This window comes from Eubalaena glacialis, chromosome 7 (assembly GCF_028564815.1).
Source record: "Eubalaena glacialis isolate mEubGla1 chromosome 7, mEubGla1.1.hap2.+ XY, whole genome shotgun sequence".
Taxonomy (NCBI): domain Eukaryota; kingdom Metazoa; phylum Chordata; class Mammalia; order Artiodactyla; family Balaenidae; genus Eubalaena; species Eubalaena glacialis.
Window position 1 is genome coordinate 128,904,346 of NC_083722.1, and position 72,089 is coordinate 128,976,434.

Genomic DNA, 72,089 nt, shown 5'->3' on the forward strand with positions numbered 1-72,089 from the left:
ACCTCACACCAGTCAGAATGACCATCAGCAAAACGTCAACAAACAATAGATGTTGAAGAAGTTGTGGAGAATAGCGTAACCTCTCGGTCTAAGTGGGATGTAAACTGGTAACCGCCAATAATAGGAACAGAATGGCAGTGCGTTGAAAGGTAAAAATTGAGTCCCCATATGATCCGGAAGGCCCACTATTGGGCCTGTCACCTGTGAAAGCCAGCATCAAAAAGACACAGGATGGAACATCGTGTATTGCAGCAGTATTTACAATAGCCAAGACATGGAAGCAACAAAAATGTCCATCATCAGATGAATGGACGAAAAAGTGGTCCATGTACACAATGCAATATTAGACACAGAAAAGAACGAAACAATGCCGTTTGCAGCACCATAGACGAGGCTACAGACAATCACACAACTTGAAGTAAGTCAGAAAGCGAGAGACACATATCCTATGATATCACGTATAGGTCTTATGTAAAAATTGATAGGAATGAACCTATTTCCACAGAGAAGGACACTCACGTGTTCAGAAAACAAGCTTGTGCTTAACCAAACGGAAAGGTGTGAGGAATGTATAACGGAGGATATTGGGTTTAACAGACATATGCTAATACTTATAAAATATATAATCATCAGACATACCGAATACCAAGAGAGGTCTACACAACATTCTGTAATAATCTCTACGGAACAGGATCCAAACATGAAAAGATATATGAATCAATGAAAGACATTCTGTACACCTAGAACAAACACAACATTGCAATCAAATTTGCTCTGAGAAAAATGAAAATTAAACTGAGAATATCAACAACAAATAAGTAGACATAGTTTCTGGGGGTTTGTCCTGGCACATTCCACTCTACTTTACAACCTACAAACAGGACTTCCAGGAAGGCTGTGTTGCCCTAGTAACCAGAGTTGGGAATATAGAAATGCTGCCCCCTTGTGGCCGTTTCCTGCAACAGCAGCTTTAAATGCAGAACTAATGGTCATGTGATATTCACAATTACTACAGGGCTGTAAAGGACACCTGCCCTCAAAAAATGTCCTGGTGCAGGTAATGGCCACAGGAATTCAGAACATGGCAAATTTTTCAAGGAAACAATTTGAAGAGGTGAGTTTCTCTGTTTTACTTAAAAAAAAAAAAAGTAGATGAAAGCTCAATATCGGGAATTATTAGACGCATGCAAATCCAACCTACAAAAAGGTATCACCACCCAACACTCAAAATGCCATCAGTAAAAAGTCTACAAACAATAAATTCTGAAGGGGTTTTAGAGAACTGTGTACCCTCTAGTTGCTGGTGGGATGTACACTGGTAACAGCCAGTAGTGAGAACAGAATGGAGGTGCGTTGAAAGGGAAAAATTTGAACTACCATATGATCTAGTAGGCCCACTGCTGGGCCTAATCCCTGAGAAGACCAGAATCCAAAAGACACAGGCTGGCAATCCTGCACTGCATCAATATTTAGCATTGCCAAGACTTGGAAGTAACCAAAATGTCCATCCACAGATGAATGCACAAAGAAGAAGTGGTCCATGTACACAATGCAATATTCGCCATGGAAAAGGATGAAACACTGCTCTTTGCAGCACCATAGATGAGCCTAGAGATAATCACAGAACATGAGGTAAGTCGGAAAGCAGCCGACAAATAACCTGTGATATCACTCCTAGCTGTTACCTAACAACTGACACGTATGAACATATTTCCACAGAGAAAGACTCTCACAGACTTAGAAAACAAACTATGGTTATCTAAAAGGAAAGGTGGGAGGAATGGATACATTAAGATTAGGGTTACCGTACGTATGCAAATACATATTAAACACACGTATCAAAAAGACCGACCATATACCAAGGGAGGTCTACTGAACGCTCTGTAATAATTTACACGGGGGCTTGCCTGGTGGCACCGTGGTTAAGAATCCACCTGCCAATGCAGGGGACACAGGTTCGATCCCTGGTTCGGGAAGGTCCCACATGCAGCAGAGCAACTAAGCCCGTGCACCACAACTAATGAGCCTACGCTCTGGAGCCCATGAGCCATAACTACTGAGCCCATGCACCACAACTACTGAAGCCCACACGCCTAGAGCCCGTGCTCCGCAACAAGAGAAGCCACTGCAGTGAGAAGCCGGTGCACCGCAACGGAGAGTAGCCCCCGCTCACCGCAACTGGAGAAAGCCCACATGCAGCAACGAAGATCCAACTCAGCCAAAAATAAGTAAATAAATAAAATAAATTTATTTAAAAAAATAATAGTAATTTACATGGGAAGAGGATCTGTACATGAGTAGATATATATAATGTTCAATTGAACCTGATTGTGCACACCCAGAACAAACACTATTCTGCTCATTACCCCAATTTAAAAAATTAAAACCACGAACAACAATTAATGAGACATAAAGTTATTGGGGTTTTCCCTGGCACATCCCATTCTAATTTACAACCTAGGAACACAACTTTCAGGAAGGCTCTGCTGCCCTAGTAACCAGACTTGGGAATGGAGAAATGCTGCCGCCTTGTGGCCGTTTCCCACAACAGCAGCTTTAAACACAGGGCTAAGGGTCACTTGAGATTCACAGTAATTGTAGGGCCGTAAATGACACGTGTCCTCAAAACATGTCCTGGGGTAGGTAATGGCCAAGAAAGTTCACAACACGGAAAATTTTTCAAGAAAACAATTTGAAGAGGTAAGTGTTACTCACTCGGTTGTTTTAAAAAAAGAAGAACATGGATAAAAGCTCAATATCAGGAATTATTGGTTGGATGCAAATCCAAACTACAAAAAGATTTCACCACCCAATATTCAAAATGCCATCCGTAAAAAGTCTACAAACAATGCATGCTGACGGGTTGGGGGAGAAATGCATACCCACTATGCTGTTGGTTGGATGTAAACTGGTAACAGCTAATCATGAGAACAGAACGGAGCTGCGTTTAAAAGGTAAAAATTGAGCTACCATATCATGCGGCCGATCCCCTAATGGGCCTATACCCTAAGAAGACCAGAATGGGAAAGGCACAGACAGGCAAACATGCCCTGCAGCAATATTTACAATAGCCAAGCCATGCAAGCAAACAAAATGTCCATCAACAGATAAATGGACAAAGAAGAAGTGGTATACGTACCGAATGGAATAGTAGCCTCGGGAAAAAAATGAACAATGCCGTTTGCAGGACTACACATGAGCCTAGAAATAATCATAGTACGTTACGTAAGTCAAAAGGGAATGACAAATATCCTATGATATCATTTATACGTGTTATCCTAAGATTGCTCCCAATGAACATATTTCCACAGAAAAACACACTCACAGACTGATAAAACAAACTAATGGTTAACCAAAATGAAAGGTGGGAGGATGGATAAATTAGGATTATTAGGAAATTAGCATACATATACTAACATATGTTAAATGTATATAAACATATAACATATAAACTATATGAATTATATAATCACCAATACATATAAAATATATCATGACAAAACACCTACCAAATACCAAGGGAGGTCTACTCAACATTCTGTAATAACATACATGGTAACAGGATCCGAAGATGAACAGACATATGTATGAATCATTGACCAGATTCTGTACAGCCAGACAATCACAACACTCTAATCAAATTTCCTCCGATAAGAAATATAAATTAAATTTAAAAAACGAACATAAGTAAGGAGACATAAACTTCTGGGGGCTTGTCCCAGCACATTCCACTCTAATTTACAACCGAGGAACACGACGTCCAGGAAGACTCTGTTGCCCTAGTAACAAGAGTTGAGAACGTAATAATGCTGCCGCCTTGTGGCTGTTTCCCACAACAGCAGCTTTAAACACAGTGCTAATGGTCGCTTAATAGTCACGAGGACTGCGGGGCTGTAAATGATACCTGCCCTCAAAAAATGTCCTGGGGTAGGGAATAGGCAAGAAATTTCAACACATGACAAAGTTTTCAAGAAGTCAATATGAGAGGGAAGTTGTACTCACTCTTTAAAAAAAAAAGGAAAAGAAAAAAAAAGACATGCCTAAAGCTCAGTATAAGGAATTATTAGCTGCATGCAAATCCAACGTCCACAAAGGTTTCAGCTCACACCAGTCAAATGACCATCAGCAAAAAGTCTACAAACTATAAATGCTGAAGAGGTTTTAGGGAACTGTGTACCTTCTAGCTGCTGATGGGGTGTAAAGTGCTAACAGCACTAATGAAAACTGAAAGCAGCTGCTTTAAAAGGTAAAAATTGAGCTACCGTATGATGCGGCAGGGCACCTTCTGGGCCTATAACCTAAGACCACCAGAATCGGAAAGACAGAGGCAGGCAAATGTGCACTGCAGCAATATTGAAAGAGCCAAGACATGGAAGCAAAAAAAAGCTCCATAAACAGATGAATGGACAAAGAAGAAGTGGTATATGTACAGAATGGAATATTAGCCACGAAAAAAAATAAAAGAATGGCATATGCAGCACCACGGATGAGCCTAGAGATAATCACACAACGTGAAGTAAGTCAGATTGCGAAAGACAAATGTTCTACGATATCACTTATGTTATCTGAAAATTCATAAAAATGAACATATTTCCATAGGGAAAGACAATCTCAGATGGAGAAGACAAACTTATGGTTAAGCTAAAGAAAAGGTGTGAGGAATGGACAAATTAGGATATTGGGGTTAACAAACATATACTAATACATATAAAATATATCATCCCCAAAGACCTATGGAATACCAAGAGTGGTCTATTCAACACTCTACAATAACCTACATGGAAAAGGACACAAAGATCAATAGATATATGTATATGTGTACATGAACAAGATTCTGTGCAGCTAGAACAAAAGACATTTTAAAATCCAATTTGCTCTGATAAAAATGAAAACTTAAAGACACAAACAAGAATTAAGGAGGCTAAAACTTATGGGGGTTTGTCCTGACACATTCCACTCTAATCTGCAACCTAAAAGCACAACTTGCAGCAAGGTTCTGTTTCCCTAGCAAGCAGAGTTGCCAACGTAGAAATGCTGCCACCTTAAGGCCGTTTCCTCAAACAGCAGCTTTAAATCCACTGCTAATGGTCACTAATATTCACAAGGACTGCAGGGCTGTAAATGACTCATGCCCTCAAAAACTGTCCTGGGGTAGGGAATGGCCAAAAAAATCCAAACGCGGCAAATTTTTCAAGAAGGAAATTTGAAGTTGTAAGTTTAGCTGAATCTTAAAAAAAAATGAAAAGGACATTGATCCACGCAAAACATCAGGAATTATTAGACGCATGCAAATCCAATCTACACAAACGTATCACCTCACACCAGTCAGAATGACCATCAGCAAAACGTCAACAAACAATAGATGTTGAAGAAGTTGTGGAGAATAGCGTAACCTCTCGGTCTAAGTGGGATGTAAACTGGTAACCGCCAATAATAGGAACAGAATGGCAGTGCGTTGAAAGGTAAAAATTGAGTCCCCATATGATCCGGAAGGCCCACTATTGGGCCTGTCACCTGTGAAAGCCAGCATCAAAAAGACACAGGATGGAACATCGTGTATTGCAGCAGTATTTACAATAGCCAAGACATGGAAGCAACAAAAATGTCCATCATCAGATGAATGGACGAAAAAGTGGTCCATGTACACAATGCAATATTAGACACAGAAAAGAACGAAACAATGCCGTTTGCAGCACCATAGACGAGGCTACAGACAATCACACAACTTGAAGTAAGTCAGAAAGCGAGAGACACATATCCTATGATATCACGTATAGGTCTTATGTAAAAATTGATAGGAATGAACCTATTTCCACAGAGAAGGACACTCACGTGTTCAGAAAACAAGCTTGTGCTTAACCAAACGGAAAGGTGTGAGGAATGTATAACGGAGGATATTGGGTTTAACAGACATATGCTAATACTTATAAAATATATAATCATCAGACATACCGAATACCAAGAGAGGTCTACACAACATTCTGTAATAATCTCTACGGAACAGGATCCAAACATGAAAAGATATATGAATCAATGAAAGACATTCTGTACACCTAGAACAAACACAACATTGCAATCAAATTTGCTCTGAGAAAAATGAAAATTAAACTGAGAATATCAACAACAAATAAGTAGACATAGTTTCTGGGGGTTTGTCCTGGCACATTCCACTCTACTTTACAACCTACAAACAGGACTTCCAGGAAGGCTGTGTTGCCCTAGTAACCAGAGTTGGGAATATAGAAATGCTGCCCCCTTGTGGCCGTTTCCTGCAACAGCAGCTTTAAATGCAGAACTAATGGTCATGTGATATTCACAATTACTACAGGGCTGTAAAGGACACCTGCCCTCAAAAAATGTCCTGGTGCAGGTAATGGCCACAGGAATTCAGAACATGGCAAATTTTTCAAGGAAACAATTTGAAGAGGTGAGTTTCTCTGTTTTACTTAAAAAAAAAAAACGTAGATGAAAGCTCAATATCGGGAATTATTAGACGCATGCAAATCCAACCTACAGAAAGGTATCACCACCCAACACTCAAAATGCCATCAGTAAAAAGTCTACAAACAATAAATTCTGAAGGGGTTTTAGAGAACTGTGTACCCTCTAGTTGCTGGTGGGATGTACACTGGTAACAGCCAGTAGTGAGAACAGAATGGAGGTGCGTTGAAAGGGAAAAATTTGAACTACCATATGATCTAGTAGGCCCACTGCTGGGCCTAATCCCTGAGAAGACCAGAATCCAAAAGACACAGGCTGGCAATCCTGCACTGCATCAATATTTAGCATTGCCAAGACTTGGAAGTAACCAAAATGTCCATCCACAGATGAATGCACAAAGAAGAAGTGGTCCATGTACACAATGCAATATTCGCCATGGAAAAGGATGAAACACTGCTCTTTGCAGCACCATAGATGAGCCTAGAGATAATCACAGAACATGAGGTAAGTCGGAAAGCAGCCGACAAATAACCTGTGATATCACTCCTAGCTGTTACCTAACAACTGACACGTATGAACATATTTCCACAGAGAAAGACTCTCACAGACTTAGAAAACAAACTATGGTTATCTAAAAGGAAAGGTGGGAGGAATGGATACATTAAGATTAGGGTTACCGTACGTATACAAATACATATTAAACACACGTATCAAAAAGACCGACCATATACCAAGGGAGGTCTACTGAACGCTCTGTAATAATTTACACGGGGGCTTGCCTGGTGGCACCGTGGTTAAGAATCCACCTGCCAATGCAGGGGACACAGGTTCGATCCCTGGTTCGGGAAGGTCCCACATGCAGCAGAGCAACTAAGCCCGTGCACCACAACTAATGAGCCTACGCTCTGGAGCCCATGAGCCATAACTACTGAGCCCATGCGCCACAACTACTGAAGCCCACACGCCTAGAGCCCGTGCTCCGCAACAAGAGAAGCCACTGCAGTGAGAAGCCGGTGCACCGCAACGGAGAGTAGCCCCCGCTCACCGCAACTGGAGAAAGCCCACATGCAGCAACGAAGATCCAACTCAGCCAAAAATAAATAAATAAATAAAATAAATTTATTTAAAAAAATAATAGTAATTTACATGGGAAGAGGATCTGTACATGAGTAGATATATATAATGTTCAATTGAACCTGATTGTGCACACCCAGAACAAACACTATTCTGCTCATTACCCCAATTTAAAAAATTAAAACCACGAACAACAATTAATGAGACATAAAGTTATTGGGGTTTTCCCTGGCACATCCCATTCTAATTTACAACCTAGGAACACAACTTTCAGGAAGGCTCTGCTGCCCTAGTAACCAGACTTGGGAATGGAGAAATGCTGCCGCCTTGTGGCCGTTTCCCACAACAGCAGCTTTAAACACAGGGCTAAGGGTCACTTGAGATTCACAGTAATTGTAGGGCCGTAAATGACACGTGTCCTCAAAACATGTCCTGGGGTAGGTAATGGCCAAGAAAGTTCACAACACGGAAAATTTTTCAAGAAAACAATTTGAAGAGGTAAGTGTTACTCACTCGGTTGTTTTAAAAAAAGAAGAACATGGATAAAAGCTCAATATCAGGAATTATTGGTTGGATGCAAATCCAAACTACAAAAAGATTTCACCACCCAATATTCAAAATGCCATCCGTAAAAAGTCTACAAACAATGCATGCTGACGGGTTGGGGGAGAAATGCATACCCACTATGCTGTTGGTTGGATGTAAACTGGTAACAGCTAATCATGAGAACAGAACGGAGCTGCGTTTAAAAGGTAAAAATTGAGCTACCATATCATGCGGCCGATCCCCTAATGGGCCTATACCCTAAGAAGACCAGAATGGGAAAGGCACAGACAGGCAAACATGCCCTGCAGCAATATTTACAATAGCCAAGCCATGCAAGCAAACAAAATGTCCATCAACAGATAAATGGACAAAGAAGAAGTGGTATACGTACCGAATGGAATAGTAGCCTCGGGAAAAAAATGAAAAATGCCGTTTGCAGGACTACACATGAGCCTAGAAATAATCATAGTACGTTACGTAAGTCAAAAGGGAATGACAAATATCCTATGATATCATTTATACGTGTTATCCTAAGATTGCTCCCAATGAACATATTTCCACAGAAAAACACACTCACAGACTGATAAAACAAACTAATGGTTAACCAAAATGAAAGGTGGGAGGATGGATAAATTAGGATTATTAGGAAATTAGCATACATATACTAACATATGTTAAATGTATATAAACATATAACATATAAACTATATGAATTATATAATCACCAATACATATAAAATATATCATGACAAAACACCTACCAAATACCAAGGGAGGTCTACTCAACATTCTGTAATAACATACATGGTAACAGGATCCGAAGATGAACAGACATATGTATGAATCATTGACCAGATTCTGTACAGCCAGACAATCACAACACTCTAATCAAATTTCCTCCGATAAGAAATATAAATTAAATTTAAAAAACGAACATAAGTAAGGAGACATAAACTTCTGGGGGCTTGTCCCAGCACATTCCACTCTAATTTACAACCGAGGAACACGACGTCCAGGAAGACTCTGTTGCCCTAGTAACAAGAGTTGAGAACGTAATAATGCTGCCGCCTTGTGGCTGTTTCCCACAACAGCAGCTTTAAACACAGTGCTAATGGTCGCTTAATAGTCACGAGGACTGCGGGGCTGTAAATGATACCTGCCCTCAAAAAATGTCCTGGGGTAGGGAATAGGCAAGAAATTTCAACACATGACAAAGTTTTCAAGAAGTCAATATGAGAGGGAAGTTGTACTCACTCTTTAAAAAAAAAAGGAAAAGAAAAAAAAAGACATGCCTAAAGCTCAGTATAAGGAATTATTAGCTGCATGCAAATCCAACGTCCACAAAGGTTTCAGCTCACACCAGTCAAATGACCATCAGCAAAAAGTCTACAAACTATAAATGCTGAAGAGGTTTTAGGGAACTGTGTACCTTCTAGCTGCTGATGGGGTGTAAAGTGCTAACAGCACTAATGAAAACTGAAAGCAGCTGCTTTAAAAGGTAAAAATTGAGCTACCGTATGATGCGGCAGGGCACCTTCTGGGCCTATAACCTAAGACCACCAGAATCGGAAAGACAGAGGCAGGCAAATGTGCACTGCAGCAATATTGAAAGAGCCAAGACATGGAAGCAAAAAAAAGCTCCATAAACAGATGAATGGACAAAGAAGAAGTGGTATATGTACAGAATGGAATATTAGCCACGAAAAAAAATAAAAGAATGGCATATGCAGCACCACGGATGAGCCTAGAGATAATCACACAACGTGAAGTAAGTCAGATTGCGAAAGACAAATGTTCTACGATATCACTTATGTTATCTGAAAATTCATAAAAATGAACATATTTCCATAGGGAAAGACAATCTCAGATGGAGAAGACAAACTTATGGTTAAGCTAAAGAAAAGGTGTGAGGAATGGACAAATTAGGATATTGGGGTTAACAAAAATATACTAATACATATAAAATATATCATCCCCAAAGACCTATGGAATACCAAGAGTGGTCTATTCAACACTCTACAATAACCTACATGGAAAAGGACACAAAGATCAATAGATATATGTATATGTGTACATGAACAAGATTCTGTGCAGCTAGAACAAAAGACATTTTAAAATCCAATTTGCTCTGATAAAAATGAAAACTTAAAGACACAAACAAGAATTAAGGAGGCTAAAACTTATGGGGGTTTGTCCTGACACATTCCACTCTAATCTGCAACCTAAAAGCACAACTTGCAGCAAGGTTCTGTTTCCCTAGCAAGCAGAGTTGCCAACGTAGAAATGCTGCCACCTTAAGGCCGTTTCCTCAAACAGCAGCTTTAAATCCACTGCTAATGGTCACTAATATTCACAAGGACTGCAGGGCTGTAAATGACTCATGCCCTCAAAAACTGTCCTGGGGTAGGGAATGGCCAAAAAAATCCAAACGCGGCAAATTTTTCAAGAAGGAAATTTGAAGTTGTAAGTTTAGCTGAATCTTAAAAAAAAATGAAAAGGACATTGATCCACGCAAAACATCAGGAATTATTAGACGCATGCAAATCCAATCTACACAAACGTATCACCTCACACCAGTCAGAATGACCATCAGCAAAACGTCAACAAACAATAGATGTTGAAGAAGTTGTGGAGAATAGCGTAACCTCTCGGTCTAAGTGGGATGTAAACTGGTAACCGCCAATAATAGGAACAGAATGGCAGTGCGTTGAAAGGTAAAAATTGAGTCCCCATATGATCCGGAAGGCCCACTATTGGGCCTGTCACCTGTGAAAGCCAGCATCAAAAAGACACAGGATGGAACATCGTGTATTGCAGCAGTATTTACAATAGCCAAGACATGGAAGCAACAAAAATGTCCATCATCAGATGAATGGACGAAAAAGTGGTCCATGTACACAATGCAATATTAGACACAGAAAAGAATGAAACAATGCCGTTTGCAGCACCATAGACGAGGCTACAGACAATCACACAACTTGAAGTAAGTCAGAAAGCGAGAGACACATATCCTATGATATCACGTATAGGTCTTATGTAAAAATTGATAGGAATGAACCTATTTCCACAGAGAAGGACACTCACGTGTTCAGAAAACAAGCTTGTGCTTAACCAAACGGAAAGGTGTGAGGAATGTATAACGGAGGATATTGGGTTTAACAGACATATGCTAATACTTATAAAATATATAATCATCAGACATACCGAATACCAAGAGAGGTCTACACAACATTCTGTAATAATCTCTACGGAACAGGATCCAAACATGAAAAGATATATGAATCAATGAAAGACATTCTGTACACCTAGAACAAACACAACATTGCAATCAAATTTGCTCTGAGAAAAATGAAAATTAAACTGAGAATATCAACAACAAATAAGTAGACATAGTTTCTGGGGGTTTGTCCTGGCACATTCCACTCTACTTTACAACCTACAAACAGGACTTCCAGGAAGGCTGTGTTGCCCTAGTAACCAGAGTTGGGAATATAGAAATGCTGCCCCCTTGTGGCCGTTTCCTGCAACAGCAGCTTTAAATGCAGAACTAATGGTCATGTGATATTCACAATTACTACAGGGCTGTAAAGGACACCTGCCCTCAAAAAATGTCCTGGTGCAGGTAATGGCCACAGGAATTCAGAACATGGCAAATTTTTCAAGGAAACAATTTGAAGAGGTGAGTTTCTCTGTTTTACTTAAAAAAAAAAACGTAGATGAAAGCTCAATATCGGGAATTATTAGACGCATGCAAATCCAACCTACAAAAAGGTATCACCACCCAACACTCAAAATGCCATCAGTAAAAAGTCTACAAACAATAAATTCTGAAGGGGTTTTAGAGAACTGTGTACCCTCTAGTTGCTGGTGGGATGTACACTGGTAACAGCCAGTAGTGAGAACAGAATGGAGGTGCGTTGAAAGGGAAAAATTTGAACTACCATATGATCTAGTAGGCCCACTGCTGGGCCTAATCCCTGAGAAGACCAGAATCCAAAAGACACAGGCTGGCAATCCTGCACTGCATCAATATTTAGCATTGCCAAGACTTGGAAGTAACCAAAATGTCCATCCACAGATGAATGCACAAAGAAGAAGTGGTCCATGTACACAATGCAATATTCGCCATGGAAAAGGATGAAACACTGCTCTTTGCAGCACCATAGATGAGCCTAGAGATAATCACAGAACATGAGGTAAGTCGGAAAGCAGCCGACAAATAACCTGTGATATCACTCCTAGCTGTTACCTAACAACTGACACGTATGAACATATTTCCACAGAGAAAGACTCTCACAGACTTAGAAAACAAACTATGGTTATCTAAAAGGAAAGGTGGGAGGAATGGATACATTAAGATTAGGGTTACCGTACGTATGCAAATACATATTAAACACACGTATCAAAAAGACCGACCATATACCAAGGGAGGTCTACTGAACGCTCTGTAATAATTTACACGGGGGCTTGCCTGGTGGCACCGTGGTTAAGAATCCACCTGCCAATGCAGGGGACACAGGTTCGATCCCTGGTTCGGGAAGGTCCCACATGCAGCAGAGCAACTAAGCCCGTGCACCACAACTAATGAGCCTACGCTCTGGAGCCCATGAGCCATAACTACTGAGCCCATGCGCCACAACTACTGAAGCCCACACGCCTAGAGCCCGTGCTCCGCAACAAGAGAAGCCACTGCAGTGAGAAGCCGGTGCACCGCAACGGAGAGTAGCCCCCGCTCACCGCAACTGGAGAAAGCCCACATGCAGCAACGAAGATCCAACTCAGCCAAAAATAAATAAATAAATAAAATAAATTTATTTAAAAAAATAATAGTAATTTACATGGGAAGAGGATCTGTACATGAGTAGATATATATAATGTTCAACTGAACCTGATTGTGCACACCCAGAACAAACACTATTCTGCTCATTACCCCAATTTAAAAAATTAAAACCACGAACAACAATTAATGAGACATAAAGTTATTGGGGTTTTCCCTGGCACATCCCATTCTAATTTACAACCTAGGAACACAACTTTCAGGAAGGCTCTGCTGCCCTAGTAACCAGACTTGGGAATGGAGAAATGCTGCCGCCTTGTGGCCGTTTCCCACAACAGCAGCTTTAAACACAGGGCTAAGGGTCACTTGAGATTCACAGTAATTGTAGGGCCGTAAATGACACGTGTCCTCAAAACATGTCCTGGGGTAGGTAATGGCCAAGAAAGTTCACAACACGGAAAATTTTTCAAGAAAACAATTTGAAGAGGTAAGTGTTACTCACTCGGTTGTTTTAAAAAAAGAAGAACATGGATAAAAGCTCAATATCAGGAATTATTGGTTGGATGCAAATCCAAACTACAAAAAGATTTCACCACCCAATATTCAAAATGCCATCCGTAAAAAGTCTACAAACAATGCATGCTGACGGGTTGGGGGAGAAATGCATACCCACTATGCTGTTGGTTGGATGTAAACTGGTAACAGCTAATCATGAGAACAGAACGGAGCTGCGTTTAAAAGGTAAAAATTGAGCTACCATATCATGCGGCCGATCCCCTAATGGGCCTATACCCTAAGAAGACCAGAATGGGAAAGGCACAGACAGGCAAACATGCCCTGCAGCAATATTTACAATAGCCAAGCCATGCAAGCAAACAAAATGTCCATCAACAGATAAATGGACAAAGAAGAAGTGGTATACGTACCGAATGGAATAGTAGCCTCGGGAAAAAAATGAAAAATGCCGTTTGCAGGACTACACATGAGCCTAGAAATAATCATAGTACGTTACGTAAGTCAAAAGGGAATGACAAATATCCTATGATATCATTTATACGTGTTATCCTAAGATTGCTCCCAATGAACATATTTCCACAGAAAAACACACTCACAGACTGATAAAACAAACTAATGGTTAACCAAAATGAAAGGTGGGAGGATGGATAAATTAGGATTATTAGGAAATTAGCATACATATACTAACATATGTTAAATGTATATAAACATATAACATATAAACTATATGAATTATATAATCACCAATACATATAAAATATATCATGACAAAACACCTACCAAATACCAAGGGAGGTCTACTCAACATTCTGTAATAACATACATGGTAACAGGATCCGAAGATGAACAGACATATGTATGAATCATTGACCAGATTCTGTACAGCCAGACAATCACAACACTCTAATCAAATTTCCTCCGATAAGAAATATAAATTAAATTTAAAAAACGAACATAAGTAAGGAGACATAAACTTCTGGGGGCTTGTCCCAGCACATTCCACTCTAATTTACAACCGAGGAACACGACGTCCAGGAAGACTCTGTTGCCCTAGTAACAAGAGTTGAGAACGTAATAATGCTGCCGCCTTGTGGCTGTTTCCCACAACAGCAGCTTTAAACACAGTGCTAATGGTCGCTTAATAGTCACGAGGACTGCGGGGCTGTAAATGATACCTGCCCTCAAAAAATGTCCTGGGGTAGGGAATAGGCAAGAAATTTCAACACATGACAAAGTTTTCAAGAAGTCAATATGAGAGGGAAGTTGTACTCACTCTTTAAAAAAAAAGGAAAAGAAAAAAAAAAGACATGCCTAAAGCTCAGTATAAGGAATTATTAGCTGCATGCAAATCCAACGTCCACAAAGGTTTCAGCTCACACCAGTCAAATGACCATCAGCAAAAAGTCTACAAACTATAAATGCTGAAGAGGTTTTAGGGAACTGTGTACCTTCTAGCTGCTGATGGGGTGTAAAGTGCTAACAGCACTAATGAAAACTGAATGCAGCTGCTTTAAAAGGTAAAAATTGAGCTACCGTATGATGCGGCAGGGCACCTTCTGGGCCTATAACCTAAGACCACCAGAATCGGAAAGACAGAGGCAGGCAAATGTGCACTGCAGCAATATTGAAAGAGCCAAGACATGGAAGCAAAAAAAAGCTCCATAAACAGATGAATGGACAAAGAAGAAGTGGTATATGTACAGAATGGAATATTAGCCACGAAAAAAAAATAAAAGAATGGCATATGCAGCACCACGGATGAGCCTAGAGATAATCACACAACGTGAAGTAAGTCAGATTGCGAAAGACAAATGTTCTACGATATCACTTATGTTATCTGAAAATTCATAAAAATGAACATATTTCCATAGGGAAAGACAATCTCAGATGGAGAAGACAAACTTATGGTTAAGCCAAAGAAAAGGTGTGAGGAATGGACAAATTAGGATATTGGGGTTAACAAACATATACTAATACATATAAAATATATCATCCCCAAAGACCTATGGAATACCAAGAGTGGTCTATTCAACACTCTACAATAACCTACATGGAAAAGGACACAAAGATCAATAGATATATGTATATGTGTACATGAACAAGATTCTGTGCAGCTAGAACAAAAGACATTTTAAAATCCAATTTGCTCTGATAAAAATGAAAACTTAAAGACACAAACAAGAATTAAGGAGGCTAAAACTTATGGGGGTTTGTCCTGACACATTCCACTCTAATCTGCAACCTAAAAGCACAACTTGCAGCAAGGTTCTGTTTCCCTAGCAAGCAGAGTTGCCAACGTAGAAATGCTGCCACCTTAAGGCCGTTTCCTCAAACAGCAGCTTTAAATCCACTGCTAATGGTCACTAATATTCACAAGGACTGCAGGGCTGTAAATGACTCATGCCCTCAAAAACTGTCCTGGGGTAGGGAATGGCCAAAAAAATCCAAACGCGGCAAATTTTTCAAGAAGGAAATTTGAAGTTGTAAGTTTAGCTGAATCTTAAAAAAAAATGAAAAGGACATTGATACACGCAAAACATCAGGAATTATTAGACGCATGCAAATCCAATCTACACAAACGTATCACCTCACACCAGTCAGAATGACCATCAGCAAAACGTCAACAAACAATAGATGTTGAAGAAGTTGTGGAGAATAGCGTAACCTCTCGGTCTAAGTGGGATGTAAACTGGTAACCGCCAATAATAGGAACAGAATGGCAGTGCGTTGAAAGGTAAAAATTGAGTCCCCATATGATCCGGAAGGCCCACTATTGGGCCTGTCACCTGTGAAAGCCAGCATCAAAAAGACACAGGATGGAACATCGTGTATTGCAGCAGTATTTACAATAGCCAAGACATGGAAGCAACAAAAATGTCCATCATCAGATGAATGGACGAAAAAGTGGTCCATGTACACAATGCAATATTAGACACAGAAAAGAATGAAACAATGCCGTTTGCAGCACCATAGACGAGGCTACAGACAATCACACAACTTGAAGTAAGTCAGAAAGCGAGAGACACATATCCTATGATATCACGTATAGGTCTTATGTAAAAATTGATAGGAATGAACCTATTTCCACAGAGAAGGACACTCACGTGTTCAGAAAACAAGCTTGTGCTTAACCAAACGGAAAGGTGTGAGGAATGTATAACGGAGGATATTGGGTTTAACAGACATATGCTAATACTTATAAAATATATAATCATCAGACATACCGAATACCAAGAGAGGTCTACACAACATTCTGTAATAATCTCTACGGAACAGGATCCAAACATGAAAAGATATATGAATCAATGAAAGACATTCTGTACACCTAGAACAAACACAACATTGCAATCAAATTTGCTCTGAGAAAAATGAAAATTAAACTGAGAATATCAACAACAAATAAGTAGACATAGTTTCTGGGGGTTTGTCCTGGCACATTCCACTCTACTTTACAACCTACAAACAGGACTTCCAGGAAGGCTGTGTTGCCCTAGTAACCAGAGTTGGGAATATAGAAATGCTGCCCCCTTGTGGCCGTTTCCTGCAACAGCAGCTTTAAATGCAGAACTAATGGTCATGTGATATTCACAATTACTACAGGGCTGTAAAGGACACCTGCCCTCAAAAAATGTCCTGGTGCAGGTAATGGCCACAGGAATTGAGAACATGGCAAATTTTTCAAGGAAACAATTTGAAGAGGTGAGTTTCTCTGTTTTACTTAAAAAAAAAAACGTAGATGAAAGCTCAATATCGGGAATTATTAGACGCATGCAAATCCAACCTACAAAAAGGTATCACCACCCAACACTCAAAATGCCATCAGTAAAAAGTCTACAAACAATAAATTCTGAAGGGGTTTTAGAGAACTGTGTACCCTCTAGTTGCTGGTGGGATGTACACTGGTAACAGCCAGTAGTGAGAACAGAATGGAGGTGCGTTGAAAGGGAAAAATTTGAACTACCATATGATCTAGTAGGCCCACTGCTGGGCCTAATCCCTGAGAAGACCAGAATCCAAAAGACACAGGCTGGCAATCCTGCACTGCATCAATATTTAGCATTGCCAAGACTTGGAAGTAACCAAAATGTCCATCCACAGATGAATGCACAAAGAAGAAGTGGTCCATGTACACAATGCAATATTCGCCATGGAAAAGGATGAAACACTGCTCTTTGCAGCACCATAGATGAGCCTAGAGATAATCACAGAACATGAGGTAAGTCGGAAAGCAGCCGACAAATAACCTGTGATATCACTCCTAGCTGTTACCTAACAACTGACACGTATGAACATATTTCCACAGAGAAAGACTCTCACAGACTTAGAAAACAAACTATGGTTATCTAAAAGGAAAGGTGGGAGGAATGGATACATTAAGATTAGGGTTACCGTACGTATGCAAATACATATTAAACACACGTATCAAAAAGACCGACCATATACCAAGGGAGGTCTACTGAACGCTCTGTAATAATTTACACGGGGGCTTGCCTGGTGGCACCGTGGTTAAGAATCCACCTGCCAATGCAGGGGACACAGGTTCGATCCCTGGTTCGGGAAGGTCCCACATGCAGCAGAGCAACTAAGCCCGTGCACCACAACTAATGAGCCTACGCTCTGGAGCCCATGAGCCATAACTACTGAGCCCATGCGCCACAACTACTGAAGCCCACACGCCTAGAGCCCGTGCTCCGCAACAAGAGAAGCCACTGCAGTGAGAAGCCGGTGCACCGCAACGGAGAGTAGCCCCCGCTCACCGCAACTGGAGAAAGCCCACATGCAGCAACGAAGATCCAACTCAGCCAAAAATAAATAAATAAATAAAATAAATTTATTTAAAAAAATAATAGTAATTTACATGGGAAGAGGATCTGTACATGAGTAGATATATATAATGTTCAATTGAACCTGATTGTGCACACCCAGAACAAACACTATTCTGCTCATTACCCCAATTTAAAAAATTAAAACCACGAACAACAATTAATGAGACATAAAGTTATTGGGGTTTTCCCTGGCACATCCCATTCTAATTTACAACCTAGGAACACAACTTTCAGGAAGGCTCTGCTGCCCTAGTAACCAGACTTGGGAATGGAGAAATGCTGCCGCCTTGTGGCCGTTTCCCACAACAGCAGCTTTAAACACAGGGCTAAGGGTCACTTGAGATTCACAGTAATTGTAGGGCCGTAAATGACACGTGTCCTCAAAACATGTCCTGGGGTAGGTAATGGCCAAGAAAGTTCACAACACGGAAAATTTTTCAAGAAAACAATTTGAAGAGGTAAGTGTTACTCACTCGGTTGTTTTAAAAAAAGAAGAACATGGATAAAAGCTCAATATCAGGAATTATTGGTTGGATGCAAATCCAAACTACAAAAAGATTTCACCACCCAATATTCAAAATGCCATCCGTAAAAAGTCTACAAACAATGCATGCTGACGGGTTGGGGGAGAAATGCATACCCACTATGCTGTTGGTTGGATGTAAACTGGTAACAGCTAATCATGAGAACAGAACGGAGCTGCGTTTAAAAGGTAAAAATTGAGCTACCATATCATGCGGCCGATCCCCTAATGGGCCTATACCCTAAGAAGACCAGAATGGGAAAGGCACAGACAGGCAAACATGCCCTGCAGCAATATTTACAATAGCCAAGCCATGCAAGCAAACAAAATGTCCATCAACAGATAAATGGACAAAGAAGAAGTGGTATACGTACCGAATGGAATAGTAGCCTCGGGAAAAAAATGAACAATGCCGTTTGCAGGACTACACATGAGCCTAGAAATAATCATAGTACGTTACATAAGTCAAAAGGGAATGACAAATATCCTATGATATCATTTATACGTGTTATCCTAAGATTGCTCCCAATGAACATATTTTCACAGAAAAACACACTCACAGACTGATAAAACAAACTAATGGTTAACCAAAATGAAAGGTGGGAGGATGGATAAATTAGGATTATTAGGAAATTAGCATACATATACTAACATATGTTAAATGTATATAAACATATAACATATAAACTATATGAATTATATAATCACCAATACATATAAAATATATCATGACAAAACACCTACCAAATACCAAGGGAGGTCTACTCAACATTCTGTAATAACATACATGGTAACAGGATCCGAAGATGAACAGACATATGTATGAATCATTGACCAGATTCTGTACAGCCAGACAATCACAACACTCTAATCAAATTTCCTCCGATAAGAAATATAAATTAAATTTAAAAAACGAACATAAGTAAGGAGACATAAACTTCTGGGGGCTTGTCCCAGCACATTCCACTCTAATTTACAACCGAGGAACACGACGTCCAGGAAGACTCTGTTGCCCTAGTAACAAGAGTTGAGAACGTAATAATGCTGCCGCCTTGTGGCTGTTTCCCACAACAGCAGCTTTAAACACAGTGCTAATGGTCGCTTAATAGTCACGAGGACTGCGGGGCTGTAAATGATACCTGCCCTCAAAAAATGTCCTGGGGTAGGGAATAGGCAAGAAATTTCAACACATGACAAAGTTTTCAAGAAGTCAATATGAGAGGGAAGTTGTACTCACTCTTTAAAAAAAAAAAGGAAAAGGAAAAAAAAGACATGCCTAAAGCTCAGTATAAGGAATTATTAGCTGCATGCAAATCCAACGTCCACAAAGGTTTCAGCTCACACCAGTCAAATGACCATCAGCAAAAAGTCTACAAACTATAAATGCTGAAGAGGTTTTAGGGAACTGTGTACCTTCTAGCTGCTGATGGGGTGTAAAGTGCTAACAGCACTAATGAAAACTGAATGCAGCTGCTTTAAAAGGTAAAAATTGAGCTACCGTATGATGCGGCAGGGCACCTTCTGGGCCTATAACCTAAGACCACCAGAATCGGAAAGACAGAGGCAGGCAAATGTGCACTGCAGCAATATTGAAAGAGCCAAGACATGGAAGCAAAAAAAAGCTCCATAAACAGATGAATGGACAAAGAAGAAGTGGTATATGTACAGAATGGAATATTAGCCACGAAAAAAAATAAAAGAATGGCATATGCAGCACCACGGATGAGCCTAGAGATAATCACACAACGTGAAGTACGTCAGATTGCGAAAGACAAATGTTCTACGATATCACTTATGTTATCTGAAAATTCATAAAAATGAACATATTTCCATAGGGAAAGACAATCTCAGATGGAGAAGACAAACTTATGGTTAAGCCAAAGAAAAGGTGTGAGGAATGGACAAATTAGGATATTGGGGTTAACAAACATATACTAATACATATAAAATATATCATCCCCAAAGACCTATGGAATACCAAGAGTGGTCTATTCAACACTCTACAATAACCTACATGGAAAAGGACACAAAGATCAATAGATATATGTATATGTGTACATGAACAAGATTCTGTGCAGCTAGAACAAAAGACATTTTAAAATCCAATTTGCTCTGATAAAAATGAAAACTTAAAGACACAAACAAGAATTAAGGAGGCTAAAACTTATGGGGGTTTGTCCTGACACATTCCACTCTAATCTGCAACCTAAAAGCACAACTTGCAGCAAGCTTCTGTTTCCCTAGCAAGCAGAGTTGGCAACGTAGAAATGCTGCCACCTTAAGGCCGTTTCCTCAAACAGCAGCTTTAAATCCACTGCTAATGGTCACTAATATTCACAAGGACTGCAGGGCTGTAAATGACTCATGCCCTCAAAAACTGTCCTGGGGTAGGGAATGGCCAAAAAAATCCAAACGCGGCAAATTTTTCAAGAAGGAAATTTGAAGTTGTAAGTTTAGCTGAATCTTAAAAAAAAATGAAAAGGACATTGATCCACGCAAAACATCAGGAATTATTAGACGCATGCAAATCCAATCTACACAAACGTATCACCTCACACCAGTCAGAATGACCATCAGCAAAACGTCAACAAACAATAGATGTTGAAGAAGTTGTGGAGAATAGCGTAACCTCTCGGTCTAAGTGGGATGTAAACTGGTAACCGCCAATAATAGGAACAGAATGGCAGTGCGTTGAAAGGTAAAAATTGAGTCCCCATATGATCCGGAAGGCCCACTATTGGGCCTGTCACCTGTGAAAGCCAGCATCAAAAAGACACAGGATGGAACATCGTGTATTGCAGCAGTATTTACAATAGCCAAGACATGGAAGCAACAAAAATGTCCATCATCAGATGAATGGACGAAAAAGTGGTCCACGTACACAATGCAATATTAGACACAGAAAAGAATGAAACAATGCCGTTTGCAGCACCATAGACGAGGCTACAGACAATCACACAACTTGAAGTAAGTCAGAAAGCGAGAGACACATATCCTATGATATCACGTATAGGTCTTATGTAAAAATTGATAGGAATGAACCTATTTCCACAGAGAAGGACACTCACGTGTTCAGAAAACAAGCTTGTGCTTAACCAAACGGAAAGGTGTGAGGAATGTATAACGGAGGATATTGGGTTTAACAGACATATGCTAATACTTATAAAATATATAATCATCAGACATACCGAATACCAAGAGAGGTCTACACAACATTCTGTAATAATCTCTACGGAACAGGATCCAAACATGAAAAGATATATGAATCAATGAAAGACATTCTGTACACCTAGAACAAACACAACATTGCAATCAAATTTGCTCTGAGAAAAATGAAAATTAAACTGAGAATATCAACAACAAATAAGTAGACATAGTTTCTGGGGGTTTGTCCTGGCACATTCCACTCTACTTTACAACCTACAAACAGGACTTCCAGGAAGGCTGTGTTGCCCTAGTAACCAGAGTTGGGAATATAGAAATGCTGCCCCCTTGTGGCCGTTTCCTGCAACAGCAGCTTTAAATGCAGAACTAATGGTCATGTGATATTCACAATTACTACAGGGCTGTAAAGGACACCTGCCCTCAAAAAATGTCCTGGTGCAGGTAATGGCCACAGGAATTGAGAACATGGCAAATTTTTCAAGGAAACAATTTGAAGAGGTGAGTTTCTCTGTTTTACTTAAAAAAAAAAACGTAGATGAAAGCTCAATATCGGGAATTATTAGACGCATGCAAATCCAACCTACAAAAAGGTATCACCACCCAACACTCAAAATGCCATCAGTAAAAAGTCTACAAACAATAAATTCTGAAGGGGTTTTAGAGAACTGTGTACCCTCTAGTTGCTGGTGGGATGTACACTGGTAACAGCCAGTAGTGAGAACAGAATGGAGGTGCGTTGAAAGGGAAAAATTTGAACTACCATATGATCTAGTAGGCCCACTGCTGGGCCTAATCCCTGAGAAGACCAGAATCCAAAAGACACAGGCTGGCAATCCTGCACTGCATCAATATTTAGCATTGCCAAGACTTGGAAGTAACCAAAATGTCCATCCACAGATGAATGCACAAAGAAGAAGTGGTCCATGTACACAATGCAATATTCGCCATGGAAAAGGATGAAACACTGCTCTTTGCAGCACCATAGATGAGCCTAGAGATAATCACAGAACATGAGGTAAGTCGGAAAGCAGCCGACAAATAACCTGTGATATCACTCCTAGCTGTTACCTAACAACTGACACGTATGAACATATTTCCACAGAGAAAGACTCTCACAGACTTAGAAAACAAACTATGGTTATCTAAAAGGAAAGGTGGGAGGAATGGATACATTAAGATTAGGGTTACCGTACGTATGCAAATACATATTAAACACACGTATCAAAAAGACCGACCATATACCAAGGGAGGTCTACTGAACGCTCTGTAATAATTTACACGGGGGCTTGCCTGGTGGCACCGTGGTTAAGAATCCACCTGCCAATGCAGGGGACACAGGTTCGATCCCTGGTTCGGGAAGGTCCCACATGCAGCAGAGCAACTAAGCCCGTGCACCACAACTAATGAGCCTACGCTCTGGAGCCCATGAGCCATAACTACTGAGCCCATGCGCCACAACTACTGAAGCCCACACGCCTAGAGCCCGTGCTCCGCAACAAGAGAAGCCACTGCAGTGAGAAGCCGGTGCACCGCAACGGAGAGTAGCCCCCGCTCACCGCAACTGGAGAAAGCCCACATGCAGCAACGAAGATCCAACTCAGCCAAAAATAAATAAATAAATAAAATAAATTTATTTAAAAAAATAATAGTAATTTACATGGGAAGAGGATCTGTACATGAGTAGATATATATAATGTTCAATTGAACCTGATTGTGCACACCCAGAACAAACACTATTCTGCTCATTACCCCAATTTAAAAAATTAAAACCACGAACAACAATTAATGAGACATAAAGTTATTGGGGTTTTCCCTGGCACATCCCATTCTAATTTACAACCTAGGAACACAACTTTCAGGAAGGCTCTGCTGCCCTAGTAACCAGACTTGGGAATGGAGAAATGCTGCCGCCTTGTGGCCGTTTCCCACAACAGCAGCTTTAAACACAGGGCTAAGGGTCACTTGAGATTCACAGTAATTGTAGGGCCGTAAATGACACGTGTCCTCAAAACATGTCCTGGGGTAGGTAATGGCCAAGAAAGTTCACAACACGGAAAATTTTTTCAAGAAAACAATTTGAAGAGGTAAGTGTTACTCACTCGGTTGTTTTAAAAAAAGAAGAACATGGATAAAAGCTCAATATCAGGAATTATTGGTTGGATGCAAATCCAAACTACAAAAAGATTTCACCACCCAATATTCAAAATGCCATCCGTAAAAAGTCTACAAACAATGCATGCTGACGGGTTGGGGGAGAAATGCATACCCACTATGCTGTTGGTTGGATGTAAACTGGTAACAGCTAATCATGAGAACAGAACGGAGCTGCGTTTAAAAGGTAAAAATTGAGCTACCATATCATGCGGCCGATCCCCTAATGGGCCTATACCCTAAGAAGACCAGAATGGGAAAGGCACAGACAGGCAAACATGCCCTGCAGCAATATTTACAATAGCCAAGCCATGCAAGCAAACAAAATGTCCATCAACAGATAAATGGACAAAGAAGAAGTGGTGTACGTACCGAATGGAATAGTAGTCTCGGGAAAAAAATGAAAAATGCCGTTTGCAGGACTACACATGAGCCTAGAAATAATCATAGTACGTTACGTAAGTCAAAAGGGAATGACAAATATCCTATGATATCATTTATACGTGTTATCCTAAGATTGCTCCCAATGAACATATTTCCACAGAAAAACACACTCACAGACTGATAAAACAAACTAATGGTTAACCAAAATGAAAGGTGGGAGGATGGATAAATTAGGATTATTAGGAAATTAGCATACATATACTAACGTATGTTAAATGTATATAAACATATAACATATAAACTATATGAATTATATAATCACCAATACATATAAAATATATCATGACAAAACACCTACCAAATACCAAGGGAGGTCTACTCAACATTCTGTAATAACATACATGGTAACAGGATCCGAAGATGAACAGACATATGTATGAATCATTGACCAGATTCTGTACAGCCAGACAATCACAACACTCTAATCAAATTTCCTCCGATAAGAAATATAAATTAAATTTAAAAAACGAACATAAGTAAGGAGACATAAACTTCTGGGGGCTTGTCCCAGCACATTCCACTCTAATTTACAACCGAGGAACACGACGTCCAGGAAGACTCTGTTGCCCTAGTAACAAGAGTTGAGAACGTAATAATGCTGCCGCCTTGTGGCTGTTTCCCACAACAGCAGCTTTAAACACAGTGCTAATGGTCGCTTAATAGTCACGAGGACTGCGGGGCTGTAAATGATACCTGCCCTCAAAAAATGTCCTGGGGTAGGGAATAGGCAAGAAATTTCAACACATGACAAAGTTTTCAAGAAGTCAATATGAGAGGGAAGTTGTACTCACTCTTTAAAAAAAAAAGGAAAAGGAAAAAAAAGACATGCCTAAAGCTCAGTATAAGGAATTATTAGCTGCATGCAAATCCAACGTCCACAAAGGTTTCAGCTCACACCAGTCAAATGACCATCAGCAAAAAGTCTACAAACTATAAATGCTGAAGAGGTTTTAGGGAACTGTGTACCTTCTAGCTGCTGATGGGGTGTAAAGTGCTAACAGCACTAATGAAAACTGAATGCAGCTGCTTTAAAAGGTAAAAATTGAGCTACCGTATGATGCGGCAGGGCACCTTCTGGGCCTATAACCTAAGACCACCAGAATCGGAAAGACAGAGGCAGGCAAATGTGCACTGCAGCAATATTGAAAGAGCCAAGACATGGAAGCAAAAAAAAGCTCCATAAACAGATGAATGGACAAAGAAGAAGTGGTATATGTACAGAATGGAATATTAGCCACGAAAAAAAATAAAAGAATGGCATATGCAGCACCACGGATGAGCCTAGAGATAATCACACAACGTGAAGTAAGTCAGATTGCGAAAGACAAATGTTCTACGATATCACTTATGTTATCTGAAAATTCATAAAAATGAACATATTTCCATAGGGAAAGACAATCTCAGATGGAGAAGACAAACTTATGGTTAAGCCAAAGAAAAGGTGTGAGGAATGGACAAATTAGGATATTGGGGTTAACAAACATATACTAATACATATAAAATATATCATCCCCAAAGACCTATGGAATACCAAGAGTGGTCTATTCAACACTCTACAATAACCTACATGGAAAAGGACACAAAGATCAATAGATATATGTATATGTGTACATGAACAAGATTCTGTGCAGCTAGAACAAAAGACATTTTAAAATCCAATTTGCTCTGATAAAAATGAAAACTTAAAGACACAAACAAGAATTAAGGAGGCTAAAACTTATGGGGGTTTGTCCTGACACATTCCACTCTAATCTGCAACCTAAAAGCACAACTTGCAGCAAGCTTCTGTTTCCCTAGCAAGCAGAGTTGGCAACGTAGAAATGCTGCCACCTTAAGGCCGTTTCCTCAAACAGCAGCTTTAAATCCACTGCTAATGGTCACTAATATTCACAAGGACTGCAGGGCTGTAAATGACTCATGCCCTCAAAAACTGTCCTGGGGTAGGGAATGGCCAAAAAAATCCAAACGCGGCAAATTTTTCAAGAAGGAAATTTGAAGTTGTAAGTTTAGCTGAATCTTAAAAAAAAATGAAAAGGACATTGATCCACGCAAAACATCAGGAATTATTAGACGCATGCAAATCCAATCTACACAAACGTATCACCTCACACCAGTCAGAATGACCATCAGCAAAACGTCAACAAACAATAGATGTTGAAGAAGTTGTGGAGAATAGCGTAACCTCTCGGTCTAAGTGGGATGTAAACTGGTAACCGCCAATAATAGGAACAGAATGGCAGTGCGTTGAAAGGTAAAAATTGAGTCCCCATATGATCCGGAAGGCCCACTATTGGGCCTGTCACCTGTGAAAGCCAGCATCAAAAAGACACAGGATGGAACATCGTGTATTGCAGCAGTATTTACAATAGCCAAGACATGGAAGCAACAAAAATGTCCATCATCAGATGAATGGACGAAAAAGTGGTCCACGTACACAATGCAATATTAGACACAGAAAAGAATGAAACAATGCCGTTTGCAGCACCATAGACGAGGCTACAGACAATCACACAACTTGAAGTAAGTCAGAAAGCGAGAGACACATATCCTATGATATCACGTATAGGTCTTATGTAAAAATTGATAGGAATGAACCTATTTCCACAGAGAAGGACACTCACGTGTTCAGAAAACAAGCTTGTGCTTAACCAAACGGAAAGGTGTGAGGAATGTATAACGGAGGATATTGGGTTTAACAGACATATGCTAATACTTATAAAATATATAATCATCAGACATACCGAATACCAAGAGAGGTCTACACAACATTCTGTAATAATCTCTACGGAACAGGATCCAAACATGAAAAGATATGTGAATCAATGAAAGACATTCTGTACACCTAGAACAAACACAACATTGCAATCAAATTTGCTCTGAGAAAAATGAAAATTAAACTGAGAATATCAACAACAAATAAGTAGACATAGTTTCTGGGGGTTTGTCCTGGCACATTCCACTCTACTTTACAACCTACAAACAGGACTTCCAGGAAGGCTGTGTTGCCCTAGTAACCAGAGTTGGGAATATAGAAATGCTGCCCCCTTGTGGCCGTTTCCTGCAACAGCAGCTTTAAATGCAGAACTAATGGTCATGTGATATTCACAATTACTACAGGGCTGTAAAGGACACCTGCCCTCAAAAAATGTCCTGGTGCAGGTAATGGCCACAGGAATTGAGAACATGGCAAATTTTTCAAGGAAACAATTTGAAGAGGTGAGTTTCTCTGTTTTACTTTAAAAAAAAACGTAGATGAAAGCTCAATATCGGGAATTATTAGACGCATGCAAATCCAACCTACAAAAAGGTATCACCACCCAACACTCAAAATGCCATCAGTAAAAAGTCTACAAACAATAAATTCTGAAGGGGTTTTAGAGAACTGTGTACCCTCTAGTTGCTGGTGGGATGTACACTGGTAACAGCCAGTAGTGAGAACAGAATGGAGGTGCGTTGAAAGGGAAAAATTTGAACTACCATATGATCTAGTAGGCCCACTGCTGGGCCTAATCCCTGAGAAGACCAGAATCCAAAAGACACAGGCTGGCAATCCTGCACTGCATCAATATTTAGCATTGCCAAGACTTGGAAGTAACCAAAATGTCCATCCACAGATGAATGCACAAAGAAGAAGTGGTCCATGTACACAATGCAATATTCGCCATGGAAAAGGATGAAACACTGCTCTTTGCAGCACCATAGATGAGCCTAGAGATAATCACAGAACATGAGGTAAGTCGGAAAGCAGCCGACAAATAACCTGTGATATCACTCCTAGCTGTTACCTAACAACTGACACGTATGAACATATTTCCACAGAGAAAGACTCTCACAGACTTAGAAAACAAACTATGGTTATCTAAAAGGAAAGGTGGGAGGAATGGATACATTAAGATTAGGGTTACCGTACGTATGCAAATACATATTAAACACACGTATCAAAAAGACCGACCATATACCAAGGGAGGTCTACTGAACGCTCTGTAATAATTTACACGGGGGCTTGCCTGGTGGCACCGTGGTTAAGAATCCACCTGCCAATGCAGGGGACACAGGTTCGATCCCTGGTTCGGGAAGGTCCCACATGCAGCAGAGCAACTAAGCCCGTGCACCACAACTAATGAGCCTACGCTCTGGAGCCCATGAGCCATAACTACTGAGCCCATGCGCCACAACTACTGAAGCCCACACGCCTAGAGCCCGTGCTCCGCGACAAGAGAAGCCACTGCAGTGAGAAGCCGGTGCACCGCAACGGAGAGTAGCCCCCGCTCACCGCAACTGGAGAAAGCCCACGTGCAGCAACGAAGATCCAACTCAGCCAAAAATAAATAAATAAATAAAATAAATTTATTTAAAAAAATAATAGTAATTTACATGGGAAGAGGATCTGTACATGAGTAGATATATATAATGTTCAATTGAACCTGATTGTGCACACCCAGAACAAACACTATTCTGCTCATTACCCCAATTTAAAAAATTAAAACCACGAACAACAATTAATGAGACATAAAGTTATTGGGGTTTTCCCTGGCACATCCCATTCTAATTTACAACCTAGGAACACAACTTTCAGGAAGGCTCTGCTGCCCTAGTAACCAGACTTGGGAATGGAGAAATGCTGCCGCCTTGTGGCCGTTTCCCACAACAGCAGCTTTAAACACAGGGCTAAGGGTCACTTGAGATTCACAGTAATTGTAGGGCCGTAAATGACACGTGTCCTCAAAACATGTCCTGGGGTAGGTAATGGCCAAGAAAGTTCACAACACGGAAAATTTTTCAAGAAAACAATTTGAAGAGGTAAGTGTTACTCACTCGGTTGTTTTAAAAAAAGAAGAACATGGATAAAAGCTCAATATCAGGAATTATTGGTTGGATGCAAATCCAAACTACAAAAAGATTTCACCACCCAATATTCAAAATGCCATCCGTAAAAAGTCTACAAACAATGCATGCTGACGGGTTGGGGGAGAAATGCATACCCACTATGCTGTTGGTTGGATGTAAACTGGTAACAGCTAATCATGAGAACAGAACGGAGCTGCGTTTAAAAGGTAAAAATTGAGCTACCATATCATGCGGCCGATCCCCTAATGGGCCTATACCCTAAGAAGACCAGAATGGGAAAGGCACAGACAGGCAAACATGCCCTGCAGCAATATTTACAATAGCCAAGCCATGCAAGCAAACAAAATGTCCATCAACAGATAAATGGACAAAGAAGAAGTGGTATACGTACCGAATGGAATAGTAGCCTCGGGAAAAAAATGAACAATGCCGTTTGCAGGACTACACATGAGCCTAGAAATAATCATAGTACGTTACGTAAGTCAAAAGGGAATGACAAATATCCTATGATATCATTTATACGTGTTATCCTAAGATTGCTCCCAATGAACATATTTCCACAGAAAAACACACTCACAGACTGATAAAACAAACTAATGGTTAACCAAAATGAAAGGTGGGAGGATGGATAAATTAGGATTATTAGGAAATTAGCATACATATACTAACGTATGTTAAATGTATATAAACATATAACATATAAACTATATGAATTATATAATCACCAATACATATAAAATATATCATGACAAAACACCTACCAAATACCAAGGGAGGTCTACTCAACATTCTGTAATAACATACATGGTAACAGGATCCGAAGATGAACAGACATATGTATGAATCATTGACCAGATTCTGTACAGCCAGACAATCACAACACTCTAATCAAATTTCCTCCGATAAGAAATATAAATTAAATTTAAAAAACGAACATAAGTAAGGAGACATAAACTTCTGGGGGCTTGTCCCAGCACATTCCACTCTAATTTACAACCGAGGAACACGACGTCCAGGAAGACTCTGTTGCCCTAGTAACAAGAGTTGAGAACGTAATAATGCTGCCGCCTTGTGGCTGTTTCCCACAACAGCAGCTTTAAACACAGTGCTAATGGTCGCTTAATAGTCACGAGGACTGCGGGGCTGTAAATGATACCTGCCCTCAAAAAATGTCCTGGGGTAGGGAATAGGCAAGAAATTTCAACACATGACAAAGTTTTCAAGAAGTCAATATGAGAGGGAAGTTGTACTCACTCTTTAAAAAAAAAAAGGAAAAGGAAAAAAAAGACATGCCTAAAGCTCAGTATAAGGAATTATTAGCTGCATGCAAATCCAACGTCCACAAAGGTTTCAGCTCACACCAGTCAAATGACCATCAGCAAAAAGTCTACAAACTATAAATGCTGAAGAGGTTTTAGGGAACTGTGTACCTTCTAGCTGCTGATGGGGTGTAAAGTGCTAACAGCACTAATGAAAACTGAATGCAGCTGCTTTAAAAGGTAAAAATTGAGCTACCGTATGATGCGGCAGGGCACCTTCTGGGCCTATAACCTAAGACCACCAGAATCGGAAAGACAGAGGCAGGCAAATGTGCACTGCAGCAATATTGAAAGAGCCAAGACATGGAAGCAAAAAAAAGCTCCATAAACAGATGAATGGACAAAGAAGAAGTGGTATATGTACAGAATGGAATATTAGCCACGAAAAAAAATAAAAGAATGGCATATGCAGCACCACGGATGAGCCTAGAGATAATCACACAACGTGAAGTACGTCAGATTGCGAAAGACAAATGTTCTACGATATCACTTATGTTATCTGAAAATTCATAAAAATGAACATATTTCCATAGGGAAAGACAATCTCAGATGGAGAAGACAAACTTATGGTTAAGCCAAAGAAAAGGTGTGAGGAATGGACAAATTAGGATATTGGGGTTAACAAACATATACTAATACATATAAAATATATCATCCCCAAAGACCTATGGAATACCAAGAGTGGTCTATTCAACACTCTACAATAACCTACATGGAAAAGGACACAAAGATCAATAGATATATGTATATGTGTACATGAACAAGATTCTGTGCAGCTAGAACAAAAGACATTTTAAAATCCAATTTGCTCTGATAAAAATGAAAACTTAAAGACACAAACAAGAATTAAGGAGGCTAAAACTTATGGGGGTTTGTCCTGACACATTCCACTCTAATCTGCAACCTAAAAGCACAACTTGCAGCAAGCTTCTGTTTCCCTAGCAAGCAGAGTTGGCAACGTAGAAATGCTGCCACCTTAAGGCCGTTTCCTCAAACAGCAGCTTTAAATCCACTGCTAATGGTCACTAATATTCACAAGGACTGCAGGGCTGTAAATGACTCATGCCCTCAAAAACTGTCCTGGGGTAGGGAATGGCCAAAAAAATCCAAACGCGGCAAATTTTTCAAGAAGGAAATTTGAAGTTGTAAGTTTAGCTGAATCTTAAAAAAAAATGAAAAGGACATTGATACACGCAAAACATCAGGAATTATTAGACGCATGCAAATCCAATCTACACAAACGTATCACCTCACACCAGTCAGAATGACCATCAGCAAAACGTCAACAAACAATAGATGTTGAAGAAGTTGTGGAGAATAGCGTAACCTCTCGGTCTAAGTGGGATGTAAACTGGTAACCGCCAATAATAGGAACAGAATGGCAGTGCGTTGAAAGGTAAAAATTGAGTCCCCATATGATCCGGAAGGCCCACTATTGGGCCTGTCACCTGTGAAAGCCAGCATCAAAAAGACACAGGATGGAACATCGTGTATTGCAGCAGTATTTACAATAGCCAAGACATGGAAGCAACAAAAATGTCCATCATCAGATGAATGGACGAAAAAGTGGTCCACGTACACAATGCAATATTAGACACAGAAAAGAATGAAACAATGCCGTTTGCAGCACCATAGACGAGGCTACAGACAATCACACAACTTGAAGTAAGTCAGAAAGCGAGAGACACATATCCTATGATATCACGTATAGGTCTTATGTAAAAATTGATAGGAATGAACCTATTTCCACAGAGAAGGACACTCACGTGTTCAGAAAACAAGCTTGTGCTTAACCAAACGGAAAGGTGTGAGGAATGTATAACGGAGGATATTGGGTTTAACAGACATATGCTAATACTTATAAAATATATAATCATCAGACATACCGAATACCAAGAGAGGTCTACACAACATTCTGTAATAATCTCTACGGAACAGGATCCAAACATGAAAAGATATGTGAATCAATGAAAGACATTCTGTACACCTAGAACAAACACAACATTGCAATCAAATTTGCTCTGAGAAAAATGAAAATTAAACTGAGAATATCAACAACAAATAAGTAGACATAGTTTCTGGGGGTTTGTCCTGGCACATTCCACTCTACTTTACAACCTACAAACAGGACTTCCAGGAAGGCTGTGTTGCCCTAGTAACCAGAGTTGGGAATATAGAAATGCTGCCCCCTTGTGGCCGTTTCCTGCAACAGCAGCTTTAAATGCAGAACTAATGGTCATGTGATATTCACAATTACTACAGGGCTGTAAAGGACACCTGCCCTCAAAAAATGTCCTGGTGCAGGTAATGGCCACAGGAATTGAGAACATGGCAAATTTTTCAAGGAAACAATTTGAAGAGGTGAGTTTCTCTGTTTTACTTAAAAAAAAAAACGTAGATGAAAGCTCAATATCGGGAATTATTAGACGCATGCAAATCCAACCTACAAAAAGGTATCACCACCCAACACTCAAAATGCCATCAGTAAAAAGTCTACAAACAATAAATTCTGAAGGGGTTTTAGAGAACTGTGTACCCTCTAGTTGCTGGTGGGATGTACACTGGTAACAGCCAGTAGTGAGAACAGAATGGAGGTGCGTTGAAAGGGAAAAATTTGAACTACCATATGATCTAGTAGGCCCACTGCTGGGCCTAATCCCTGAGAAGACCAGAATCCAAAAGACACAGGCTGGCAATCCTGCACTGCATCAATATTTAGCATTGCCAAGACTTGGAAGTAACCAAAATGTCCATCCACAGATGAATGCACAAAGAAGAAGTGGTCCATGTACACAATGCAATATTCGCCATGGAAAAGGATGAAACACTGCTCTTTGCAGCACCATAGATGAGCCTAGAGATAATCACAGAACATGAGGTAAGTCGGAAAGCAGCCGACAAATAACCTGTGATATCACTCCTAGCTGTTACCTAACAACTGACACGTATGAACATATTTCCACAGAGAAAGACTCTCACAGACTTAGAAAACAAACTATGGTTATCTAAAAGGAAAGGTGGGAGGAATGGATACATTAAGATTAGGGTTACCGTACGTATACAAATACATATTAAACACACGTATCAAAAAGACCGACCATATACCAAGGGAGGTCTACTGAACGCTCTGTAATAATTTACACGGGGGCTTGCCTGGTGGCACCGTGGTTAAGAATCCACCTGCCAATGCAGGGGACACAGGTTCGATCCCTGGTTCGGGAAGGTCCCACATGCAGCAGAGCAACTAAGCCCGTGCACCACAACTAATGAGCCTACGCTCTGGAGCCCATGAGCCATAACTACTGAGCCCATGCACCACAACTACTGAAGCCCACACGCCTAGAGCCCGTGCTCCGCAACAAGAGAAGCCACTGCAGTGAGAAGCCGGTGCACCGCAACGGAGAGTAGCCCCCGCTCACCGCAACTGGAGAAAGCCCACATGCAGCAACGAAGATCCAACTCAGCCAAAAATAAATAAATAAATAAAATAAATTTATTTAAAAAAATAATAGTAATTTACATGGGAAGAGGATCTGTACATGAGTAGATATATATAATGTTCAATTGAACCTGATTGTGCACACCCAGAACAAACACTATTCTGCTCATTACCCCAATTTAAAAAATTAAAACCACGAACAACAATTAATGAGACATAAAGTTATTGGGGTTTTCCCTGGCACATCCCATTCTAATTTACAACCTAGGAACACAACTTTCAGGAAGGCTCTGCTGCCCTAGTAACCAGACTTGGGAATGGAGAAATGCTGCCGCCTTGTGGCCGTTTCCCACAACAGCAGCTTTAAACACAGGGCTAAGGGTCACTTGAGATTCACAGTAATTGTAGGGCCGTAAATGACACGTGTCCTCAAAACATGTCCTGGGGTAGGTAATGGCCAAGAAAGTTCACAACACGGAAAATTTTTCAAGAAAACAATTTGAAGAGGTAAGTGTTACTCACTCGGTTGTTTTAAAAAAAGAAGAACATGGATAAAAGCTCAATATCAGGAATTATTGGTTGGATGCAAATCCAAACTACAAAAAGATTTCACCACCCAATATTCAAAATGCCATCCGTAAAAAGTCTACAAACAATGCATGCTGACGGGTTGGGGGAGAAATGCATACCCACTATGCTGTTGGTTGGATGTAAACTGGTAACAGCTAATCATGAGAACAGAACGGAGCTGCGTTTAAAAGGTAAAAATTGAGCTACCATATCATGCGGCCGATCCCCTAATGGGCCTATACCCTAAGAAGACCAGAATGGGAAAGGCACAGACAGGCAAACATGCCCTGCAGCAATATTTACAATAGCCAAGCCATGCAAGCAAACAAAATGTCCATCAACAGATAAATGGACAAAGAAGAAGTGGTATACGTACCGAATGGAATAGTAGCCTCGGGAAAAAAATGAACAATGCCGTTTGCAGGACTACACATGAGCCTAGAAATAATCATAGTACGTTACGTAAGTCAAAAGGGAATGACAAATATCCTATGATATCATTTATACGTGTTATCCTAAGATTGCTCCCAATGAACATATTTCCACAGAAAAACACACTCACAGACTGATAAAACAAACTAATGGTTAACCAAAATGAAAGGTGGGAGGATGGATAAATTAGGATTATTAGGAAATTAGCATACATATACTAACATATGTTAAATGTATATAAACATATAACATATAAACTATATGAATTATATAATCACCAATACATATAAAATATATCATGACAAAACACCTACCAAATACCAAGGGAGGTCTACTCAACATTCTGTAATAACATACATGGTAACAGGATCCGAAGATGAACAGACATATGTATGAATCATTGACCAGATTCTGTACAGCCAGACAATCACAACACTCTAATCAAATTTCCTCCGATAAGAAATATAAATTAAATTTAAAAAACGAACATAAGTAAGGAGACATAAACTTCTGGGGGCTTGTCCCAGCACATTCCACTCTAATTTACAACCGAGGAACACGACGTCCAGGAAGACTCTGTTGCCCTAGTAACAAGAGTTGAGAACGTAATAATGCTGCCGCCTTGTGGCTGTTTCCCACAACAGCAGCTTTAAACACAGTGCTAATGGTCGCTTAATAGTCACGAGGACTGCGGGGCTGTAAATGATACCTGCCCTCAAAAAATGTCCTGGGGTAGGGAATAGGCAAGAAATTTCAACACATGACAAAGTTTTCAAGAAGTCAATATGAGAGGGAAGTTGTACTCACTCTTTAAAAAAAAAAAGGAAAAGGAAAAAAAAGACATGCCTAAAGCTCAGTATAAGGAATTATTAGCTGCATGCAAATCCAACGTCCACAAAGGTTTCAGCTCACACCAGTCAAATGACCATCAGCAAAAAGTCTACAAACTATAAATGCTGAAGAGGTTTTAGGGAACTGTGTACCTTCTAGCTGCTGATGGGGTGTAAAGTGCTAACAGCACTAATGAAAACTGAATGCAGCTGCTTTAAAAGGTAAAAATTGAGCTACCGTATGATGCGGCAGGGCACCTTCTGGGCCTATAACCTAAGACCACCAGAATCGGAAAGACAGAGGCAGGCAAATGTGCACTGCAGCAATATTGAAAGAGCCAAGACATGGAAGCAAAAAAAAGCTCCATAAACAGATGAATGGACAAAGAAGAAGTGGTATATGTACAGAATGGAATATTAGCCACGAAAAAAAATAAAAGAATGGCATATGCAGCACCACGGATGAGCCTAGAGATAATCACACAACGTGAAGTACGTCAGATTGCGAAAGACAAATGTTCTACGATATCACTTATGTTATCTGAAAATTCATAAAAATGAACATATTTCCATAGGGAAAGACAATCTCAGATGGAGAAGACAAACTTATGGTTAAGCCAAAGAAAAGGTGTGAGGAATGGACAAATTAGGATATTGGGGTTAACAAACATATACTAATACATATAAAATATATCATCCCCAAAGACCTATGGAATACCAAGAGTGGTCTATTCAACACTCTACAATAACCTACATGGAAAAGGACACAAAGATCAATAGATATATGTATATGTGTACATGAACAAGATTCTGTGCGGCTAGAACAAAAGACATTTTAAAATCCAATTTGCTCTGATAAAAATGAAAACTTAAAGACACAAACAAGAATTAAGGAGGCTAAAACTTATGGGGGTTTGTCCTGACACATTCCACTCTAATCTGCAACCTAAAAGCACAACTTGCAGCAAGCTTCTGTTTCCCTAGCAAGCAGAGTTGGCAACGTAGAAATGCTGCCACCTTAAGGCCGTTTCCTCAAACAGCAGCTTTAAATCCACTGCTAATGGTCACTAATATTCACAAGGACTGCAGGGCTGTAAATGACTCATGCCCTCAAAAACTGTCCTGGGGTAGGGAATGGCCAAAAAAATCCAAACGCGGCAAATTTTTCAAGAAGGAAATTTGAAGTTGTAAGTTTAGCTGAATCTTAAAAAAAAATGAAAAGGACATTGATCCACGCAAAACATCAGGAATTATTAGACGCATGCAAATCCAATCTACACAAACGTATCACCTCACACCAGTCAGAATGACCATCAGCAAAACGTCAACAAACAATAGATGTTGAAGAAGTTGTGGAGAATAGCGTAACCTCTCGGTCTAAGTGGGATGTAAACTGGTAACCGCCAATAATAGGAACAGAATGGCAGTGCGTTGAAAGGTAAAAATTGAGTCCCCATATGATCCGGAAGGCCCACTATTGGGCCTGTCACCTGTGAAAGCCAGCATCAAAAAGACACAGGATGGAACATCGTGTATTGCAGCAGTATTTACAATAGCCAAGACATGGAAGCAACAAAAATGTCCATCATCAGATGAATGGACGAAAAAGTGGTCCATGTACACAATGCAATATTAGACACAGAAAAGAATGAAACAATGCCGTTTGCAGCACCATAGACGAGGCTACAGACAATCACACAACTTGAAGTAAGTCAGAAAGCGAGAGACACATATCCTATGATATCACGTATAGGTCTTATGTAAAAATTGATAGGAATGAACCTATTTCCACAGAGAAGGACACTCACGTGTTCAGAAAACAAGCTTGTGCTTAACCAAACGGAAAGGTGTGAGGAATGTATAACGGAGGATATTGGGTTTAACAGACATATGCTAATACTTATAAAATATATAATCATCAGACATACCGAATACCAAGAGAGGTCTACACAACATTCTGTAATAATCTCTACGGAACAGGATCCAAACATGAAAAGATATATGAATCAATGAAAGACATTCTGTACACCTAGAACAAACACAACATTGCAATCAAATTTGCTCTGAGAAAAATGAAAATTAAACTGAGAATATCAACAACAAATAAGTAGACATAGTTTCTGGGGGTTTGTCCTGGCACATTCCACTCTACTTTACAACCTACAAACAGGACTTCCAGGAAGGCTGTGTTGCCCTAGTAACCAGAGTTGGGAATATAGAAATGCTGCCCCCTTGTGGCCGTTTCCTGCAACAGCAGCTTTAAATGCAGAACTAATGGTCATGTGATATTCACAATTACTACAGGGCTGTAAAGGACACCTGCCCTCAAAAAATGTCCTGGTGCAGGTAATGGCCACAGGAATTGAGAACATGGCAAATTTTTCAAGGAAACAATTTGAAGAGGTGAGTTTCTCTGTTTTACTTAAAAAAAAAAACGTAGATGAAAGCTCAATATCGGGAATTATTAGACGCATGCAAATCCAACCTACAAAAAGGTATCACCACCCAACACTCAAAATGCCATCAGTAAAAAGTCTACAAACAATAAATTCTGAAGGGGTTTTAGAGAACTGTGTACCCTCTAGTTGCTGGTGGGATGTACACTGGTAACAGCCAGTAGTGAGAACAGAATGGAGGTGCGTTGAAAGGGAAAAATTTGAACTACCATATGATCTAGTAGGCCCACTGCTGGGCCTAATCCCTGAGAAGACCAGAATCCAAAAGACACAGGCTGGCAATCCTGCACTGCATCAATATTTAGCATTGCCAAGACTTGGAAGTAACCAAAATGTCCATCCACAGATGAATGCACAAAGAAGAAGTGGTCCATGTACACAATGCAATATTCGCCATGGAAAAGGATGAAACACTGCTCTTTGCAGCACCATAGATGAGCCTAGAGATAATCACAGAACATGAGGTAAGTCGGAAAGCAGCCGACAAATAACCTGTGATATCACTCCTAGCTGTTACCTAACAACTGACACGTATGAACATATTTCCACAGAGAAAGACTCTCACAGACTTAGAAAACAAACTATGGTTATCTAAAAGGAAAGGTGGGAGGAATGGATACATTAAGATTAGGGTTACCGTACGTATGCAAATACATATTAAACACACGTATCAAAAAGACCGACCATATACCAAGGGAGGTCTACTGAACGCTCTGTAATAATTTACACGGGGGCTTGCCTGGTGGCACCGTGGTTAAGAATCCACCTGCCAATGCAGGGGACACAGGTTCGATCCCTGGTTCGGGAAGGTCCCACATGCAGCAGAGCAACTAAGCCCGTGCACCACAACTAATGAGCCTACGCTCTGGAGCCCATGAGCCATAACTACTGAGCCCATGCGCCACAACTACTGAAGCCCACACGCCTAGAGCCCGTGCTCCGCAACAAGAGAAGCCACTGCAGTGAGAAGCCGGTGCACCGCAACGGAGAGTAGCCCCCGCTCACCGCAACTGGAGAAAGCCCACATGCAGCAACGAAGATCCAACTCAGCCAAAAATAAGTAAATAAATAAAATAAATTTATTTAAAAAAATAATAGTAATTTACATGGGAAGAGGATCTGTACATGAGTAGATATATATAATGTTCAATTGAACCTGATTGTGCACACCCAGAACAAACACTATTCTGCTCATTACCCCAATTTAAAAAATTAAAACCACGAACAACAATTAATGAGACATAAAGTTATTGGGGTTTTCCCTGGCACATCCCATTCTAATTTACAACCTAGGAACACAACTTTCAGGAAGGCTCTGCTGCCCTAGTAACCAGACTTGGGAATGGAGAAATGCTGCCGCCTTGTGGCCGTTTCCCACAACAGCAGCTTTAAACACAGGGCTAAGGGTCACTTGAGATTCACAGTAATTGTAGGGCCGTAAATGACACGTGTCCTCAAAACATGTCCTGGGGTAGGTAATGGCCAAGAAAGTTCACAACACGGAAAATTTTTCAAGAAAACAATTTGAAGAGGTAAGTGTTACTCACTCGGTTGTTTTAAAAAAAGAAGAACATGGATAAAAGCTCAATATCAGGAATTATTGGTTGGATGCAAATCCAAACTACAAAAAGATTTCACCACCCAATATTCAAAATGCCATCCGTAAAAAGTCTACAAACAATGCATGCTGACGGGTTGGGGGAGAAATGCATACCCACTATGCTGTTGGTTGGATGTAAACTGGTAACAGCTAATCATGAGAACAGAACGGAGCTGCGTTTAAAAGGTAAAAATTGAGCTACCATATCATGCGGCCGATCCCCTAATGGGCCTATACCCTAAGAAGACCAGAATGGGAAAGGCACAGACAGGCAAACATGCCCTGCAGCAATATTTACAATAGCCAAGCCATGCAAGCAAACAAAATGTCCATCAACAGATAAATGGACAAAGAAGAAGTGGTATACGTACCGAATGGAATAGTAGCCTCGGGAAAAAAATGAAAAATGCCGTTTGCAGGACTACACATGAGCCTAGAAATAATCATAGTACGTTACGTAAGTCAAAAGGGAATGACAAATATCCTATGATATCATTTATACGTGTTATCCTAAGATTGCTCCCAATGAACATATTTCCACAGAAAAACACACTCACAGACTGATAAAACAAACTAATGGTTAACCAAAATGAAAGGTGGGAGGATGGATAAATTAGGATTATTAGGAAATTAGCATACATATACTAACGTATGTTAAATGTATATAAACATATAACATATAAACTATATGAATTATATAATCACCAATACATATAAAATATATCATGACAAAACACCTACCAAATACCAAGGGAGGTCTACTCAACATTCTGTAATAACATACATGGTAACAGGATCCGAAGATGAACAGACATATGTATGAATCATTGACCAGATTCTGTACAGCCAGACAATCACAACACTCTAATCAAATTTCCTCCGATAAGAAATATAAATTAAATTTAAAAAACGAACATAAGTAAGGAGACATAAACTTCTGGGGGCTTGTCCCAGCACATTCCACTCTAATTTACAACCGAGGAACACGACGTCCAGGAAGACTCTGTTGCCCTAGTAACAAGAGTTGAGAACGTAATAATGCTGCCGCCTTGTGGCTGTTTCCCACAACAGCAGCTTTAAACACAGTGCTAATGGTCGCTTAATAGTCACGAGGACTGCGGGGCTGTAAATGATACCTGCCCTCAAAAAATGTCCTGGGGTAGGGAATAGGCAAGAAATTTCAACACATGACAAAGTTTTCAAGAAGTCAATATGAGAGGGAAGTTGTACTCACTCTTTAAAAAAAAAAAGGAAAAGGAAAAAAAAGACATGCCTAAAGCTCAGTATAAGGAATTATTAGCTGCATGCAAATCCAACGTCCACAAAGGTTTCAGCTCACACCAGTCAAATGACCATCAGCAAAAAGTCTACAAACTATAAATGCTGAAGAGGTTTTAGGGAACTGTGTACCTTCTAGCTGCTGATGGGGTGTAAAGTGCTAACAGCACTAATGAAAACTGAATGCAGCTGCTTTAAAAGGTAAAAATTGAGCTACCGTATGATGCGGCAGGGCACCTTCTGGGCCTATAACCTAAGACCACCAGAATCGGAAAGACAGAGGCAGGCAAATGTGCACTGCAGCAATATTGAAAGAGCCAAGACATGGAAGCAAAAAAAAGCTCCATAAACAGATGAATGGACAAAGAAGAAGTGGTATATGTACAGAATGGAATATTAGCCACGAAAAAAAATAAAAGAATGGCATATGCAGCACCACGGATGAGCCTAGAGATAATCACACAACGTGAAGTACGTCAGATTGCGAAAGACAAATGTTCTACGATATCACTTATGTTATCTGAAAATTCATAAAAATGAACATATTTCCATAGGGAAAGACAATCTCAGATGGAGAAGACAAACTTATGGTTAAGCCAAAGAAAAGGTGTGAGGAATGGACAAATTAGGATATTGGGGTTAACAAACATATACTAATACATATAAAATATATCATCCCCAAAGACCTATGGAATACCAAGAGTGGTCTATTCAACACTCTACAATAACCTACATGGAAAAGGACACAAAGATCAATAGATATATGTATATGTGTACATGAACAAGATTCTGTGCAGCTAGAACAAAAGACATTTTAAAATCCAATTTGCTCTGATAAAAATGAAAACTTAAAGACACAAACAAGAATTAAGGAGGCTAAAACTTATGGGGGTTTGTCCTGACACATTCCACTCTAATCTGCAACCTAAAAGCACAACTTGCAGCAAGCTTCTGTTTCCCTAGCAAGCAGAGTTGGCAACGTAGAAATGCTGCCACCTTAAGGCCGTTTCCTCAAACAGCAGCTTTAAATCCACTGCTAATGGTCACTAATATTCACAAGGACTGCAGGGCTGTAAATGACTCATGCCCTCAAAAACTGTCCTGGGGTAGGGAATGGCCAAAAAAATCCAAACGCGGCAAATTTTTCAAGAAGGAAATTTGAAGTTGTAAGTTTAGCTGAATCTTAAAAAAAAATGAAAAGGACATTGATCCACGCAAAACATCAGGAATTATTAGACGCATGCAAATCCAATCTACACAAACGTATCACCTCACACCAGTCAGAATGACCATCAGCAAAACGTCAACAAACAATAGATGTTGAAGAAGTTGTGGAGAATAGCGTAACCTCTCGGTCTAAGTGGGATGTAAACTGGTAACCGCCAATAATAGGAACAGAATGGCAGTGCGTTGAAAGGTAAAAATTGAGTCCCCATATGATCCGGAAGGCCCACTATTGGGCCTGTCACCTGTGAAAGCCAGCATCAAAAAGACACAGGATGGAACATCGTGTATTGCAGCAGTATTTACAATAGCCAAGACATGGAAGCAACAAAAATGTCCATCATCAGATGAATGGACGAAAAAGTGGTCCACGTACACAATGCAATATTAGACACAGAAAAGAATGAAACAATGCCGTTTGCAGCACCATAGACGAGGCTACAGACAATCACACAACTTGAAGTAAGTCAGAAAGCGAGAGACACATATCCTATGATATCACGTATAGGTCTTATGTAAAAATTGATAGGAATGAACCTATTTCCACAGAGAAGGACACTCACGTGTTCAGAAAACAAGCTTGTGCTTAACCAAACGGAAAGGTGTGAGGAATGTATAACGGAGGATATTGGGTTTAACAGACATATGCTAATACTTATAAAATATATAATCATCAGACATACCGAATACCAAGAGAGGTCTACACAACATTCTGTAATAATCTCTACGGAACAGGATCCAAACATGAAAAGATATATGAATCAATGAAAGACATTCTGTACACCTAGAACAAACACAACATTGCAATCAAATTTGCTCTGAGAAAAATGAAAATTAAACTGAGAATATCAACAACAAATAAGTAGACATAGTTTCTGGGGGTTTGTCCTGGCACATTCCACTCTACTTTACAACCTACAAACAGGACTTCCAGGAAGGCTGTGTTGCCCTAGTAACCAGAGTTGGGAATATAGAAATGCTGCCCCCTTGTGGCCGTTTCCTGCAACAGCAGCTTTAAATGCAGAACTAATGGTCATGTGATATTCACAATTACTACAGGGCTGTAAAGGACACCTGCCCTCAAAAAATGTCCTGGTGCAGGTAATGGCCACAGGAATTCAGAACATGGCAAATTTTTCAAGGAAACAATTTGAAGAGGTGAGTTTCTCTGTTTTACTTAAAAAAAAAAACGTAGATGAAAGCTCAATATCGGGAATTATTAGACGCATGCAAATCCAACCTACAAAAAGGTATCACCACCCAACACTCAAAATGCCATCAGTAAAAAGTCTACAAACAATAAATTCTGAAGGGGTTTTAGAGAACTGTGTACCCTCTAGTTGCTGGTGGGATGTACACTGGTAACAGCCAGTAGTGAGAACAGAATGGAGGTGCGTTGAAAGGGAAAAATTTGAACTACCATATGATCTAGTAGGCCCACTGCTGGGCCTAATCCCTGAGAAGACCAGAATCCAAAAGACACAGGCTGGCAATCCTGCACTGCATCAATATTTAGCATTGCCAAGACTTGGAAGTAACCAAAATGTCCATCCACAGATGAATGCACAAAGAAGAAGTGGTCCATGTACACAATGCAATATTCGCCATGGAAAAGGATGAAACACTGCTCTTTGCAGCACCATAGATGAGCCTAGAGATAATCACAGAACATGAGGTAAGTCGGAAAGCAGCCGACAAATAACCTGTGATATCACTCCTAGCTGTTACCTAACAACTGACACGTATGAACATATTTCCACAGAGAAAGACTCTCACAGACTTAGAAAACAAACTATGGTTATCTAAAAGGAAAGGTGGGAGGAATGGATACATTAAGATTAGGGTTACCGTACGTATGCAAATACATATTAAACACACGTATCAAAAAGACCGACCATATACCAAGGGAGGTCTACTGAACGCTCTGTAATAATTTACACGGGGGCTTGCCTGGTGGCACCGTGGTTAAGAATCCACCTGCCAATGCAGGGGACACAGGTTCGATCCCTGGTTCGGGAAGGTCCCACATGCAGCAGAGCAACTAAGCCCGTGCACCACAACTAATGAGCCTACGCTCTGGAGCCCATGAGCCATAACTACTGAGCCCATGCGCCACAACTACTGAAGCCCACACGCCTAGAGCCCGTGCTCCGCAACAAGAGAAGCCACTGCAGTGAGAAGCCGGTGCACCGCAACGGAGAGTAGCCCCCGCTCACCGCAACTGGAGAAAGCCCACATGCAGCAACGAAGATCCAACTCAGCCAAAAATAAATAAATAAATAAAATAAATTTATTTAAAAAAATAATAGTAATTTACATGGGAAGAGGATCTGTACATGAGTAGATATATATAATGTTCAATTGAACCTGATTGTGCACACCCAGAACAAACACTATTCTGCTCATTACCCCAATTTAAAAAATTAAAACCACGAACAACAATTAATGAGACATAAAGTTATTGGGGTTTTCCCTGGCACATCCCATTCTAATTTACAACCTAGGAACACAACTTTCAGGAAGGCTCTGCTGCCCTAGTAACCAGACTTGGGAATGGAGAAATGCTGCCGCCTTGTGGCCGTTTCCCACAACAGCAGCTTTAAACACAGGGCTAAGGGTCACTTGAGATTCACAGTAATTGTAGGGCCGTAAATGACACGTGTCCTCAAAACATGTCCTGGGGTAGGTAATGGCCAAGAAAGTTCACAACACGGAAAATTTTTTCAAGAAAACAATTTGAAGAGGTAAGTGTTACTCACTCGGTTGTTTTAAAAAAAGAAGAACATGGATAAAAGCTCAATATCAGGAATTATTGGTTGGATGCAAATCCAAACTACAAAAAGATTTCACCACCCAATATTCAAAATGCCATCCGTAAAAAGTCTACAAACAATGCATGCTGACGGGTTGGGGGAGAAATGCATACCCACTATGCTGTTGGTTGGATGTAAACTGGTAACAGCTAATCATGAGAACAGAACGGAGCTGCGTTTAAAAGGTAAAAATTGAGCTACCATATCATGCGGCCGATCCCCTAATGGGCCTATACCCTAAGAAGACCAGAATGGGAAAGGCACAGACAGGCAAACATGCCCTGCAGCAATATTTACAATAGCCAAGCCATGCAAGCAAACAAAATGTCCATCAACAGATAAATGGACAAAGAAGAAGTGGTGTACGTACCGAATGGAATAGTAGTCTCGGGAAAAAAATGAAAAATGCCGTTTGCAGGACTACACATGAGCCTAGAAATAATCATAGTACGTTACGTAAGTCAAAAGGGAATGACAAATATCCTATGATATCATTTATACGTGTTATCCTAAGATTGCTCCCAATGAACATATTTCCACAGAAAAACACACTCACAGACTGATAAAACAAACTAATGGTTAACCAAAATGAAAGGTGGGAGGATGGATAAATTAGGATTATTAGGAAATTAGCATACATATACTAACGTATGTTAAATGTATATAAACATATAACATATAAACTATATGAATTATATAATCACCAATACATATAAAATATATCATGACAAAACACCTACCAAATACCAAGGGAGGTCTACTCAACATTCTGTAATAACATACATGGTAACAGGATCCGAAGATGAACAGACATATGTATGAATCATTGACCAGATTCTGTACAGCCAGACAATCACAACACTCTAATCAAATTTCCTCCGATAAGAAATATAAATTAAATTTAAAAAACGAACATAAGTAAGGAGACATAAACTTCTGGGGGCTTGTCCCAGCACATTCCACTCTAATTTACAACCGAGGAACACGACGTCCAGGAAGACTCTGTTGCCCTAGTAACAAGAGTTGAGAACGTAATAATGCTGCCGCCTTGTGGCTGTTTCCCACAACAGCAGCTTTAAACACAGTGCTAATGGTCGCTTAATAGTCACGAGGACTGCGGGGCTGTAAATGATACCTGCCCTCAAAAAATGTCCTGGGGTAGGGAATAGGCAAGAAATTTCAACACATGACAAAGTTTTCAAGAAGTCAATATGAGAGGGAAGTTGTACTCACTCTTTAAAAAAAAAAGGAAAAGGAAAAAAAAGACATGCCTAAAGCTCAGTATAAGGAATTATTAGCTGCATGCAAATCCAACGTCCACAAAGGTTTCAGCTCACACCAGTCAAATGACCATCAGCAAAAAGTCTACAAACTATAAATGCTGAAGAGGTTTTAGGGAACTGTGTACCTTCTAGCTGCTGATGGGGTGTAAAGTGCTAACAGCACTAATGAAAACTGAATGCAGCTGCTTTAAAAGGTAAAAATTGAGCTACCGTATGATGCGGCAGGGCACCTTCTGGGCCTATAACCTAAGACCACCAGAATCGGAAAGACAGAGGCAGGCAAATGTGCACTGCAGCAATATTGAAAGAGCCAAGACATGGAAGCAAAAAAAAGCTCCATAAACAGATGAATGGACAAAGAAGAAGTGGTATATGTACAGAATGGAATATTAGCCACGAAAAAAAATAAAAGAATGGCATATGCAGCACCACGGATGAGCCTAGAGATAATCACACAACGTGAAGTAAGTCAGATTGCGAAAGACAAATGTTCTACGATATCACTTATGTTATCTGAAAATTCATAAAAATGAACATATTTCCATAGGGAAAGACAATCTCAGATGGAGAAGACAAACTTATGGTTAAGCCAAAGAAAAGGTGTGAGGAATGGACAAATTAGGATATTGGGGTTAACAAACATATACTAATACATATAAAATATATCATCCCCAAAGACCTATGGAATACCAAGAGTGGTCTATTCAACACTCTACAATAACCTACATGGAAAAGGACACAAAGATCAATAGATATATGTATATGTGTACATGAACAAGATTCTGTGCAGCTAGAACAAAAGACATTTTAAAATCCAATTTGCTCTGATAAAAATGAAAACTTAAAGACACAAACAAGAATTAAGGAGGCTAAAACTTATGGGGGTTTGTCCTGACACATTCCACTCTAATCTGCAACCTAAAAGCACAACTTGCAGCAAGCTTCTGTTTCCCTAGCAAGCAGAGTTGGCAACGTAGAAATGCTGCCACCTTAAGGCCGTTTCCTCAAACAGCAGCTTTAAATCCACTGCTAATGGTCACTAATATTCACAAGGACTGCAGGGCTGTAAATGACTCATGCCCTCAAAAACTGTCCTGGGGTAGGGAATGGCCAAAAAAATCCAAACGCGGCAAATTTTTCAAGAAGGAAATTTGAAGTTGTAAGTTTAGCTGAATCTTAAAAAAAAATGAAAAGGACATTGATCCACGCAAAACATCAGGAATTATTAGACGCATGCAAATCCAATCTACACAAACGTATCACCTCACACCAGTCAGAATGACCATCAGCAAAACGTCAACAAACAATAGATGTTGAAGAAGTTGTGGAGAATAGCGTAACCTCTCGGTCTAAGTGGGATGTAAACTGGTAACCGCCAATAATAGGAACAGAATGGCAGTGCGTTGAAAGGTAAAAATTGAGTCCCCATATGATCCGGAAGGCCCACTATTGGGCCTGTCACCTGTGAAAGCCAGCATCAAAAAGACACAGGATGGAACATCGTGTATTGCAGCAGTATTTACAATAGCCAAGACATGGAAGCAACAAAAATGTCCATCATCAGATGAATGGACGAAAAAGTGGTCCACGTACACAATGCAATATTAGACACAGAAAAGAATGAAACAATGCCGTTTGCAGCACCATAGACGAGGCTACAGACAATCACACAACTTGAAGTAAGTCAGAAAGCGAGAGACACATATCCTATGATATCACGTATAGGTCTTATGTAAAAATTGATAGGAATGAACCTATTTCCACAGAGAAGGACACTCACGTGTTCAGAAAACAAGCTTGTGCTTAACCAAACGGAAAGGTGTGAGGAATGTATAACGGAGGATATTGGGTTTAACAGACATATGCTAATACTTATAAAATATATAATCATCAGACATACCGAATACCAAGAGAGGTCTACACAACATTCTGTAATAATCTCTACGGAACAGGATCCAAACATGAAAAGATATGTGAATCAATGAAAGACATTCTGTACACCTAGAACAAACACAACATTGCAATCAAATTTGCTCTGAGAAAAATGAAAATTAAACTGAGAATATCAACAACAAATAAGTAGACATAGTTTCTGGGGGTTTGTCCTGGCACATTCCACTCTACTTTACAACCTACAAACAGGACTTCCAGGAAGGCTGTGTTGCCCTAGTAACCAGAGTTGGGAATATAGAAATGCTGCCCCCTTGTGGCCGTTTCCTGCAACAGCAGCTTTAAATGCAGAACTAATGGTCATGTGATATTCACAATTACTACAGGGCTGTAAAGGACACCTGCCCTCAAAAAATGTCCTGGTGCAGGTAATGGCCACAGGAATTCAGAACATGGCAAATTTTTCAAGGAAACAATTTGAAGAGGTGAGTTTCTCTGTTTTACTTTAAAAAAAAACGTAGATGAAAGCTCAATATCGGGAATTATTAGACGCATGCAAATCCAACCTACAAAAAGGTATCACCACCCAACACTCAAAATGCCATCAGTAAAAAGTCTACAAACAATAAATTCTGAAGGGGTTTTAGAGAACTGTGTACCCTCTAGTTGCTGGTGGGATGTACACTGGTAACAGCCAGTAGTGAGAACAGAATGGAGGTGCGTTGAAAGGGAAAAATTTGAACTACCATATGATCTAGTAGGCCCACTGCTGGGCCTAATCCCTGAGAAGACCAGAATCCAAAAGACACAGGCTGGCAATCCTGCACTGCATCAATATTTAGCATTGCCAAGACTTGGAAGTAACCAAAATGTCCATCCACAGATGAATGCACAAAGAAGAAGTGGTCCATGTACACAATGCAATATTCGCCATGGAAAAGGATGAAACACTGCTCTTTGCAGCACCATAGATGAGCCTAGAGATAATCACAGAACATGAGGTAAGTCGGAAAGCAGCCGACAAATAACCTGTGATATCACTCCTAGCTGTTACCTAACAACTGACACGTATGAACATATTTCCACAGAGAAAGACTCTCACAGACTTAGAAAACAAACTATGGTTATCTAAAAGGAAAGGTGGGAGGAATGGATACATTAAGATTAGGGTTACCGTACGTATGCAAATACATATTAAACACACGTATCAAAAAGACCGACCATATACCAAGGGAGGTCTACTGAACGCTCTGTAATAATTTACACGGGGGCTTGCCTGGTGGCACCGTGGTTAAGAATCCACCTGCCAATGCAGGGGACACAGGTTCGATCCCTGGTTCGGGAAGGTCCCACATGCAGCAGAGCAACTAAGCCCGTGCACCACAACTAATGAGCCTACGCTCTGGAGCCCATGAGCCATAACTACTGAGCCCATGCGCCACAACTACTGAAGCCCACACGCCTAGAGCCCGTGCTCCGCGACAAGAGAAGCCACTGCAGTGAGAAGCCGGTGCACCGCAACGGAGAGTAGCCCCCGCTCACCGCAACTGGAGAAAGCCCACGTGCAGCAACGAAGATCCAACTCAGCCAAAAATAAATAAATAAATAAAATAAATTTATTTAAAAAAATAATAGTAATTTACATGGGAAGAGGATCTGTACATGAGTAGATATATATAATGTTCAATTGAACCTGATTGTGCACACCCAGAACAAACACTATTCTGCTCATTACCCCAATTTAAAAAATTAAAACCACGAACAACAATTAATGAGACATAAAGTTATTGGGGTTTTCCCTGGCACATCCCATTCTAATTTACAACCTAGGAACACAACTTTCAGGAAGGCTCTGCTGCCCTAGTAACCAGACTTGGGAATGGAGAAATGCTGCCGCCTTGTGGCCGTTTCCCACAACAGCAGCTTTAAACACAGGGCTAAGGGTCACTTGAGATTCACAGTAATTGTAGGGCCGTAAATGACACGTGTCCTCAAAACATGTCCTGGGGTAGGTAATGGCCAAGAAAGTTCACAACACGGAAAATTTTTCAAGAAAACAATTTGAAGAGGTAAGTGTTACTCACTCGGTTGTTTTAAAAAAAGAAGAACATGGATAAAAGCTCAATATCAGGAATTATTGGTTGGATGCAAATCCAAACTACAAAAAGATTTCACCACCCAATATTCAAAATGCCATCCGTAAAAAGTCTACAAACAATGCATGCTGACGGGTTGGGGGAGAAATGCATACCCACTATGCTGTTGGTTGGATGTAAACTGGTAACAGCTAATCATGAGAACAGAACGGAGCTGCGTTTAAAAGGTAAAAATTGAGCTACCATATCATGCGGCCGATCCCCTAATGGGCCTATACCCTAAGAAGACCAGAATGGGAAAGGCACAGACAGGCAAACATGCCCTGCAGCAATATTTACAATAGCCAAGCCATGCAAGCAAACAAAATGTCCATCAACAGATAAATGGACAAAGAAGAAGTGGTATACGTACCGAATGGAATAGTAGCCTCGGGAAAAAAATGAACAATGCCGTTTGCAGGACTACACATGAGCCTAGAAATAATCATAGTACGTTACGTAAGTCAAAAGGGAATGACAAATATCCTATGATATCATTTATACGTGTTATCCTAAGATTGCTCCCAATGAACATATTTCCACAGAAAAACACACTCACAGACTGATAAAACAAACTAATGGTTAACCAAAATGAAAGGTGGGAGGATGGATAAATTAGGATTATTAGGAAATTAGCATACATATACTAACATATGTTAAATGTATATAAACATATAACATATAAACTATATGAATTATATAATCACCAATACATATAAAATATATCATGACAAAACACCTACCAAATACCAAGGGAGGTCTACTCAACATTCTGTAATAACATACATGGTAACAGGATCCGAAGATGAACAGACATATGTATGAATCATTGACCAGATTCTGTACAGCCAGACAATCACAACACTCTAATCAAATTTCCTCCGATAAGAAATATAAATTAAATTTAAAAAACGAACATAAGTAAGGAGACATAAACTTCTGGGGGCTTGTCCCAGCACATTCCACTCTAATTTACAACCGAGGAACACGACGTCCAGGAAGACTCTGTTGCCCTAGTAACAAGAGTTGAGAACGTAATAATGCTGCCGCCTTGTGGCTGTTTCCCACAACAGCAGCTTTAAACACAGTGCTAATGGTCGCTTAATAGTCACGAGGACTGCGGGGCTGTAAATGATACCTGCCCTCAAAAAATGTCCTGGGGTAGGGAATAGGCAAGAAATTTCAACACATGACAAAGTTTTCAAGAAGTCAATATGAGAGGGAAGTTGTACTCACTCTTTAAAAAAAAAAAGGAAAAGGAAAAAAAAGACATGCCTAAAGCTCAGTATAAGGAATTATTAGCTGCATGCAAATCCAACGTCCACAAAGGTTTCAGCTCACACCAGTCAAATGACCATCAGCAAAAAGTCTACAAACTATAAATGCTGAAGAGGTTTTAGGGAACTGTGTACCTTCTAGCTGCTGATGGGGTGTAAAGTGCTAACAGCACTAATGAAAACTGAATGCAGCTGCTTTAAAAGGTAAAAATTGAGCTACCGTATGATGCGGCAGGGCACCTTCTGGGCCTATAACCTAAGACCACCAGAATCGGAAAGACAGAGGCAGGCAAATGTGCACTGCAGCAATATTGAAAGAGCCAAGACATGGAAGCAAAAAAAAGCTCCATAAACAGATGAATGGACAAAGAAGAAGTGGTATATGTACAGAATGGAATATTAGCCACGAAAAAAAATAAAAGAATGGCATATGCAGCACCACGGATGAGCCTAGAGATAATCACACAACGTGAAGTACGTCAGATTGCGAAAGACAAATGTTCTACGATATCACTTATGTTATCTGAAAATTCATAAAAATGAACATATTTCCATAGGGAAAGACAATCTCAGATGGAGAAGACAAACTTATGGTTAAGCCAAAGAAAAGGTGTGAGGAATGGACAAATTAGGATATTGGGGTTAACAAACATATACTAATACATATAAAATATATCATCCCCAAAGACCTATGGAATACCAAGAGTGGTCTATTCAACACTCTACAATAACCTACATGGAAAAGGACACAAAGATCAATAGATATATGTATATGTGTACATGAACAAGATTCTGTGCAGCTAGAACAAAAGACATTTTAAAATCCAATTTGCTCTGATAAAAATGAAAACTTAAAGACACAAACAAGAATTAAGGAGGCTAAAACTTATGGGGGTTTGTCCTGACACATTCCACTCTAATCTGCAACCTAAAAGCACAACTTGCAGCAAGCTTCTGTTTCCCTAGCAAGCAGAGTTGGCAACGTAGAAATGCTGCCACCTTAAGGCCGTTTCCTCAAACAGCAGCTTTAAATCCACTGCTAATGGTCACTAATATTCACAAGGACTGCAGGGCTGTAAATGACTCATGCCCTCAAAAACTGTCCTGGGGTAGGGAATGGCCAAAAAAATCCAAACGCGGCAAATTTTTCAAGAAGGAAATTTGAAGTTGTAAGTTTAGCTGAATCTTAAAAAAAAATGAAAAGGACATTGATCCACGCAAAACATCAGGAATTATTAGACGCATGCAAATCCAATCTACACAAACGTATCACCTCACACCAGTCAGAATGACCATCAGCAAAACGTCAACAAACAATAGATGTTGAAGAAGTTGTGGAGAATAGCGTAACCTCTCGGTCTAAGTGGGATGTAAACTGGTAACCGCCAATAATAGGAACAGAATGGCAGTGCGTTGAAAGGTAAAAATTGAGTCCCCATATGATCCGGAAGGCCCACTATTGGGCCTGTCACCTGTGAAAGCCAGCATCAAAAAGACACAGGATGGAACATCGTGTATTGCAGCAGTATTTACAATAGCCAAGACATGGAAGCAACAAAAATGTCCATCATCAGATGAATGGACGAAAAAGTGGTCCACGTACACAATGCAATATTAGACACAGAAAAGAATGAAACAATGCCGTTTGCAGCACCATAGACGAGGCTACAGACAATCACACAACTTGAAGTAAGTCAGAAAGCGAGAGACACATATCCTATGATATCACGTATAGGTCTTATGTAAAAATTGATAGGAATGAACCTATTTCCACAGAGAAGGACACTCACGTGTTCAGAAAACAAGCTTGTGCTTAACCAAACGGAAAGGTGTGAGGAATGTATAACGGAGGATATTGGGTTTAACAGACATATGCTAATACTTATAAAATATATAATCATCAGACATACCGAATACCAAGAGAGGTCTACACAACATTCTGTAATAATCTCTACGGAACAGGATCCAAACATGAAAAGATATGTGAATCAATGAAAGACATTCTGTACACCTAGAACAAACACAACATTGCAATCAAATTTGCTCTGAGAAAAATGAAAATTAAACTGAGAATATCAACAACAAATAAGTAGACATAGTTTCTGGGGGTTTGTCCTGGCACATTCCACTCTACTTTACAACCTACAAACAGGACTTCCAGGAAGGCTGTGTTGCCCTAGTAACCAGAGTTGGGAATATAGAAATGCTGCCCCCTTGTGGCCGTTTCCTGCAACAGCAGCTTTAAATGCAGAACTAATGGTCATGTGATATTCACAATTACTACAGGGCTGTAAAGGACACCTGCCCTCAAAAAATGTCCTGGTGCAGGTAATGGCCACAGGAATTGAGAACATGGCAAATTTTTCAAGGAAACAATTTGAAGAGGTGAGTTTCTCTGTTTTACTTAAAAAAAAAAACGTAGATGAAAGCTCAATATCGGGAATTATTAGACGCATGCAAATCCAACCTACAAAAAGGTATCACCACCCAACACTCAAAATGCCATCAGTAAAAAGTCTACAAACAATAAATTCTGAAGGGGTTTTAGAGAACTGTGTACCCTCTAGTTGCTGGTGGGATGTACACTGGTAACAGCCAGTAGTGAGAACAGAATGGAGGTGCGTTTAAAGGGAAAAATTTGAACTACCATATGATCTAGTAGGCCCACTGCTGGGCCTAATCCCTGAGAAGACCAGAATCCAAAAGACACAGGCTGGCAATCCTGCACTGCATCAATATTTAGCATTGCCAAGACTTGGAAGTAACCAAAATGTCCATCCACAGATGAATGCACAAAGAAGAAGTGGTCCATGTACACAATGCAATATTCGCCATGGAAAAGGATGAAACACTGCTCTTTGCAGCACCATAGATGAGCCTAGAGATAATCACAGAACATGAGGTAAGTCGGAAAGCAGCCGACAAATAACCTGTGATATCACTCCTAGCTGTTACCTAACAACTGACACGTATGAACATATTTCCACAGAGAAAGACTCTCACAGACTTAGAAAACAAACTATGGTTATCTAAAAGGAAAGGTGGGAGGAATGGATACATTAAGATTAGGGTTACCGTACGTATACAAATACATATTAAACACACGTATCAAAAAGACCGACCATATACCAAGGGAGGTCTACTGAACGCTCTGTAATAATTTACACGGGGGCTTGCCTGGTGGCACCGTGGTTAAGAATCCACCTGCCAATGCAGGGGACACAGGTTCGATCCCTGGTTCGGGAAGGTCCCACATGCAGCAGAGCAACTAAGCCCGTGCACCACAACTAATGAGCCTACGCTCTGGAGCCCATGAGCCATAACTACTGAGCCCATGCACCACAACTACTGAAGCCCACACGCCTAGAGCCCGTGCTCCGCAACAAGAGAAGCCACTGCAGTGAGAAGCCGGTGCACCGCAACGGAGAGTAGCCCCCGCTCACCGCAACTGGAGAAAGCCCACATGCAGCAACGAAGATCCAACTCAGCCAAAAATAAATAAATAAATAAAATAAATTTATTTAAAAAAATAATAGTAATTTACATGGGAAGAGGATCTGTACATGAGTAGATATATATAATGTTCAATTGAACCTGATTGTGCACACCCAGAACAAACACTATTCTGCTCATTACCCCAATTTAAAAAATTAAAACCACGAACAACAATTAATGAGACATAAAGTTATTGGGGTTTTCCCTGGCACATCCCATTCTAATTTACAACCTAGGAACACAACTTTCAGGAAGGCTCTGCTGCCCTAGTAACCAGACTTGGGAATGGAGAAATGCTGCCGCCTTGTGGCCGTTTCCCACAACAGCAGCTTTAAACACAGGGCTAAGGGTCACTTGAGATTCACAGTAATTGTAGGGCCGTAAATGACACGTGTCCTCAAAACATGTCCTGGGGTAGGTAATGGCCAAGAAAGTTCACAACACGGAAAATTTTTCAAGAAAACAATTTGAAGAGGTAAGTGTTACTCACTCGGTTGTTTTAAAAAAAGAAGAACATGGATAAAAGCTCAATATCAGGAATTATTGGTTGGATGCAAATCCAAACTACAAAAAGATTTCACCACCCAATATTCAAAATGCCATCCGTAAAAAGTCTACAAACAATGCATGCTGACGGGTTGGGGGAGAAATGCATACCCACTATGCTGTTGGTTGGATGTAAACTGGTAACAGCTAATCATGAGAACAGAACGGAGCTGCGTTTAAAAGGTAAAAATTGAGCTACCATATCATGCGGCCGATCCCCTAATGGGCCTATACCCTAAGAAGACCAGAATGGGAAAGGCACAGACAGGCAAACATGCCCTGCAGCAATATTTACAATAGCCAAGCCATGCAAGCAAACAAAATGTCCATCAACAGATAAATGGACAAAGAAGAAGTGGTATACGTACCGAATGGAATAGTAGCCTCGGGAAAAAAATGAACAATGCCGTTTGCAGGACTACACATGAGCCTAGAAATAATCATAGTACGTTACGTAAGTCAAAAGGGAATGACAAATATCCTATGATATCATTTATACGTGTTATCCTAAGATTGCTCCCAATGAACATATTTCCACAGAAAAACACACTCACAGACTGATAAAACAAACTAATGGTTAACCAAAATGAAAGGTGGGAGGATGGATAAATTAGGATTATTAGGAAATTAGCATACATATACTAACATATGTTAAATGTATATAAACATATAACATATAAACTATATGAATTATATAATCACCAATACATATAAAATATATCATGACAAAACACCTACCAAATACCAAGGGAGGTCTACTCAACATTCTGTAATAACATACATGGTAACAGGATCCGAAGATGAACAGACATATGTATGAATCATTGACCAGATTCTGTACAGCCAGACAATCACAACACTCTAATCAAATTTCCTCCGATAAGAAATATAAATTAAATTTAAAAAACGAACATAAGTAAGGAGACATAAACTTCTGGGGGCTTGTCCCAGCACATTCCACTCTAATTTACAACCGAGGAACACGACGTCCAGGAAGACTCTGTTGCCCTAGTAACAAGAGTTGAGAACGTAATAATGCTGCCGCCTTGTGGCTGTTTCCCACAACAGCAGCTTTAAACACAGTGCTAATGGTCGCTTAATAGTCACGAGGACTGCGGGGCTGTAAATGATACCTGCCCTCAAAAAATGTCCTGGGGTAGGGAATAGGCAAGAAATTTCAACACATGACAAAGTTTTCAAGAAGTCAATATGAGAGGGAAGTTGTACTCACTCTTTAAAAAAAAAAAGGAAAAGGAAAAAAAAGACATGCCTAAAGCTCAGTATAAGGAATTATTAGCTGCATGCAAATCCAACGTCCACAAAGGTTTCAGCTCACACCAGTCAAATGACCATCAGCAAAAAGTCTACAAACTATAAATGCTGAAGAGGTTTTAGGGAACTGTGTACCTTCTAGCTGCTGATGGGGTGTAAAGTGCTAACAGCACTAATGAAAACTGAATGCAGCTGCTTTAAAAGGTAAAAATTGAGCTACCGTATGATGCGGCAGGGCACCTTCTGGGCCTATAACCTAAGACCACCAGAATCGGAAAGACAGAGGCAGGCAAATGTGCACTGCAGCAATATTGAAAGAGCCAAGACATGGAAGCAAAAAAAAGCTCCATAAACAGATGAATGGACAAAGAAGAAGTGGTATATGTACAGAATGGAATATTAGCCACGAAAAAAAATAAAAGAATGGCATATGCAGCACCACGGATGAGCCTAGAGATAATCACACAACGTGAAGTACGTCAGATTGCGAAAGACAAATGTTCTACGATATCACTTATGTTATCTGAAAATTCATAAAAATGAACATATTTCCATAGGGAAAGACAATCTCAGATGGAGAAGACAAACTTATGGTTAAGCCAAAGAAAAGGTGTGAGGAATGGACAAATTAGGATATTGGGGTTAACAAACATATACTAATACATATAAAATATATCATCCCCAAAGACCTATGGAATACCAAGAGTGGTCTATTCAACACTCTACAATAACCTACATGGAAAAGGACACAAAGATCAATAGATATATGTATATGTGTACATGAACAAGATTCTGTGCGGCTAGAACAAAAGACATTTTAAAATCCAATTTGCTCTGATAAAAATGAAAACTTAAAGACACAAACAAGAATTAAGGAGGCTAAAACTTATGGGGGTTTGTCCTGACACATTCCACTCTAATCTGCAACCTAAAAGCACAACTTGCAGCAAGCTTCTGTTTCCCTAGCAAGCAGAGTTGGCAACGTAGAAATGCTGCCACCTTAAGGCCGTTTCCTCAAACAGCAGCTTTAAATCCACTGCTAATGGTCACTAATATTCACAAGGACTGCAGGGCTGTAAATGACTCATGCCCTCAAAAACTGTCCTGGGGTAGGGAATGGCCAAAAAAATCCAAACGCGGCAAATTTTTCAAGAAGGAAATTTGAAGTTGTAAGTTTAGCTGAATCTTAAAAAAAAATGAAAAGGACATTGATCCACGCAAAACATCAGGAATTATTAGACGCATGCAAATCCAATCTACACAAACGTATCACCTCACACCAGTCAGAATGACCATCAGCAAAACGTCAACAAACAATAGATGTTGAAGAAGTTGTGGAGAATAGCGTAACCTCTCGGTCTAAGTGGGATGTAAACTGGTAACCGCCAATAATAGGAACAGAATGGCAGTGCGTTGAAAGGTAAAAATTGAGTCCCCATATGATCCGGAAGGCCCACTATTGGGCCTGTCACCTGTGAAAGCCAGCATCAAAAAGACACAGGATGGAACATCGTGTATTGCAGCAGTATTTACAATAGCCAAGACATGGAAGCAACAAAAATGTCCATCATCAGATGAATGGACGAAAAAGTGGTCCATGTACACAATGCAATATTAGACACAGAAAAGAATGAAACAATGCCGTTTGCAGCACCATAGACGAGGCTACAGACAATCACACAACTTGAAGTAAGTCAGAAAGCGAGAGACACATATCCTATGATATCACGTATAGGTCTTATGTAAAAATTGATAGGAATGAACCTATTTCCACAGAGAAGGACACTCACGTGTTCAGAAAACAAGCTTGTGCTTAACCAAACGGAAAGGTGTGAGGAATGTATAACGGAGGATATTGGGTTTAACAGACATATGCTAATACTTATAAAATATATAATCATCAGACATACCGAATACCAAGAGAGGTCTACACAACATTCTGTAATAATCTCTACGGAACAGGATCCAAACATGAAAAGATATATGAATCAATGAAAGACATTCTGTACACCTAGAACAAACACAACATTGCAATCAAATTTGCTCTGAGAAAAATGAAAATTAAACTGAGAATATCAACAACAAATAAGTAGACATAGTTTCTGGGGGTTTGTCCTGGCACATTCCACTCTACTTTACAACCTACAAACAGGACTTCCAGGAAGGCTGTGTTGCCCTAGTAACCAGAGTTGGGAATATAGAAATGCTGCCCCCTTGTGGCCGTTTCCTGCAACAGCAGCTTTAAATGCAGAACTAATGGTCATGTGATATTCACAATTACTACAGGGCTGTAAAGGACACCTGCCCTCAAAAAATGTCCTGGTGCAGGTAATGGCCACAGGAATTGAGAACATGGCAAATTTTTCAAGGAAACAATTTGAAGAGGTGAGTTTCTCTGTTTTACTTAAAAAAAAAAACGTAGATGAAAGCTCAATATCGGGAATTATTAGACGCATGCAAATCCAACCTACAAAAAGGTATCACCACCCAACACTCAAAATGCCATCAGTAAAAAGTCTACAAACAATAAATTCTGAAGGGGTTTTAGAGAACTGTGTACCCTCTAGTTGCTGGTGGGATGTACACTGGTAACAGCCAGTAGTGAGAACAGAATGGAGGTGCGTTGAAAGGGAAAAATTTGAACTACCATATGATCTAGTAGGCCCACTGCTGGGCCTAATCCCTGAGAAGACCAGAATCCAAAAGACACAGGCTGGCAATCCTGCACTGCATCAATATTTAGCATTGCCAAGACTTGGAAGTAACCAAAATGTCCATCCACAGATGAATGCACAAAGAAGAAGTGGTCCATGTACACAATGCAATATTCGCCATGGAAAAGGATGAAACACTGCTCTTTGCAGCACCATAGATGAGCCTAGAGATAATCACAGAACATGAGGTAAGTCGGAAAGCAGCCGACAAATAACCTGTGATATCACTCCTAGCTGTTACCTAACAACTGACACGTATGAACATATTTCCACAGAGAAAGACTCTCACAGACTTAGAAAACAAACTATGGTTATCTAAAAGGAAAGGTGGGAGGAAAAGATACATTAAGATTAGGGTTACCGTACGTATGCAAATACATATTAAACACACGTATCAAAAAGACCGACCATATACCAAGGGAGGTCTACTGAACGCTCTGTAATAATTTACACGGGGGCTTGCCTGGTGGCACCGTGGTTAAGAATCCACCTGCCAATGCAGGGGACACAGGTTCGATCCCTGGTTCGGGAAGGTCCCACATGCAGCAGAGCAACTAAGCCCGTGCACCACAACTAATGAGCCTACGCTCTGGAGCCCATGAGCCATAACTACTGAGCCCATGCGCCACAACTACTGAAGCCCACACGCCTAGAGCCCGTGCTCCGCAACAAGAGAAGCCACTGCAGTGAGAAGCCGGTGCACCGCAACGGAGAGTAGCCCCCGCTCACCGCAACTGGAGAAAGCCCACATGCAGCAACGAAGATCCAACTCAGCCAAAAATAAATAAATAAATAAAATAAATTTATTTAAAAAAATAATAGTAATTTACATGGGAAGAGGATCTGTACATGAGTAGATATATATAATGTTCAATTGAACCTGATTGTGCACACCCAGAACAAACACTATTCTGCTCATTACCCCAATTTAAAAAATTAAAACCACGAACAACAATTAATGAGACATAAAGTTATTGGGGTTTTCCCTGGCACATCCCATTCTAATTTACAACCTAGGAACACAACTTTCAGGAAGGCTCTGCTGCCCTAGTAACCAGACTTGGGAATGGAGAAATGCTGCCGCCTTGTGGCCGTTTCCCACAACAGCAGCTTTAAACACAGGGCTAAGGGTCACTTGAGATTCACAGTAATTGTAGGGCCGTAAATGACACGTGTCCTCAAAACATGTCCTGGGGTAGGTAATGGCCAAGAAAGTTCACAACACGGAAAATTTTTCAAGAAAACAATTTGAAGAGGTAAGTGTTACTCACTCGGTTGTTTTAAAAAAAGAAGAACATGGATAAAAGCTCAATATCAGGAATTATTGGTTGGATGCAAATCCAAACTACAAAAAGATTTCACCACCCAATATTCAAAATGCCATCCGTAAAAAGTCTACAAACAATGCATGCTGACGGGTTGGGGGAGAAATGCATACCCACTATGCTGTTGGTTGGATGTAAACTGGTAACAGCTAATCATGAGAACAGAACGGAGCTGCGTTTAAAAGGTAAAAATTGAGCTACCATATCATGCGGCCGATCCCCTAATGGGCCTATACCCTAAGAAGACCAGAATGGGAAAGGCACAGACAGGCAAACATGCCCTGCAGCAATATTTACAATAGCCAAGCCATGCAAGCAAACAAAATGTCCATCAACAGATAAATGGACAAAGAAGAAGTGGTATACGTACCGAATGGAATAGTAGCCTCGGGAAAAAAATGAACAATGCCGTTTGCAGGACTACACATGAGCCTAGAAATAATCATAGTACGTTACGTAAGTCAAAAGGGAATGACAAATATCCTATGATATCATTTATACGTGTTATCCTAAGATTGCTCCCAATGAACATATTTCCACAGAAAAACACACTCACAGACTGATAAAACAAACTAATGGTTAACCAAAATGAAAGGTGGGAGGATGGATAAATTAGGATTATTAGGAAATTAGCATACATATACTAACATATGTTAAATGTATATAAACATATAACATATAAACTATATGAATTATATAATCACCAATACATATAAAATATATCATGACAAAACACCTACCAAATACCAAGGGAGGTCTACTCAACATTCTGTAATAACATACATGGTAACAGGATCCGAAGATGAACAGACATATGTATGAATCATTGACCAGATTCTGTACAGCCAGACAATCACAACACTCTAATCAAATTTCCTCCGATAAGAAATATAAATTAAATTTAAAAAACGAACATAAGTAAGGAGACAAAAACTTCTGGGGGCTTGTCCCAGCACATTCCACTCTAATTTACAACCGAGGAACACGACGTCCAGGAAGACTCTGTTGCCCTAGTAACAAGAGTTGAGAACGTAATAATGCTGCCGCCTTGTGGCTGTTTCCCACAACAGCAGCTTTAAACACAGTGCTAATGGTCGCTTAATAGTCACGAGGACTGCGGGGCTGTAAATGATACCTGCCCTCAAAAAATGTCCTGGGGTAGGGAATAGGCAAGAAATTTCAACACATGACAAAGTTTTCAAGAAGTCAATATGAGAGGGAAGTTGTACTCACTCTTTAAAAAAAAAAGGAAAAGGAAAAAAAAGACATGCCTAAAGCTCAGTATAAGGAATTATTACCTGCATGCAAATCCAACGTCCACAAAGGTTTCAGCTCACACCAGTCAAATGACCATCAGCAAAAAGTCTACAAACTATAAATGCTGAAGAGGTTTTAGGGAACTGTGTACCTTCTAGCTGCTGATGGGGTGTAAAGTGCTAACAGCACTAATGAAAACTGAATGCAGCTGCTTTAAAAGGTAAAAATTGAGCTACCGTATGATGCGGCAGGGCACCTTCTGGGCCTATAACCTAAGACCACCAGAATCGGAAAGACAGAGGCAGGCAAATGTGCACTGCAGCAATATTGAAAGAGCCAAGACATGGAAGCAAAAAAAAGCTCCATAAACAGATGAATGGACAAAGAAGAAGTGGTATATGTACAGAATGGAATATTAGCCACGAAAAAAAATAAAAGAATGGCATATGCAGCACCACGGATGAGCCTAGAGATAATCACACAACGTGAAGTACGTCAGATTGCGAAAGACAAATGTTCTACGATATCACTTATGTTATCTGAAAATTCATAAAAATGAACATATTTCCATAGGGAAAGACAATCTCAGATGGAGAAGACAAACTTATGGTTAAGCCAAAGAAAAGGTGTGAGGAATGGACAAATTAGGATATTGGGGTTAACAAACATATACTAATACATATAAAATATATCATCCCCAAAGACCTATGGAATACCAAGAGTGGTCTATTCAACACTCTACAATAACCTACATGGAAAAGGACACAAAGATCAATAGATATATGTATATGTGTACATGAACAAGATTCTGTGCAGCTAGAACAAAAGACATTTTAAAATCCAATTTGCTCTGATAAAAATGAAAACTTAAAGACACAAACAAGAATTAAGGAGGCTAAAACTTATGGGGGTTTGTCCTGACACATTCCACTCTAATCTGCAACCTAAAAGCACAACTTGCAGCAAGCTTCTGTTTCCCTAGCAAGCAGAGTTGGCAACGTAGAAATGCTGCCACCTTAAGGCCGTTTCCTCAAACAGCAGCTTTAAATCCACTGCTAATGGTCACTAATATTCACAAGGACTGCAGGGCTGTAAATGACTCATGCCCTCAAAAACTGTCCTGGGGTAGGGAATGGCCAAAAAAATCCAAACGCGGCAAATTTTTCAAGAAGGAAATTTGAAGTTGTAAGTTTAGCTGAATCTTAAAAAAAAATGAAAAGGACATTGATACACGCAAAACATCAGGAATTATTAGACGCATGCAAATCCAATCTACACAAACGTATCACCTCACACCAGTCAGAATGACCATCAGCAAAACGTCAACAAACAATAGATGTTGAAGAAGTTGTGGAGAATAGCGTAACCTCTCGGTCTAAGTGGGATGTAAACTGGTAACCGCCAATAATAGGAACAGAATGGCAGTGCGTTGAAAGGTAAAAATTGAGTCCCCATATGATCCGGAAGGCCCACTATTGGGCCTGTCACCTGTGAAAGCCAGCATCAAAAAGACACAGGATGGAACATCGTGTATTGCAGCAGTATTTACAATAGCCAAGACATGGAAGCAACAAAAATGTCCATCATCAGATGAATGGACGAAAAAGTGGTCCATGTACACAATGCAATATTAGACACAGAAAAGAATGAAACAATGCCGTTTGCAGCACCATAGACGAGGCTACAGACAATCACACAACTTGAAGTAAGTCAGAAAGCGAGAGACACATATCCTATGATATCACGTATAGGTCTTATGTAAAAATTGATAGGAATGAACCTATTTCCACAGAGAAGGACACTCACGTGTTCAGAAAACAAGCTTGTGCTTAACCAAACGGAAAGGTGTGAGGAATGTATAACGGAGGATATTGGGTTTAACAGACATATGCTAATACTTATAAAATATATAATCATCAGACATACCGAATACCAAGAGAGGTCTACACAACATTCTGTAATAATCTCTATGGAACAGGATCCAAACATGAAAAGATATATGAATCAATGAAAGACATTCTGTACACCTAGAACAAACACAACATTGCAATCAAATTTGCTCTGAGAAAAATGAAAATTAAACTGAGAATATCAACAACAAATAAGTAGACATAGTTTCTGGGGGTTTGTCCTGGCACATTCCACTCTACTTTACAACCTACAAACAGGACTTCCAGGAAGGCTGTGTTGCCCTAGTAACCAGAGTTGGGAATATAGAAATGCTGCCCCCTTGTGGCCGTTTCCTGCAACAGCAGCTTTAAATGCAGAACTAATGGTCATGTGATATTCACAATTACTACAGGGCTGTAAAGGACACCTGCCCTCAAAAAATGTCCTGGTGCAGGTAATGGCCACAGGAATTCAGAACATGGCAAATTTTTCAAGGAAACAATTTGAAGAGGTGAGTTTCTCTGTTTTACTTAAAAAAAAAAAAACGTAGATGAAAGCTCAATATCGGGAATTATTAGACGCATGCAAATCCAACCTACAAAAAGGTATCACCACCCAACACTCAAAATGCCATCAGTAAAAAGTCTACAAACAATAAATTCTGAAGGGGTTTTAGAGAACTGTGTACCCTCTAGTTGCTGGTGGGATGTACACTGGTAACAGCCAGTAGTGAGAACAGAATGGAGGTGCGTTGAAAGGGAAAAATTTGAACTACCATATGATCTAGTAGGCCCACTGCTGGGCCTAATCCCTGAGAAGACCAGAATCCAAAAGACACAGGCTGGCAATCCTGCACTGCATCAATATTTAGCATTGCCAAGACTTGGAAGTAACCAAAATGTCCATCCACAGATGAATGCACAAAGAAGAAGTGGTCCATGTACACAATGCAATATTCGCCATGGAAAAGGATGAAACACTGCTCTTTGCAGCACCATAGATGAGCCTAGAGATAATCACAGAACATGAGGTAAGTCGGAAAGCAGCCGACAAATAACCTGTGATATCACTCCTAGCTGTTACCTAACAACTGACACGTATGAACATATTTCCACAGAGAAAGACTCTCACAGACTTAGAAAACAAACTATGGTTATCTAAAAGGAAAGGTGGGAGGAATGGATACATTAAGATTAGAGTTACCGTACGTATGCAAATACATATTAAACACACGTATCAAAAAGACCGACCATATACCAAGGGAGGTCTACTGAACGCTCTGTAATAATTTACACGGGGGCTTGCCTGGTGGCACCGTGGTTAAGAATCCACCTGCCAATGCAGGGGACACAGGTTCGATCCCTGGTTCGGGAAGGTCCCACATGCAGCAGAGCAACTAAGCCCGTGCACCACAACTAATGAGCCTACGCTCTGGAGCCCATGAGCCATAACTACTGAGCCCATGCACCACAACTACTGAAGCCCACACGCCTAGAGCCCGTGCTCCGCAACAAGAGAAGCCACTGCAGTGAGAAGCCGGTGCACCGCAACGGAGAGTAGCCCCCGCTCACCGCAACTGGAGAAAGCCCACATGCAGCAACGAAGATCCAACTCAGCCAAAAATAAATAAATAAATAAAATAAATTTATTTAAAAAAATAATAGTAATTTACATGGGAAGAGGATCTGTACATGAGTAGATATATATAATGTTCAATTGAACCTGATTGTGCACACCCAGAACAAACACTATTCTGCTCATTACCCCAATTTAAAAAATTAAAACCACGAACAACAATTAATGAGACATAAAGTTATTGGGGTTTTCCCTGGCACATCCCATTCTAATTTACAACCTAGGAACACAACTTTCAGGAAGGCTCTGCTGCCCTAGTAACCAGACTTGGGAATGGAGAAATGCTGCCGCCTTGTGGCCGTTTCCCACAACAGCAGCTTTAAACACAGGGCTAAGGGTCACTTGAGATTCACAGTAATTGTAGGGCCGTAAATGACACGTGTCCTCAAAACATGTCCTGGGGTAGGTAATGGCCAAGAAAGTTCACAACACGGAAAATTTTTCAAGAAAACAATTTGAAGAGGTAAGTGTTACTCACTCGGTTGTTTTAAAAAAAGAAGAACATGGATAAAAGCTCAATATCAGGAATTATTGGTTGGATGCAAATCCAAACTACAAAAAGATTTCACCACCCAATATTCAAAATGCCATCCGTAAAAAGTCTACAAACAATGCATGCTGACGGGTTGGGGGAGAAATGCATACCCACTATGCTGTTGGTTGGATGTAAACTGGTAACAGCTAATCATGAGAACAGAACGGAGCTGCGTTTAAAAGGTAAAAATTGAGCTACCATATCATGCGGCCGATCCCCTAATGGGCCTATACCCTAAGAAGACCAGAATGGGAAAGGCACAGACAGGCAAACATGCCCTGCAGCAATATTTACAATAGCCAAGCCATGCAAGCAAACAAAATGTCCATCAACAGATAAATGGACAAAGAAGAAGTGGTATACGTACCGAATGGAATAGTAGCCTCGGGAAAAAAATGAAAAATGCCGTTTGCAGGACTACACATGAGCCTAGAAATAATCATAGTACGTTACGTAAGTCAAAAGGGAATGACAAATATCCTATGATATCATTTATACGTGTTATCCTAAGATTGCTCCCAATGAACATATTTCCACAGAAAAACACACTCACAGACTGATAAAACAAACTAATGGTTAACCAAAATGAAAGGTGGGAGGATGGATAAATTAGGATTATTAGGAAATTAGCATACATATACTAACATATGTTAAATGTATATAAACATATAACATATAAACTATATGAATTATATAATCACCAATACATATAAAATATATCATGACAAAACACCTACCAAATACCAAGGGAGGTCTACTCAACATTCTGTAATAACATACATGGTAACAGGATCCGAAGATGAACAGACATATGTATGAATCATTGACCAGATTCTGTACAGCCAGACAATCACAACACTCTAATCAAATTTCCTCCGATAAGAAATATAAATTAAATTTAAAAAACGAACATAAGTAAGGAGACATAAACTTCTGGGGGCTTGTCCCAGCACATTCCACTCTAATTTACAACCGAGGAACACGACGTCCAGGAAGACTCTGTTGCCCTAGTAACAAGAGTTGAGAACGTAATAATGCTGCCGCCTTGTGGCTGTTTCCCACAACAGCAGCTTTAAACACAGTGCTAATGGTCGCTTAATAGTCACGAGGACTGCGGGGCTGTAAATGATACCTGCCCTCAAAAAATGTCCTGGGGTAGGGAATAGGCAAGAAATTTCAACACATGACAAAGTTTTCAAGAAGTCAATATGAGAGGGAAGTTGTACTCACTCTTTAAAAAAAAAAAGGAAAAGGAAAAAAAAGACACGCCTAAAGCTCAGTATAAGGAATTATTAGCTGCATGCAAATCCAACGTCCACAAAGGTTTCAGCTCACACCAGTCAAATGACCATCAGCAAAAAGTCTACAAACTATAAATGCTGAAGAGGTTTTAGGGAACTGTGTACCTTCTAGCTGCTGATGGGGTGTAAAGTGCTAACAGCACTAATGAAAACTGAATGCAGCTGCTTTAAAAGGTAAAAATTGAGCTACCGTATGATGCGGCAGGGCACCTTCTGGGCCTATAACCTAAGACCACCAGAATCGGAAAGACAGAGGCAGGCAAATGTGCACTGCAGCAATATTGAAAGAGCCAAGACATGGAAGCAAAAAAAAGCTCCATAAACAGATGAATGGACAAAGAAGAAGTGGTATATGTACAGAATGGAATATTAGCCACGAAAAAAAATAAAAGAATGGCATATGCAGCACCACGGATGAGCCTAGAGATAATCACACAACGTGAAGTAAGTCAGATTGCGAAAGACAAATGTTCTACGATATCACTTATGTTATCTGAAAATTCATAAAAATGAACATATTTCCATAGGGAAAGACAATCTCAGATGGAGAAGACAAACTTATGGTTAAGCCAAAGAAAAGGTGTGAGGAATGGACAAATTAGGATATTGGGGTTAACAAACATATACTAATACATATAAAATATATCATCCCCAAAGACCTATGGAATACCAAGAGTGGTCTATTCAACACTCTACAATAACCTACATGGAAAAGGACACAAAGATCAATAGATATATGTATATGTGTACATGAACAAGATTCTGTGCAGCTAGAACAAAAGACATTTTAAAATCCAATTTGCTCTGATAAAAATGAAAACTTAAAGACACAAACAAGAATTAAGGAGGCTAAAACTTATGGGGGTTTGTCCTGACACATTCCACTCTAATCTGCAACCTAAAAGCACAACTTGCAGCAAGGTTCTGTTTCCCTAGCAAGCAGAGTTGGCAACGTAGAAATGCTGCCACCTTAAGGCCGTTTCCTCAAACAGCAGCTTTAAATCCACTGCTAATGGTCACTAATATTCACAAGGACTGCAGGGCTGTAAATGACTCATGCCCTCAAAAACTGTCCTGGGGTAGGGAATGGCCAAAAAAATCCAAACGCGGCAAATTTTTCAAGAAGGAAATTTGAAGTTGTAAGTTTAGCTGAATCTTAAAAAAAAATGAAAAGGACATTGATACACGCAAAACATCAGGAATTATTAGACGCATGCAAATCCAATCTACACAAACGTATCACCTCACACCAGTCAGAATGACCATCAGCAAAACGTCAACAAACAATAGATGTTGAAGAAGTTGTGGAGAATAGCGTAACCTCTCGGTCTAAGTGGGATGTAAACTGGTAACCGCCAATAATAGGAACAGAATGGCAGTGCGTTGAAAGGTAAAAATTGAGTCCCCATATGATCCGGAAGGCCCACTATTGGGCCTGTCACCTGTGAAAGCCAGCATCAAAAAGACACAGGATGGAACATCGTGTATTGCAGCAGTATTTACAATAGCCAAGACATGGAAGCAACAAAAATGTCCATCATCAGATGAATGGACGAAAAAGTGGTCCATGTACACAATGCAATATTAGACACAGAAAAGAATGAAACAATGCCGTTTGCAGCACCATAGACGAGGCTACAGACAATCACACAACTTGAAGTAAGTCAGAAAGCGAGAGACACATATCCTATGATATCACGTATAGGTCTTATGTAAAAATTGATAGGAATGAACCTATTTCCACAGAGAAGGACACTCACGTGTTCAGAAAACAAGCTTGTGCTTAACCAAACGGAAAGGTGTGAGGAATGTATAACGGAGGATATTGGGTTTAACAGACATATGCTAATACTTATAAAATATATAATCATCAGACATACCGAATACCAAGAGAGGTCTACACAACATTCTGTAATAATCTCTACGGAACAGGATCCAAACATGAAAAGATATATGAATCAATGAAAGACATTCTGTACACCTAGAACAAACACAACATTGCAATCAAATTTGCTCTGAGAAAAATGAAAATTAAACTGAGAATATCAACAACAAATAAGTAGACATAGTTTCTGGGGGTTTGTCCTGGCACATTCCACTCTACTTTACAACCTACAAACAGGACTTCCAGGAAGGCTGTGTTGCCCTAGTAACCAGAGTTGGGAATATAGAAATGCTGCCCCCTTGTGGCCGTTTCCTGCAACAGCAGCTTTAAATGCAGAACTAATGGTCATGTGATATTCACAATTACTACAGGGCTGTAAAGGACACCTGCCCTCAAAAAATGTCCTGGTGCAGGTAATGGCCACAGGAATTCAGAACATGGCAAATTTTTCAAGGAAACAATTTGAAGAGGTGAGTTTCTCTGTTTTACTTAAAAAAAAAAAACGTAGATGAAAGCTCAATATCGGGAATTATTAGACGCATGCAAATCCAACCTACAAAAAGGTATCACCACCCAACACTCAAAATGCCATCAGTAAAAAGTCTACAAACAATAAATTCTGAAGGGGTTTTAGAGAACTGTGTACCCTCTAGTTGCTGGTGGGATGTACACTGGTAACAGCCAGTAGTGAGAACAGAATGGAGGTGCGTTGAAAGGGAAAAATTTGAACTACCATATGATCTAGTAGGCCCACTGCTGGGCCTAATCCCTGAGAAGACCAGAATCCAAAAGACACAGGCTGGCAATCCTGCACTGCATCAATATTTAGCATTGCCAAGACTTGGAAGTAACCAAAATGTCCATCCACAGATGAATGCACAAAGAAGAAGTGGTCCATGTACACAATGCAATATTCGCCATGGAAAAGGATGAAACACTGCTCTTTGCAGCACCATAGATGAGCCTAGAGATAATCACAGAACATGAGGTAAGTCGGAAAGCAGCCGACAAATAACCTGTGATATCACTCCTAGCTGTTACCTAACAACTGACACGTATGAACATATTTCCACAGAGAAAGACTCTCACAGACTTAGAAAACAAACTATGGTTATCTAAAAGGAAAGGTGGGAGGAATGGATACATTAAGATTAGAGTTACCGTACGTATGCAAATACATATTAAACACACGTATCAAAAAGACCGACCATATACCAAGGGAGGTCTACTGAACGCTCTGTAATAATTTACACGGGGGCTTGCCTGGTGGCACCGTGGTTAAGAATCCACCTGCCAATGCAGGGGACACAGGTTCGATCCCTGGTTCGGGAAGGTCCCACATGCAGCAGAGCAACTAAGCCCGTGCACCACAACTAATGAGCCTACGCTCTGGAGCCCATGAGCCATAACTACTGAGCCCATGCGCCACAACTACTGAAGCCCACACGCCTAGAGCCCGTGCTCCGCAACAAGAGAAGCCACTGCAGTGAGAAGCCGGTGCACCGCAACGGAGAGTAGCCCCCGCTCACCGCAACTGGAGAAAGCCCACATGCAGCAACGAAGATCCAACTCAGCCAAAAATAAATAAATAAATAAAATAAATTTATTTAAAAAAATAATAGTAATTTACATGGGAAGAGGATCTGTACATGAGTAGATATATATAATGTTCAATTGAACCTGATTGTGCACACCCAGAACAAACACTATTCTGCTCATTACCCCAATTTAAAAAATTAAAACCACGAACAACAATTAATGAGACATAAAGTTATTGGGGTTTTCCCTGGCACATCCCATTCTAATTTACAACCTAGGAACACAACTTTCAGGAAGGCTCTGCTGCCCTAGTAACCAGACTTGGGAATGGAGAAATGCTGCCGCCTTGTGGCCGTTTCCCACAACAGCAGCTTTAAACACAGGGCTAAGGGTCACTTGAGATTCACAGTAATTGTAGGGCCGTAAATGACACGTGTCCTCAAAACATGTCCTGGGGTAGGTAATGGCCAAGAAAGTTCACAACACGGAAAATTTTTCAAGAAAACAATTTGAAGAGGTGTTACTCACTCGGTTGTTTTAAAAAAAAAGAAGAACATGGATAAAAGCTCAATATCAGGAATTATTGGTTGGATGCAAATCCAAACTACAAAAAGATTTCACCACCCAATATTCAAAATGCCATCCGTAAAAAGTCTACAAACAATGCATGCTGACGGGTTGGGGGAGAAATGCATACCCACTATGCTGTTGGTTGGATGTAAACTGGTAACAGCTAATCATGAGAACAGAACGGAGCTGCGTTTAAAAGGTAAAAATTGAGCTACCATATCATGCGGCCGATCCCCTAATGGGCCTATACCCTAAGAAGACCAGAATG